At 49.6% G+C, this 60,948-nt stretch overlaps 2 protein-coding genes, 1 long non-coding RNA gene and 1 pseudogene across 4 annotated transcripts; 1 reads left to right on the top strand and 3 right to left on the bottom strand.

Annotated features, from left to right (window-relative positions):
• The first annotated feature begins 4,342 nt into the window (after nucleotides 1-4,342).
• Nucleotides 4,343-27,503, top strand: PDIA4 (protein disulfide isomerase family A member 4). The gene is made up of 10 exons (XM_045052959.1): nucleotides 4,343-4,690; nucleotides 11,402-11,582; nucleotides 13,582-13,787; nucleotides 16,308-16,446; nucleotides 18,687-18,892; nucleotides 19,023-19,181; nucleotides 21,205-21,356; nucleotides 24,670-24,826; nucleotides 25,293-25,526; nucleotides 26,282-27,503. The coding sequence occupies exons 1-10, from the start codon at nucleotides 4,603-4,605 to the stop codon at nucleotides 26,695-26,697; spliced, it is 1,938 nt and encodes a 645-aa protein (XP_044908894.1). The 5' UTR covers nucleotides 4,343-4,602; the 3' UTR covers nucleotides 26,698-27,503.
• LOC109497687 (60S ribosomal protein L17-like) lies at nucleotides 7,358-9,755 on the bottom strand. 2 transcript variants are annotated; one of them, XM_045052961.1, is made up of 3 exons: nucleotides 9,742-9,755; nucleotides 8,750-8,755; nucleotides 7,358-7,930 (listed from the first exon to the last, which is right to left on the bottom strand). In XM_045052961.1, the coding sequence occupies exon 3, from the start codon at nucleotides 7,846-7,848 to the stop codon at nucleotides 7,408-7,410; it is 441 nt and encodes a 146-aa protein (XP_044908896.1). In that variant the 5' UTR covers nucleotides 7,849-7,930; nucleotides 8,750-8,755; nucleotides 9,742-9,755; the 3' UTR covers nucleotides 7,358-7,407. The 2 variants fall into 2 exon arrangements, with proteins under 2 accessions (XP_044908896.1, XP_044908895.1); XM_045052960.1 differs by having other exon boundaries at nucleotides 7,358-7,939; nucleotides 9,742-9,751.
• LOC109497688 lies at nucleotides 12,389-12,709 on the bottom strand (annotated as a pseudogene).
• A 5,281-nt stretch (nucleotides 27,504-32,784) lies between the features above and the next one.
• On the bottom strand, nucleotides 32,785-38,196 carry LOC109497685. The gene is made up of 3 exons (XR_002154046.3): nucleotides 37,845-38,196; nucleotides 34,675-34,786; nucleotides 32,785-34,477 (listed from the first exon to the last, which is right to left on the bottom strand). It is a non-coding gene; the product is annotated as an uncharacterized LOC109497685 (long non-coding RNA).
• Between the last annotated feature and the right edge of the window lie 22,752 nt (nucleotides 38,197-60,948).

Genomic DNA, 60,948 nt, shown 5'->3' with positions numbered 1-60,948 from the left:
AACTGAGAGCAAACACTTCCCAATTCATTCTATGAGGCCAACATTATGTGACATCAAAAATATCCCTTTTACGTAGATGTATAAATCCAATAAAATTTTAGTAAATGAAATCCAACAATATGTAAAAATGATAATACATCATGACCAAGTGCAGTTTGTCTCAGGAATGCAAGGTTGGTTTAATTTTTGAAAATCCATCACTATATTGGGGCACCCGGGTGGCTCAGTTGGTTAAGCATCAGACTTCGGCTCAGGTCATGATCTTGTGGTTCATGAATTCGAGCCCAGCATCGGGCTCTCTGCTGTCAGTGCAGAGCCCATTTGGGATCCTCTGTGTCCCCCTCTCTCTGCCCCTCCCCACTTGCACTTTCTCTCTCTCTCTCTCTCTCTCTCTCTCTCAAAAATAAACATAAAAAAAGAAAATCAATATAATAATCTATATGAAAAGACTAAAGAAGAAAAACCATTCCTAATTAAAAAACAAAAAACTTCCAGAAAACTAGGAATCAGAAGGGAACTTACTCAACCTGATAAAGGGCATCTACTAAAAATCTATAGCTAACATCCTATATAATGGGAAAGTCTGAATTATTTCCCTAAAATCGGGAACAAGACAAGGATATTCACTCTTACTACTTCTTTCCAACATTGTACTGGAGGTTCTGGCCAGTGGAATAAGGAAAGGCAAAGAAATGAGAGACATCTATAATGAAAAAGAAGTAAACTGTCTTTATTCGCAGAGGATATGATTTATGTAGAAAATCCAATGGAATCTACAACAAAGCTACCAAAACTATTGTGAGTTTAGTAAGGCTGCATTATTCAAGGTCAATACAAAAAATCGATTGTACTCCCATATATTTGCAATGAACAGTAGGAATTTGAAATTTTTAAAATGTACTTTGGGGGCACCTGAGTGGCTCAGTCAGTTAAGTGTCCAACTTCAGCTCAGGTTATGATCTCACGGTTAGTGGGTTTGAGCCCGGCATCAGGCTCTGTTCTGACAGCTCGGAGCCTGGAGCCTGCTTCAGATTCTGTGTCTCCTCTCTCTGCCCCTCCCCTACTCATGCTCTGTCTCTCTCGCACAAAAATAAATAAGCATTAAAAAAAAAATAAAAAAATAAAATGTACTTTAAAATAGCATAAAATATTACAAAGCACATGGAAGATTGCACACTGATAACTACTTGGCACATAGTAGGTACTTAATAAATATTGAATGAGTGAATAAACTGGTCGGGTCTAACCTCAAGACCATGTAATGTAACTCCAGAGCCTCTACTCCTACCCTTTCACAACAAATACAGTAGTTTTTGTCTGTAATATAAACTTATTATATCTTTAATTTAATTCTTCCTGTTTGTTTGTTTATTTATTATGTTTTTATTTTATTTTTGAGAGAGAGAGAGACACAGTGAGAGTGGAGGAGGGGCAGAGAGAGATGGAGACAGAATCCGAACCAGGTTCCAGGCTCCAAGCTGTCAGCGCAGAGCCCGATGCAGGGCTTGAACTCACAGACCACAAGATCATGACCTGAGCCAAAGTCAGACGCCCAGCTGACTGAGCCACCCAGGCGCCCCTAACTCTTACTGTTTAATTTCCACAAATACCAGTAATGTCTTTTTAGTAACAGCTACCAAATGCCTGGAACCTTCTAGCATTTGGTGACAGCAAAATTTAAATACTAAGGGAATAATCTTAGTTTGACTCTTAAACCATCTTAAGAATTCCTTCACCTTAGAACAATGAGAAATAGTGGCCAAGACCATTGGCTTAACCAAGAAATAACTGTGCCAGTTGCCTCTTTCTGTAAACTTGGAAAGAATGTCTTGTCACAGACAACCTCCGGCCAAAAAAATGTCAACTTGGCCTTACTTTCAATGGTTGGCCACACCTGCATGTGTGAATGTTTGCCTATTTTGAAACATATCAAAAGCAGTCTCTTCTGCAGCTGCTGAAATATCGTTATACCCTAAAATGTAATGATAGAATCTAAGTACAGTGTCCTAACGATGCACAGAATGAATTGAAGGAGTATGGTGGGTATTCTCAGGCAACTAAGCGTCCTGAGTGTGGGCCCAGGACCTCTTCTCCATCTCTCATCTTCTTAGTTAAAGGCAGACCCTTCAAGAGAAAGCACAGTTCTCCAGGAAGACAAGATAACAGTATGGGAAAAATGATTATAATGTAATATTAAGTTTAAAATGTAGGATAGGAAATTACACACGGGTGTATCTCTGGTCACAATATCTGGCTGAATAAGCAGGTATTTGTGGAAATGAATTCCCCAGTGTGGGGCTTGAACTCCCAACACTGAGATTAAGACATGGAAGCTTAACCCACTGAGTCACCCAGGCACCCCTATACTACAAATGCTTTAAAACAGAAAGTATTTAGGGGCCCTTGTGTGTCTCAGTCAGTTAAGCATCCGACTTTGGCTCAGGTCATGATATCTCTGTTTGTGAGTTTGAGCCCCGCATCTCGTTCTGTGCTGACAGCTCAGAGTCTGGCCTGCTTCAGATTCTGTGTCTCCCTCTCTCTCTCTCTCTTCTTCTCCTCCACTTGTGCTCTGTCTCTCTCTGCCTCAAAAATAAGTAAACATTTAAAAAAGGAATGTGTTTAGTTTCACAAGTAATGTGATACTGACTACACACACACACACACACACACACACACACACACACACACATGTTCATACTGCATTTTGACACGTTTCCTTTCATACTTTGTGTCAATAGAGATTCTTAGTGAAATTGGTTGTATTTGTCCCACATCCAGGCACATGGGGCTCTCTTTCCTCTCAGTTTAATGTGGATCTATAGAGGGGTGCCTGGGTAGCTCAGTTGGTTGAGCATCGGACTTCAGCTCAGGTCATGATCTCGCAGTTTGTGAGTTCGAGCCCTGCACTGGGCTCTGTGCTGACAGCTCAGAGCCTGGAGCCTGCTTCGGATTCTGTGTCTTCATCTCTCTCTCTCTCTCTCTCTCTCTCTGCCCTCCTCCCCCACTCATGTTCTGTCTCTCTCTCTCTCTCTCAAAAATAAACATTGAAAAAACTTTAAAATATAGATCTGTAGAAAATTGCCATGAAAGACAAAAATTCTGGGTGGGCTCTAGGTGATGAGAATCATGTAGTGTATAGAATTGTTGATTTACTGTATTATACACCTAATACAACACTGTTCAATATACTGGAATTAAAAAATACATAAAAATAAAATGATATTGAATTATTCAATATTCTACACTAATAGCATTCTAATAAGTCACTCAGTGTATACTTAGTTGCAGAATGTCTTTCTGCCCTACAAAATTGAGAGAACCATCAGACTGATAGGAATTCAATAAAAATTTTTAAATTAAAATGGTCTAAATGATAAAGCCTGTAAGTAGCCAGCTTTCTTTCTTCCTAGCGTAATCTGTATACACAGAAAAATTCTCCTGGACTACAGTCCCCTCCCCTCCCCAATTTGTCTTCTTTAATTCTTTGGGCATACTAATCCTCACATGTGGAAGAAATCTCAAACCACAGGTTTGGCATACAAAAATTATTATTATTTTTTTTTTTACAAATATTATTTTAACCTAATTTTCTTCTTTTCAGTTGTCAAGAGGGAAAACTTGGACCATATTTAGATACATGTAAGCCACTAGATTGCCTACCTGGTATTGCACCTTTGCTGAAAATCACAAGAGCAATAAACAACATGAGACAAAGTTTGGACAAGCAACTGATGGTCTGTTCGCAGATGAAACCGTGGAGAGCAGCTTCCAGAACTCTTAGGTCTGGATTACCTTTACTGCATATTCATCCCCGCTCCCCAGCTCAATATATGTTTTAACCCAGGGGGAAAAAATGCAAACTTTTATTTGCTCATACACACACACAAAAACTGAGAAGCCCACGAACAAAGAGCAGACTCAAGAGCCACTTTCCCTTCTTTTCCCATTAACAGAACTGGCTCAGTCCCCTCTGCTGCTTCGACCTCAACCCTCCTCTTATCGGGCTGGTTTTACGAACTGCCCTTCTCCCTGGAGCTCCTCTAAGGACACGTGTTCTTCCTGCAAAGCTCCGCTGAGGGACCCGGAGCCCCGCCCCGCCCCACATTCCCAGGTTCCACCCCGCCCAGCGCGCCGACGGCCAATCGCGCCCCAATGCGCAGCCCGGCCCCGCCCCCCTGGCCCCGGCCCGCCGCCTTTGTTCTCCCTCACTCCCTCTCTCAGCCTGTGCGCTCCCGGCAAACCGAGTGGCAGCCGCTGATTGGTGGCTCCAGCGCAGCCAATCAGAAGGGGGCACCTCACGTTAGGGCTCGGAGCTTTAAACGCGCGAGCCGCGGGGCGCGCGGAGGAAGACGGGGAGGAGGGCCGGCGAGGAGGGCGGCGCCGCGGTGCATCGACGCGCAGCGAGGCGCACGCGGCCCGTGCCTCCAGTCCGCTTGGGATTGGCCGGGCGGTGGGTTCCCCGCCCCCAACCGAGCGCCGGCGAGGACTTCCTGGGGGGGGGTTTCTCGCTTTCCCTCCGGTTTCGCTCGCGAGGCGAGGGCCCGAGGTCCGGGAGTGCCCAGGGGCCGAAGGCGTGGGGAGGCCGCGCTGCGCACTGCCACGATGAGGCCCCGGAAAGCCTGCCTGCTGGTGCTGCTCCTGGCGCTGGCGCAGCTGCTGGCGGTGGCGAGCGCCGGGGGGCCGGACGAAGGTGAGCGGCCAGCGGTGGGCCGCGCCTGATGGGCCGCAGGGGCCCACGGGTGAGATCCGGGGTGGGTGCGACCCTGGACCGGTGGGTTCCGTGCGGAGCCCCTCCGCTACTGGCGGCAACTTGCTGGAGTTTGAGGGCAGTAGCGGTGGGCGGGATCGCTTAGGAGATCCCGGGAGAGGACGGCGGCGGAGGCCTCTTAGCAAGCCCCTGCCTACCAGGTTTGGGACGCGGAGAGGGTGTCAGGTGCCTTTTCTGCAACTGGCTCCTTCACCCAGATTCTAATCAGTTTTTACTCGTGTTCAGATTGACTGCTCGCTCTTGGCAAGGGTGCTGGTTAAAATTTCCAGGCGAGCACGCCCAGGGAGCGGGAAGGCAGAGGGGGCCACTGTTTGCAAAACAGGTCTTGGCGAAGGGGCGAGAGTGGGAGCTCTCCCAGGCAGCGGCGGGCCGCAGGCATCTTACTTTTTAAAAATGCGGTTTGTAGATTTGGGAAGAAATAGCACCTGGGTTTTGGTTTGAGGGAGAAAGGGACGGCTTGGTTTGCATTTGTTAGAAACCAGAGGTTCCATTTCCTCTGCGCCTGTTTATTCAACACCTACTATGTGCCAGTCACCAAGCAGGCTTCTGGGAGTATAGGATGAGCGTGGCCGTGGCCCAGAGCTCCCGCTCTAGTACAAACATTAGCTACTAGCCATCGTTGCCACATTTTTCTTTGAAACCAGCTCGCTGCAAACAAATGGTATGAGAAAACGTCCATAATTAGAAAGCAGTAGTAGTCAAGAAAAGAATACTGTTCCTAGAGAACAGGCATCCCATTCCTGGTCTTCACTTTCTTCCTCTCTAGCCTTTCTCCTGATGACCTTTTTTTTTTTTTTTTTTTTCCCTAGCCAGTTTGTTCCAGTATAAATAACCCCCTTTTCTAATAGTAGTGCGTAGGGGGAAGTGTGTGAACTTTATACCCTTTCAAACAGATTGAGTAACTTCTGTGTGGGTCACTGATTCAAGCCTTCGGCAAAACAGAAAAGGAAGTAAAATTCGGCACTTGGTGGAAAAAGCACCTGCCGAAAGGAACCAGATAACGGTGTATCTTGGGACCTTTATTCAAATCATCTGATGCTTATTTAAATACAGAAACCCAAAATATACCAAAGCAGATTGCAGGGGTGTGCCCTGGAATCTGCATTTTAAACTTCTTCATTGATTTCATATGCACATTAAACTTTGGGAGGCACCTCAAAGTTTGAGGACTAGTGAGGATGGAGAGTAGCTTTTGGAACGCAGCTAAAAAGCAAAATAATTTTGTCTTGATTTTGATCCAGTGACTCTTTTGGGGGCAGTTCTCAAGAGGCCTGAGAGAGTGGCAGACTTGGGTGGACCCCAAGGGTTATTAGGACCAGCAAGTGTATCATTTGGGTGACAGGTCACTAATCCCATGAAGGCCCTGGGAAGCAGCTGCCCCTGGGGTGATCCCAGGAATCTCTGGAGTTGTCATGGTCATGGTGGGTCTTGCAGGGCATGTGCTTTTGAGGTGGGGGCGTGTTGGGGAGGGGCTTCTAGTCCCTACCTTGACCCTCTCCCATCCCTGAGGGAGGGGTTCCCTGCCCCTTCACTTCATTTTTCACTTGTCCTGCGGATTTATTTTGGCGCCACATTTCCCTCCACCCTAGATGTTCCCAGTCTTTAGGTTTTGATTTTGTTTTGCCTCTTACATGTTAGATTCAGACAGCACAGTGGTGTCTGGGATCCAGAAGACAATCCTCCCCCTCCCCCATCCCGAGAATACGGCTACCAAATAGAACTTAAGCTCCGGTGGTATAAGCCTTAGGTTGTGGGACTTTCTGTGTCTCAGATTAGAAATCAATGGTACTTTTCACATCTTTACATCCAGCTAAAAATAGTGAAGGAAAATACTTTGATGCAGGTGGTTGTCTTTTTTATCTGGGATTGGTTTAGATTTAAAAGTGAAGTGGAAATTCACTTGGGTGCCGTGCTAAAGAACTGCTCAGCCCCTCTCTCTTCATTCCTGAGAAGTAATTACCACCTGATTCCGCCTAAAACTTTCGGCATATTGCAAAGAAAATCTGCTGTGACAGTATACCAGAGCAGTTGAGTGGTCAGGATTCTCCATCCACTGAGTAGTTTTGTGATCCTTGGGCACGTGACTAATACTCTGTGTGCCTTCGTTTCTTTATTTGTAAAGTGCATGTAATGTTTCCCTCCAGGGGTGAGAGAATGTGTTTAAAAAGCTCAGCACAGTGCTTGGCACCTAATAAATATCACCTCTAATGATCTGTCTGATAACAAATTTCTTTTTTTCCTTGTTTAATGCAAACTTCATGGTTTTTACCTGATGGTAGTTTATCCACCTGTTCTAGGCACTTCTCTGGTGGGGATTGAAGAGCGAGCAGCTGAGGAGGTAGAATGAGGACATCTTGAAAGGAGTTGCCTGTGTCCAGGCTGGGCAAGGCTCCGGGGTTGTCATCAGATAAACCTTGGAGCGTGGGCAGGGATGGCAGAGGCCTGGCTGGAGGAGGGGCCCCCACTTCTGGAGTGGTCTTACCACGTAGGCTGAGCATTGTGGAGGTGGTGTGAGGGGCTTCATTGGCCTCATGCTAAAGAGAATGGCATCCATCCAGAAGATTCTGGAAGGCTTTGGATTTTTTTTTTTTTTTTTTTTTTCTGATTTTACTTTTATTTGCCTGTGCTTTGTGCAGAATTTACTCCCGGGCCATAAGTTTTTGTTTCTTCTGTTTCTTCTGGGATATCTTTTTCTTCTGTGCAACTTCCTCTCCTGGTGTAGGAGCAGTCTGCTCTTTTTCCATGGGGCTCATCTCAATGTGGCAGGGAGAGCTCAGGTATGGGTCAGTCTGACCATGAGCCCTGTAAGTTCTTTGCCACATCTTGGGGGCTCTGTTCACCTGGATGTGCTCAATGACCAGACAATCTACATCTAAACCCTTAAGTTCAGCATTAGTCTCTGCCTTTTTAAGCATGTGCAGTAGAAATTCAACACTCTTCTTGGGCCACCGACCCTGTGTCCAGCCCCACTGTTTGGCCTGGGCACACCTACCAACCCCACCATTGTAGTGTGGGAATGGCACACATTGCTTCTGCAAAGTGACATGTTTCAGATGCTTGGTGGCTTTTCGGATATGCATGCCCTTGATGGCCTGGGCAGTTTCCTGTGTATTCTTAAAGTGAACACGAAGATTTGAACCTCTTGATTTGCATGACTTTGTCGGGTTTTCCGGGTCAAGTGAGTAGTGAACCATTTCAGAGATCATCTGAGGCCACTTACACAAAGAGGTGGATGTATTTTCTGTCCTAGAATGTCCCAGTCTTAAAAGTGAAGCCCAGTGAAAAAACGGCCTGCCCATTAAAATATGGGATATTTTTGGGGCGCCTGGGTGGCTCAGTCAGTTAAGCATCCAACTTCAGCTCAGGTCATGATCTCACGGTTCGTGGGTTTGAGCCCCATATAATGCTCTGTGCTGACAGCTCAGAGCCTGGAGCCTGCTTCCGATTTGGTGTCTCCCTCTCTCTCTACCCCTCCTGTCCTCACGCTCTGTGTGTGTGTATGTGTCTCCCTCTCTCTCTCTCAAATATAAATATTAAAAAAAAATTGTTTTAAATGTGGGGTGTTTTCCTTGCAGGAGTGGGTGGGTTCCTAGTACGTAGGAATATAGAGCCATTGCCTGCTCAGATTGTAGTGGGTCCAGTCCTGGGGTTATCTGCAAGCTGGGAAGGGATGGAAAGGTAGGGGCATGACTTAATGCATTTGAGAGTCTTTATGTAGGGAATGCCCTGTTGTTTTGTTTGTTGTCATTTAAACCGAAAAAAAACCTTTTTTTTTTCAAGTATCAAGAAATGAGTTCACTTTTTTTAAGATTTTTTTTTTTTTTAAGTTTATTTATTTTGAGAGAGAGCATGTGAGTGAGCATGAGCAGGGGAGGGGCAGAGAGAGAGAGAGAGAGAGAGAGAGAGAATCCCAAGCAGGCTACACACTGTCAGCGTGGATTCTGCAAGGATTCCAGTTCGGGGCTCGAACTCATGAACAGTGAGATCGTGACCTGAGCCGAAACCAAAAGTCAGATGCTTAATTGACTCAGCTAGCAGGCACCCCAAAATGAGTTCACTCTTAAGGAACTCTGTCCCGTGGTAGCTCAGGGACACCCACTTAATCAAGAGAGCCCTGAAACTCACTAGTTGTGCTCACAGACCCGATCAGGCTGAGCATAGATGAGAAGGCATCTTTGTTTTTTCTTTTTGTAAAATTCACCTTATCCCCATGCTCTGAGCGGATCGCCAAGTGCTTCCTCCTCCCCCGCTGTATTTCCTAGCTTAAAGTGCAGATTAAGTTTCCCGGTGCTTCCTTTCCAGCCGGCCTCCAGTCTTTTCCATTTGCTTGCAAGTTAATCTGATTCTCGAATGTGCAGGGCATTCAGGCAGTGAGCGTGGGTCTGCATGGCCCACAGGCCCTTCCTCACTGCTGTCAGCAGGCTGTCCGGCCCACGCCAGCCTCTGGAGGCAGGGCGTGGGGTGCCTCGTAGCCCCGACTTGGAGCAGAGAACCTGCAGAACATTCCCGCGTCAAGCCCTCAAGTGCGCAGCCGTTACACAGGTCATCGTGGGTAGGACTTTAAAGCGAAGGGTGGGCAGATTGACCTTCTGGAGAGCCAACGGAGCTGCTGTCCCATAGGCCATAACAGGAAAGCTCAGTACTGAGTTCTTGCCTTGCGGGCTTGGGGTGGGCGGTATTTCCAGAAGAACCTGGGGGAGCCCTCGCCAGCCGGTTTTAAACTCAGGTTCCCAAGAGCCTTAGGTTCTCAGATTGACAGAAGACCTGGGTGTATGGTGTTGCCTGCCAGTGACCAGGGGAGGGGATTCGGTTTAGGCCGCCAGCCTAAGAGGTGGACACGGGGCCCGAGCCCACTTTGTCTTCCCCCAGGTCCCGCCTTCCTCCACATCCAGGAAGCCTGGTGACAGTGCTGGGAGCCCGGGGCCTCTGCAGGCCCATCCTCTGCAGCTCCTGCTGTGGAGGAGGGAGACCAGGGAAAGAGCACACGTCAGACGGCGATGGCCCTGGGGGCAGGGTTGGGGGGCACCAGTCCCAGGAAAGGAGAGTCTGCTCGGTTCGTACTTGTCAAATCGGTGGCTTTTCTTTTGGGATTTTAGAGGCCATTCTTCCTCCCCCCACAAAGGAGGAAATCTTACACCGTAAGCTGGAGAGAGACGTGGAAGCCAGGAAAAAGCAGCAGGATGCGTGAAGGGACGCGGTTGAGGATTGAGGGTTTTTTATAATTAGTTTGCCGATTGGTAGATTTTCACAGAAACGGGCAAAGCTGCCAGGCCACCCGGACCCATCCCCTGGCTCGTCCCGGCAGCCGCGGAGCCAGCCCTGGACTAGTCAGGGGCAGGGCTGAGCCGGGGCGAGTCCCGGAGGTTCCAGAATCCCGAGGCTAAGTTCACCCTCAGTCCCAAACACAGAACCACCGGGGCTGCTCTGTCTCCCAGGGAGCCCCTCCGGAAGGAAGAACGGGCCCCTGGCCATGACCTGGCTCCGGGGTTGCTGCCATTCTGGTACTTGCTGCACCTCTGTCTGCCGATGCGACAGCAGCTGGGGATCCTGGTTAACAACAGCTCATGGTGCCCCGTACGTGTAGTTTGGTGGAAGATTCCTGTATCCCTGGGTAGTGAGCTAAACTCCCAGATTCTCATGTTCTGGGAAGAGAGCTTTGCTTCTGGGCAAGGCATCCCATGAAGGTGTGGTTTGTTGTGTATTTTTGACGCGTGTTGACCCTGTAAATCTTCACAATTCTTCATGGGAGAGCTCCCACCCTGGAGATCACTGGGGTTAGTTAGAGAACTGGAATTGGTCAGTAGTCCATCCTCCAGAGCGAAAAGCGTGGTGCTGTCTGGGGGGCCCGGCACCTGTTTGTCACGGGAGATTGAGTGAGGCCCTACTTGTGGGAAGCGTAGTCAGTGAGGAAGAAGATGTCGTTGAAAGTTGGCCTTGCCCTGGAGCACAAACATGGGGTAACCAGAGAATGAGGTGCCCTAAAAAGTAAAGCGTGGGATGTGGATAAAGGAGCTTTGCTACAGGGGCGAGGCCTGGAAAGCCCGCAGAGGGAAAGCCCGCAGAGGGGTGGTGCTGAGGAGCGGATCAGATCCCAGTGTAGGGGGAGGCGCTGACGGTGAGGGTTCCCCCAGGCTGGGCAGGGGGCACGTGGAGCTAGGCTGCAGGGCTGCGGGGCTGTGTCTGCACAGGCGACTCGTCCTACCCTCAAGCCCCGCTGGGGCGTTGAGGCTTTCAATTCTAGACCTGTGGTTTTCAAACCCTTTAACCGGGACCTCCCTTGAAGTGAAATCCTAAGTGGCTCCCCAGTGTACAGACTGGGAGCAGAATTCCGTGGAACGCGGTCCATAGCAGTTCAGAATGTGAACGTGTCCTCTGATGGCCACGGCCCGGGCGTGGGCACGTGTAACAAGCTGTGCCGCCGCGGAGACCCGCGTTGGCGACAGACACGTCCCTTGTTACAGGTTCTACCCTGAATTTCTGGGGTGGGGGAGGCCTGATGTCACCACCCCGGCTCGTGGTGGTCCTCAGGGGCCACTCAGGACTCATGCCATACTTTGAGGGCTTGGGATCCTAGGAAAGTTTTTAAGGAGGAGAGTCCCCAGGTTCCCAACATTGTGGGTATTTTCTGCTCAGATTCTTCTAATAAGGAAGATGCCATTGAGGATGAAGAGGAGGAGGAGGACGACGACGACGATGAGGAGGAAGACGACTTGGAAGTGAAGGAAGAAAATGGGGTCCTGATCCTGAACGACGCAAACTTTGATAACTTTGTGGCTGACAAAGACACGGTGCTGCTGGAGTTCTATGCTCCATGGTAAGGACTCTCATCCTCCTCGCTCCGCCAGCCTGGACGAGGGGTTCCTCTGGGCTGTCATGCTTGGTGCCTCACGGGCATCCAGACCCCGGCAGGGTGGGAGTGTCTGGGTGCAGGAACGCCAGGGACCCCGCGTCCAGGGAGCCGGCCCTCGTGGAACGCGGTCCTTAGCAGTTCAGAATGTGAATGTGACCTCTGATAGCCACAGTCAGGGCGTGGGCATGTTTAACAAGCTGTGCCGCCACGGAGACCTGCGTTGGCGACAGACACGTCGCTTGTTAGAGATTCTACCCTGACCTGTGTCAAGGCCACCCCACCTCCCTGCTCCCACCACGTGCTGCCCGAGTGCAAGCCTGGCCCACGGTGGTTTCCGGTGTGGAAGGGCGCACAGTCCCTGGGCCCCACTCGTTCTGTCCTCCCTCCCCCCCCACCCCACACTGTGTGCAGTGTTACAGCTCTGTGTCCCTTCTTCTCCCCTCTCCTGCTGGCCTCTGTTCCTTCTTGTCTTCCTCTTTCCTCTGCCCTTCTTGGTTCACTTTTGAGACAAGATAGTTAAGATATACTCACGTGGTTGGTCCCGCGTTTGATGTTCAAGTGAGAGGTGTTCTGTACAAGGTAACTAAGTAGTCCTTACAACAGGTTCGTGAGGTCATATTATTACTAACAGTAATAATAGATCACCACTTCTCACTTTTTGCTTGTGACTCCAAATAGCTTTTTAAGGAGTTAATTAATTGTTATTATTTTTTTGAAGTGAACGTAACCTCAGGATTTTGTTGTCTTCGTAACATAACAAAAGAAGAAGCTTAGAACTGGGTCACTTGGCCCTTTCTCTTCTTATCTCCTCCCAGTTCAAAATGCTTGCGTCTCTTAATAGCTGACATTCTCTTACATCTGCGGTTGGGCTCAACACATTCAGGCCTCAGCTCAATCCTGTTTGTAGTTTTAGCCTTTTTTCTGGAAAATCAGCTGTGTGTGCCCACCATAGCCACTCTGCTTCCCGTCATAATGTCGCTTTCCCTGGGTGTAAGGAGAATCTTTGTCTTCTTGTACCGTGTCACTTTGTGGGGTTGGCGCTTGCCACACGTCTTGCGGAAAGTCCGGCGGGTTTTAGGAACGTTCACCATGGCTGCAAGAATGCTAAGGGCACAGAAAGCTAATTTATTTTTTTAAAGGCCCTGTGTCCAACATGGGGCTTGAACTCCTAACCTCAAGATCAAGAGTCACACGCTCCACTGACTGAGCCAGCCAGGTGCCCTCCAGACAGCTTTCTATGTGGATTATGGCAATCAGTATGTACCATATTGAACATTAAAACAGAGACATTTCAATACTAATTCATCTTAATGATAACCCTTACGTGTTAACATCACTATGCGGACGTTGTGATCTGTCATGTAGCCTCTGGAAAACTCCACCGTGTGCTCTGAGGGAATGCACGAAGACAACCAGAAGGGTCTTTGGTAAAGAGTTTTGTTTTTTTTTTTTTTAATGTTTTTATGTATTTTTGAGACAGAGAGAGACAGAGCATGAACAGGGGAGGGGCAGAGAGAGAGGGAGACACAGAAGCAGAAGCAGGCTCCAGGCTCCGAGCTGTCAGCACAGAGCCCGACGTGGGGCTCGAACTCACGGACCGTGAGATCATGACCTGAGCTGAAGTCGGACGCTTAACCGACTGAGCCACCCAGGCGCCCCTGGTAAAGAGTTTTTAACCTCATAGACCCCTCACAAGGGGTCCCTTGATGGACTTTGAGAAGCTTACAGGTGAAAGCACTGGGGTTTGGAGGTGTTGGGAGTGTGTGTCCAGCCCGGAGCAGGAACTCTGGCCTACGTCTGTCTGACTCCAGCCGCCGTGGCTTCCTCCTTGTGTTACCTTGTGTCTGTCTCTCTTGACTGTGATCATTCTGGTCCCGGCGCCCCGGCGTTTGTGTGCATTACTGGGTATAAGTCTCCGTGGGTACAGCTAACCTGCTTCTCTTTCCCTAAATCTCTTTCTCAGGTGTGGACATTGCAAGCAGTTTGCTCCAGAATATGAAAAAATCGCCAATGCCTTGAAGGAGAACGACCCTCCCATTCCTGTGGCCAAGATTGACGCGACCTCGGAGTCGACGCTGGCCAGCAGGTTTGGCGTGAGCGGCTACCCCACCATCAAGGTCCTTAAGAAGGGGCAGGCTGTGGACTACGAGGGCTCCCGGACCCAGGAAGGTGAGTGGAGCCTGAGCTGCAGGGGGAGGTGAGGCCGGAACTGTCTTCCCACAGGAAAGCTGAGAGAGGGGGAGTTTGGGTAATAGAGAGGAAGACCAGTTGTGTGGGCTGGGAGTGGTCCCTGCTGGAATGTTCCAGGTAACTGAGATCAAAATAAACTTGTCCCAGGGTGGCAGGGGTCTCTTCCCGTTTCAGACCATGAAACTCCAGACCTGGAGGCCGTGTGTCACTTGCTGCCCGAGGCCAGGTTCTCGGTGGTGCTGTAGAGCTTCCGTCAGACTCAGCTGGTCGGCTCCCGCAGCCCGTGCTGAGCCCCATCCCCAGCCTTCCAGTTCACTGTGCTTCAGGTCAGGCGCGATGATGTGCGTTCCTTATAGGCTCCCCGGGCTTACTGAGGCTGTGGGTCCAGAACCCCATATTAGGAACTACAGGCACTGGGAGCCAGGTCGTTCTTCCAAAACCAAACCCGAGGGATCCCTGCCTGACTGACATTAGGCACAAGCTAAATTCTTTTTTTAATGAATGAACAAATCAAGTTGTGGTATCTTCACCGTATCTTTTTTTTTTTTTTTTTTAATGGTTGTTTATTTCTGAGAGAGAGAGTCAGAGCGTGAGCAGGGGAGAGGGGCAGATAGAGGGGGAGACACAGAATCCAAAGCAGGCTCCAGGCTCCAGGCTCGAAGCTATCAGCACAGAACCTGATGCAGGGCTCGAACTCACAAACTGCAAGATCATGACCTGAGCGGAAGTTGGAGAACCAACCAACTGAGCCACCCAGGTGCCCCTCTTCACCATATCTCTTAATCACTAGAAAAAAAAATTATGTTACGTTTTCCTTTCCTGGTGCGGTATGGCACTGACTAAGGTTTGGGTCTTACAGTCGTGACATAGCACTGGTCCCGGACAAGTGTCTTCTCCTTGCCAGGCCTCAAGTTCCTCGTCCGAGGAAGGGGAGGTCACTTGGGTCTGATCTGAATTCTCTTTGAGCTGGTGTGAGGGTCAGTCCTGTGATCCTCTAAGCACTGGAGCCCATCGTAGGTGCACGAAGAAGACCTCACATCCATCAGTACTTACTTTCACGTTGTATCTGTCTGAGAACTTACCAGAAATACGTTTGCGTGGTTCAGAATTCAAGGAGGTAGATCAGGGATAGTCTTTCCACCCTGAGCCTGGCTATCTGGCTCCCTTCCAGGAAGGTGGCTAGTGTAACACGTTTCTCCTGTGTCCTTCAGAGCTACTGTGTACCTGTAAGAACGTGTGTGTGTGTGTGTGATTTTCACACACTTGTCAGCATATCATGTGCACATTCATGTCTTATCTAACAAATAACATCTTACCCATGTCAGCACATAGAGGAACTTCATGGAAGGACAGGCTGAAAGCCGTGTACTTCTCGTTTAAAAGTAAACAGGCTTGGGGCGCTTGGGTGGCTCAGTTGGTTAAGCGTCTGACTCTTGGTTTCAGCTCAGGTCGTGATCTCCTGGTTCGTGAGTTTGAGCCCCGAGTTGGGCTCTGCTGACAGCGTGGGGCCTGCTTGGGATTTCTCTCCCTCCCTCTCCTCTCCGCCCCGCCCCATGCGCACGCCCACACGTTTACTCTCTCAAAATAGATAAAGTAAAAACTTAAACAGGCTTATATATGTGGACATCTGGTCCCAACATTTGACCCCTAGCGGTGTGGCCAGTTTGGAATCTTGAGAGCAGTGTGGCCTCCAAGTGCGTTGTAGTACATGGGCCTCCCCGACAATGGTGGCGCGGGGGTTCACGCCGTGGACATGCCGTGCGTCTGCTGCTGCGCTTACTTCCGTCTGAAGGCTCCTGCTTTGCGGGAGTGGCTCTCAGATCCGGCGCCTTGGTGAGTGCAGAGCAAAAGAAAAAAAGAAGAATGTAAAGTGTGCCTGCACTGCTCCTAAGAGCCACTTGGAAGGTGCCTCGTGAGAGTCTGTTCTGTGTCCCACTCACGTCGCTGACTCCATCTCTGGGGAGCAGGGCCACGACTGGGCCTGTCTGTAACGCCTTCCGAGGTGACGCCGACGCGGCCCAGGCAGCAGGGGAGGGGCTGCTCCTCCTCCTTTTCCTTGATTTTTGCGGACGTGTCGGGACGCGTGCCGGATGTAACATGATGAATGAAACGCGCGTGGCTTTGTACCTGAGAAGGGGACGCCCTCGAGGCTACTCCGAGGCACGTGTGGTCAGACATTGGGAGACCCCCTCTGTTGGCCTGCGGTGAGCACCACAGTGGGGCAAGAACAGGGTCTCACTCGCCAGTTGGCGTTGGGCTGTCGGAGAAGTCACCAGGGGATGGAAAAAGGGCAGGAAGGGGTTTGGTGGAAACCGTGGACCTTCGACCCTGAACTGTGGCCTCAAACTGCGGAGCGGCGCTGGCGAGAGCTGCCTGTGGATTTGGGGAAATCAGACGTTTCTCGTTCTCCTCGAGGCCCTGCCACTTGTCTGTCGGCGCCTCCCCGCCTGCCTCTGCGGTGAGGTCTGCCCGTGCTCAGTCTTGTGTGGTTTCTTTCAGAAATTGTGGCCAAGGTCAAAGAGATCTCCCAGCCCAACTGGACGCCCCCACCAGAAGTCACGCTTGTGCTGACCAAGGATAACTTCGATGAAGTGGTGAACGATGCAGACATCATTCTGGTGGAGTTCTATGCCCCCTGGTAAGATGCCGTCTGTCCCATGTTACTCGGGTACGATGAGAGTGGAGCCCGTGTGTGGGGCCACGAGGTGGTCCACGTTTCCTCATGCGCCAGTGCTGCGCCTGCTGGGTCCCATCTGTCATCACGCGCCTGCCCTGCCCAGCGATGTGCCGAGCGTGTGTCCCTGAGGAAACATGCATGAAGGCGCTGGGACGGCCGTGGCTCTGGGGGGCAGTGTGAGGGGACATGGCTGTAGCAGGTGTGGAAATGCTGTTCACAGAAGGTCCAGCTGTGATGAGGAGGACCGAGCGGAGCTGCCACCGCAGTGGGTAGGGTGGTGGCAGCTGGTGGCGTCGGGCCGCCTCTTCCCGCCTTGCTGCCTCCTGAGGGGTTCGAACCATGGTTTTATCTGTCTTCGTCTCCACTCGTGGCTGTTTGTTCTGGAACAGATCTTCGAAGGTGACCCTCAGCCTCGCTTCATGCTGCAGATGTCTGCAGTCGGAGCCTCCAGGGTCCCGCGGCCCTCCTGCCTTCTGCCTTCTCCACTTGCCCTGCCTCCTCTCCTCTCGTCCATCACAACCCTGGCCTCTCGATGCCACTGGGCTCCCTGCCCAACCCCCCGGCCTCAGGGCTTCAGCTTTTGTAGGAGAGAAACAGCAGAACCTGGCCGGGGGCGCCTGAGGAGCTCTTGTCTGGGGGCTGTGGCCCGAGCACGTGGGTTGGGATCGAAGCCCGCTCCCTGTCCGAGAACTGGAATCCCCAGCTCTGCGGAGGAAGTGGGCCCGTTCCTTAGAGTTGAGGAGGGGTGTGGCCTGCGTGACCCCAGCATACGCAGGTGACGTGGCCAGTTCTGGCCCCCAGATTGTAGGCGATGACAGACCTCATGAGGAGAGCAGAAAGGATCAGAATGCGGGGGCAGGGATCATTCAGGGGAGGGGACCCGGACGTGGGAAAGAAGATGCCAGAAAGAAAGGCAGTCGGAGAGTGGCTGGTGGAGGTGCTGTATGTGGTTCTTGTGCTTCCTGAGGAGAGCACGGAGGTGTGGGCAGCCGGAGAAGACAGAGCAAAGCAAAGTGGACTGTCCTCAAGGAAGGTGTGAGCGTCGAGGCCAGGGGTCCAGGAGGATGGTCAGCCTTCGCAGTTCACCTTGGCGCATTCATCACGGGGCAGCTAGCAGTTCTGATTCTGGAGCAGGCTGGCTTTGTCAGGGTGTGCGGTGTAGACCAGAGTCAGGAATGTGACCGTGGGGCAGGCGACAGTGACCCCAGGCTCTGGATTCTGCAGCAGAAGTCACTGCACTTGGTCTCACGGGGTGTGCACGTGCGGAGAGAAGACGGGGTGGTGGGAGGAGGAAGGAAGGCCTGGGGCACGTGGAGGGCAGGGCGGCCGTGGCCCCTCTTGTGAGGTTTTCGGCACAAAGGGGACCCGGGAGGTGGTGCTGGTGCTGGAGGAGAGACGGCTGTGAGGTTACGTCTCACGACGGGTTACGGATCCTAAGTTCTAGTTGCCGGGGGGCTGAGCTCAGCTGCCCATTGACGTCACCGGCTCAGTAAATGCTCAGAGAACAGGTTCACCTGGTTTCTGACCCCACGGAGAACAGTTCCCCTTGTAGCTGCAGACAGTTCACTTGCTGTAGGGTGCAGCCCCGAGGCGTCCCGGGGACCCTGACAAGGCAGTGCTTTGTTCAGCTCACTACGCGGAGCCCGTGACTTGCGAGGTCCTTGCCCCCGTGTGAGCCGTCGGTTCTTGGTACGGAGTCCTCAGGCCCACCCTCTGCTGCCCTGCTGGGCGGCGTCGGCGAGAGTTGGATACTGTTCGTCCTTGTGCTTTTGTTATGTGGTTATTTCGGTCTGTCCTCCCCTCACCCACCTTTGACCAACTCACGTCCGCTTCCTACCTGTCTCTCTTGTCCCAGATCAACTGTCACCTCCTGTATGGAGCCATCCCTGACCTGTGTCCTTTCCTGTCCCGACTGCAATGGAGAAAAATCGTTGTTTTTCTTTGCCTTTCCCATGTCTTACCCGCCCCCCCCCCCCACTCCCTCCTGTTTGTGTGTGTGTGTTGTGTGCACCCTGTGTGAGTGGCACCTGTGATGTCACGCTGGCCTCCGGAGTGGCCCGGCTCCACACCCTCCCCGAGGAGACGTTCAGAGGTTTGCAGGGTCTAACGGAGCTGCTCGAGGGCCAGGCCTCTGTGTCTCGCTTGGATGGGAGGCTGTGTTCGTGCTGAAACAGGCTCCTGACAACGGCCGCTTCTTACAGGTGTGGACACTGCAAGAAACTGGCCCCCGAGTATGAGAAGGCGGCCAAGGAGCTGAGCCAGCGTTCCCCCCCGATCCCCCTGGCCAAGGTCGACGCCACTGCCGAAACAGACCTGGCCAAGAGGTTCGACGTCTCTAGCTATCCCACCCTGAAAATCTTCCGCAAGGGAAAACCCTTTGATTACAACGGCCCACGGGAAAAATACGGTAGGCTTGCCTCCTGGTGTTCCCTCAGCGGGGAGGGGGGCGTCCTGGGGGACGTAGGGGGGCGAGGAGAGCGGTGGGTGGAGCGCCTCGGAGCCCCTCGCCCCTCCTCAGGCGTGTGCTCGGCTCCCAGGGATCGTGGACTACATGATCGAGCAGTCGGGGCCGCCCTCCAAGGCGATCGTGGCTCTGAAGCAGGTGCAGGAGTTCCTGAAGGACGGGGACGATGTCATCATCATCGGGGTCTTTACAGCGGAGAGTGACCCGGCCTACCAGCAGTACCAGGAAGCCGGTAAGTAGTGGCGCTCTGGGCTGGATGAAGCGAACGTGCCCAGGCCGTCTGAGGTTGTCGGGGAGTCTGCTGCTCTTGTGTGAAGCTCCTGGGGCGTCACTTGAGGGGCTAGCTTGATGAAGGATTGCAATAGCATCTGTGGGAATAGACTTGCCTTTCTGGGGTTGGGGTTAGAGGTCAGTCCCTGTTGCCTTGAATACACATGGGTGATAGGATCGTGTATTGAGTGTGCCGTCTCCCTGGGCTCTGAGGAGGAGTAGGGCCACGGTCACGTTCATCCACGTTCGTTGTCTCCCTGTCTCTCCAGGCACCCCTTCCCAGTCCCTCTGCAAGGGCAGGGTCTTGACCAGAAAGTGAGGGTTTCTGACTCCGGCCTGGGTTCGAATCCTGGCTCTGCCATTATTAGCATAAGGACCACAGGTGGCGACTTGGTGTTTTCTACATCAGAGGTTGTTACGTTAATTGAGCTGATGTGGACAAAGCACCTAGCAAACGTGCCTGGTAATGCTAAGGTCCAGTGTTAGCATTGAGAGGTGAACAGCGGTCAGAGGTGGCGCTCTGTGGGGCACGTCGCACTCGCCCTATCCTGAGACCCACTGTCAGGCTCCTGCCTGGTGGCAGGCGTACTTGCCCTCCTGGATGACTCTGGGTGAGGAGTGGAAGATGTTTTCTTTCAGCAGCCCTGAGGATGCCCTCCGGCCTTGTTGCGTCCTTTCCGATGCCCTACCCCCACTCACTCCAAACACGGCTTGGTTTTCTGCTTTAGAGTAGCGGCTGCAACTTTTCAATGCACCGGTTGCCACTTAGCGCTAATTTCTGTGCTGCACGAGAACGATCGTGTGTCCATCAAGTGCAGATGCACGTGGTAAAACCGACAGTAGAGGGAAATCCCATTCCGTGTCCCAACGCGGGAGCCAAGGTGCTTCATCAGTCTTAACTGATGAAGTAACCGTGTCACCTGCTGGGAACTAGCCAGGAAGAAACATGCCGAGGGAAGCCCCAGCCTACCCAGGGGTTACAGGGTAGACTTCCGTGTTTCTGTCGAGTAGGGGCTGAGGCCTGGGGAGGCCTAAAGTCACATAATGAGCAGGTCTCAGAATTAGGATTTGCATCTAAGTCTGGCTGATTTTGAAAGCCGTCCCCCACCTCCCCCAGAACGTATGTTTCCTATAACCAGTCGCCCTCCAAGATGGGGGGACCCATTGGCGGTCTTACCCAGTGCTTGGACCACAGACTCCGCTCAGGATGGGTCTGGATGCCTCAGGGAGGACAGCGTGGAGAAGTGACATGCGTTCCCCCCTGGGGGATTCAGGGCACGGATGGAGAAACCGGCCTGCGGGCCAGATCCGGCCCCTGCCTGGTCTCCTTAGTCTTTCAGGGCCGCGGCCACGCTTTATTACATGCTGTCTAACTGCTCTCACACTGGAATGCAAAGTTGAGTGCTTGGGAGAGTATGGCCTACAGAGCCAAAGATCTTGTCTGGTCCTTTCCGGAAGGTTTGCCAACCCCCGTTCTAGAGTATTCTCAGGCTGGGGGGTTTCATCTTGAGAGTCTGACAAGATCTAAGTGAAAGTGTGTATAGCAAAAGGCCTGCAGCCTGCAAACGGGCCAGCCACCAGTCCGAGGGGGAGAGGCCAGCCCACTCGCAGGGGCTGCGTGTGAAAAGCCGCCTTGTGGCTATAACAGAGTGTGACGCGCCCCTGTTCACACGGACTGTCTGGGGGTTTAATGTGTTTCTCAGCATTGGAGACAGTAGCTCCTGACCAGTTAGCTCTGAGCTGTTCCGTGAACGGTTATCTTTTTTTTTTTAAGCCAATTCTGATAAAGAGGCTCTAAGGCAATACACCTGTACCAAGTTTTAAAATCCAAACTTCAAGTGTTCATACTCTAGGTATCGTCCACACAGAATTCACAGTGGGAATCATGGTCTTTGCAGGGCAACATCTTTAAGAGTCCTGCGTTAAGCCTAGATCTGTCAGGCAGTTTAATAAACTGTGTATTTACCATTCTGTTACTTCCTCAGCCAACAACCTAAGAGAAGATTACAAATTCCACCACACTTTCAGCACTGAAATAGCAAAGTTCTTGAAAGTCTCCTCTGGGAAGTTGGTTGTAATGCAGCCTGAGAAATTCCAGTCCAAATTCGAGCCCAGAAGCTACGTGATGGAGATCCAGGTGCGTGAGGGCTCAGCGGCCACCGCAGCCCCAGGCTGCCTTTTTTTTTTTTTTTTAATATTTATTTAAATTCCAGTTAGCCTACAACATAATATTAGTTTCAGGCGTGTGGAACTGTTCACTGTGTCGTACACCCAGGCTTCTGATCGGCCTCAGGCTGCTGGTTGAGCCAACGCTGGGGTTCTGAGCCTGGAGCCTTTCCAGGCCCCCGTTTCCCGACCCCCATGGTAAAGGTGCAGCTTCCTGGGAGGCTGAAGACGTGAGCGCAGGCAGCAGGGTGGTCGGTGGTTTATTGGGGGGCCTGGGGGCCTCACACCCCTGCCAGCATTGCTCCCTCTCTTCATGCTCCTGCAGCCCAGCGCCAGCTTCCCTGGGCGCCCGGCCACTGCGGGCCTGGCCTGCACATCCAGCGTTGCTCTGGGCCAGGACGTGCTCTGTCTCTGACCTAGGCCCCCTTAGCCGAAGGGCAGGCGAGGCCCTGAGGGTACAGAGCGATGCAGGGCTGTCTCCACCGGATGGAGCCGTGGAGTGCGGCACATGGGGTTGGCCTTGCTTTTCTTTCCGCTGGCCTACCCAGCCCCCCTCTTCCGAAACCATGTGACACGCTCCCTTGAGAAGGGCGTGAGGGGTTCCGGGCCCGGGGTGAGCCTGGATCCAGCTCCGTGTCCGGAGTGCTTCACGGGTGCCCGGCGCTTCTGTGAGCGGATCTTCAGATTTGGAAGAACCGTCGACACCAAGGGTCCCAGAGCTCTCCTTGGATAGACTGGGCTGCAGAGCAGTGAGCTATGGCCCAGACTGCCACCGCCGGTTAGGGGCAGGCTGAGGGAAAGCTGCAAGTGCCCCCATTCCCCCGCCAGGGCTCTCCTGGGACCTGGAGGATGTGGTGGCCCAGGCAAGGTGAGCACCGTAGGGAGCAGCCTCGTACCTTCTGATCCATTTTTGTGAACAGGGAGCATGTGGGGCCTTGGAGAGGCCACCTTGAATCTTTCTGATTCCCTGGGTCGTGAACACCATGGCTCCTCCTTGGAGTCTCACTCGTGGCCACATCTGCTCATCTGCTCAGGCTCAGGGCCCCTCGCTTCCCCTGGACATACGGGGGCTGCTCCCTCTCCTGTCCCTTCCGCCTCCTCCTCAGGCGACCCCAGGAATCAGGCACCGTTCCAGGTGGTGTGCATGTTCCCGGGAAAAGGGTCTGCAGCTTTCCATAGACAGCTTGAAGGGGTCCTTAACCCCCAAAAGGTTAAGGGCCACTTGGTCTAGTTTGTTATACACATCTCTGCCTTTTACTCTTTACCTTAAATGGATCGGTGATGGGGCACTTAGGTGGCTCAGTCAGTTAAGTGTCCCGATTCTTGATTTCGGCTCAGGTCATGATCTTGCGGTTCGTGAGTTCGAGCCCCGCATCGGGCTCCGTGCTGACAGTGCGGAGCCTGCTTGGGATTCTCTCTCTCCTTCTCTTTTAGCTCCTCCCCTGCTTGCTTGCTCTCTGGCTCTCAAAACAAATGAATAAACTTTAAAACAAATAAATAGATTGGCATTGCTTACATGCCTCCTTTGTTGCCAGAATCATTTAAGACTGCTTTGTAAAAATGTACACAACAGTGAAATGCGATTTTGTGAAAGGTGGATTTGGAAATCTGGGCAAAGGAAAGACCAAGGCAGGACAGGTACGGTGAAGCCAGGTGTAAAGTCAGCACAAGAAGCATTGCCAGAAGAAAGTAGCTGTTTGCAGGATGTGAGGCCGGCTCTGCCCTTGAGTTCGGGCTCAGGCCTGTGGGTGGCACATGCCCAGCTGTAGAGCACGTGTGCCCTGGGGTCACTCTACTTTACTCTTGAGGTCACCTTCCAGGTGATGTTCAGTCCAGCGGCTGTCCTGACCTGCCATCCTCTTTGCGTGCTTTTCCAGCACTTTCCCCCTGCTCCCTCCCCTCCCCTCCCCTGGGACTTTGTACCCTGCTGGGTTCCTGCTGTTTCCTCCCCTGGAGCGCCTTCCCCCTCCCACCTGGCAATTCCTGCCATCCTTTAGTGCTATACAGGGCCACCTCCCTGACTGTCCCATCCTGACAGGACTGGGGCCCAGAGCGAAGAGTGTGGTGTTCCCCAACCACCTCCCACCTGTGTGACCTGGGTGAACAACTCAGCCTGGCCGTGCCTCACTTTCTTCCTCTGTAATGTGTTTATGAGGCTGGTGTCTGGAGGTTCTGACTCAGAGACTGTCTTACCATGAGTCAGGGGGCCCTGCGCGTCCCTTGGGGCAGTCGCCTGTGTTCTGTGTCCCCAAGCCACTGCCGCTGTGCCCAGCTGGTCACAGGTGCTGCATAAATTGTCAGTCGGGTCCATCTCATCTGGAAAACACTTGGGAAGCCTCGTGAACCAGCTTTAAGAGCCACTGTTGTTGAGTTTGTCCAAGGACAGGTGCCTGGTACCAGACAGCTGAGCCCCGCACGCCCCGCCTCCTGGCCCTGTCTCAGGAGGGGTGGCCTCAGGTGCAGCAGCCTCCAGCCGCGCAGCTCTGTCTGGCTCCGCGTATCCCTGAGATCTTGGCCGGGCTCTGGTGTAACCCGTAGTCATGGGTGTTGTTTCTCAAGGTAGGATTCAAAGCCCAGCATAGCTGCTCAGCAGGTGTGTGCCCCTGGGCCTCCCTCCCTTCATCTCTGTAAAATGCCCCCGGTGGGGCTGTAGTGAAGGTCACATGAGGGGAAGATAGATCGTTCCACTCTGTTCAGCCGTGGGAACAGCCGTTGTCTGGAAGCCCGCCTTCCCGCAGCAGTTTCTTTTTCTTTCTTTAAAAAAATTTTAATAAGTTTTATTTGTTCATTTTGAGAGAGAGAGAGAGAGAGAGAGAGAGAGAGAGAAAGCGTGAGTTGGGGAGGGGCAGAGAGAGAGGGAGAGAATTCCTAGCAGATTCGCACGATCAGCATTGAGCCTGACTCAGGGATCAAACCCACGAACCCTGAGATCATGACCTGAGCTCCCGTCAGATGCTTCACCGGCTGAGCCACCCAGGTGCCCCCTGCAGCTGTTTCTAATTGACACCAATGGCGAGCCCAGACCCAGAGAAAAGGTCACATGGTGTCTGCCGTAGTCTGAGAAGCTCACTTAGGGGTCAGTGGAGGCAAGGGGCCCTGAAAGACACCAGGGTCTTACTGGGTGTGCTCCCCCAGCAACTCCCCTTCAGACGGCTCCTCTCCCATGCCCGTCCCTTCGGAGCTGTTATTCCTTGACAGTGGCAGCGGAAGGTGGGGTGAGATGAGCCCCGCCTCTGTGAAACTGCTCCTCACCTGCCCCCCCCTTTTTTTTTTTTTTTTTGCAGAGCACCACCGAGGGGTCAGCCATCAGGGACCACGTGTTGAAGCACACCTTGCCCCTGGTGGGCCATCGCAAGACCTCCAATGACGCCAAGCGGTACACGCGGCGCCCCCTGGTGGTCGTCTACTACAGCGTGGACTTCAGCTTTGATTACAGAGCTGGTGAGACCCCAGGGCCTGTCCAGCGGAGGGGGGCTCTTGGTGGGGGCTCTTGGCTCTCGCACTTAGGAATCCTACGCCTAAGACCTTGCGGGTTCGCAAGGGTGTATTTTGTATTTGTGGTTCCAAGGCAATTTTCCTTCTTTGCTACATAGAGCTGCCCTTCTTCCTTCCTTTTTTAGCACGAGGGGAGCTTAGTGTGGAGTCCAGAGATCTCTTAGAGATGGGGCGGCAGAGCTGGGACTAGACCAGCCCCTGATCCTCAGGCAGGCAGGGGTTGGTTTATGTCACTGGGCACAGGCCACTTGGGCTCATTGGGCTTTTGAGCAAGGTCCACCTGCTCACAGAGGGGGCTTTTCAGAAATGCTTATTTCTCCAAGTGAGGCTTGAGCCTGGTCAGAGAATCTGAGCCACAGAATCTTAAACTTGATCTCTACGGCTCAGCTCACAGTGCTCCGTCCCATTTCAGCCACTCAGTTTTGGCGGAATAAGGTCCTGGAGGTGGCCAAGGACTTCCCCGAGTACACCTTCGCCGTGGCTGATGAGGATGACTTTGCCACGGAGGTGAAGGACCTGGGGCTCAGCGAGAGCGGCGAGGACGTCAACGCAGCCATCCTGGACGAGGGCGGGCGGAAGTTCGCCATGGAGCCCGACGAGTTTGACTCTGACACCCTCCGTGAGTTCGTCAGAGCTTTCAAAAAAGGTGAGCCTTGGCCTCGAGCTTCCCCATGGAGCCTGGGGGCGGGAGGGGTGGTTACCTGGTGCTCCAACACTGCATCCCCCGACTCCCTTCTGGTGAGCCTGGCCCTGCGTGTGCTCTCCTGTACCTGGGGGGTGGGAGAACAGACACAGACAGGCCCCGTGCTCGCTTGCTTTTTTTTGTAACAAAAGGCTGGTATCTCGGAAATTTCGAGAAGCCCTATTTTAAAAATGTTTAATGTGTAAAGCAGGCTTTTGGACCTAGAAGTAAGTTTTGTACACGTGGAAAACTTGCTCTGAGGCATCAGGGTATCTCTGTTGATCTGGGTGAGCACCTCGGCCCAGTTTTCTGGCGTGGGGCGGAGTCCTCTGCGGACCTTGTTCCGCCCTCTGCCAACGTTCCCTGTGCTGGTGCCTGCAGGCCTTCCCCGCCCCGGCTGCCAGCTCTTCCCGGAGCCCCTTCGTACCAGGTGGCCCCCCTCCTGTGACCTCCTCGCCTGACGGGGCCCAGCGTCCCATCGGGCCTGGGGTGTGACCATCGACAGGCTCTCTGGGCCTTACAGGAACTGGGAGAGTAGAAGGGGTGAGGAGGCTAGAGAGCTAAGGGGCCCGCTAGTGGAAGCGGGCTCCACCTGGCCTGGCACGTTGGATTCGCCCGTCCTGCACTCCGGCTGGCCTCGCCACCTGGTCCTGTGAGGGCCGCCAGAGCCCAGGGCCTTTGCAGCACTCACACGCTCCCCTGCTTGCTTTCCCGGGCAGGAAAACTAAAGCCGGTTGTCAAGTCCCAGCCGGTGCCCAAGAACAACAAGGGACCTGTCAAGGTCGTGGTGGGGAAGACGTTTGACTCCATCGTGATGGACCCCAAGAAGGACGTCCTCATCGAATTCTACGCGCCCTGGTGCGGGCACTGCAAGCAGCTGGAGCCCGAGTATACCGCCCTCGGCAAGAAGTACAAGGGCCACAAGAATCTGGTCATCGCCAAGATGGACGCCACCGCCAACGACATCCCCAACAACCGCTACAAAGTCGAGGGGTTCCCGACCATCTACTTTGCCCCCAGCGGGGACAAAAAGAACCCGATAAAGTTTGAGGATGGAAACCGAAATCTGGAACATTTGAGCAAGTTTGTAGAAGAACACGCCACAAAACTGAGCAGGACCAGGGAGGAGCTTTGAAGGCCTCGAGTGAGGTCTGTGGCGGGCGGGAGGGACCACACACTGTAGCCACCAGCGGCCGGTGGCCAGAGCCCCAGCGAGCCGTGCGGCTGGCGGGTTAGCGCAAGGGCAGTATCTCTTTTTGGTTTTTAATTTTTTTATACTCTGGTGTTTCACCTCATGCTCTGAATACTGAATAGATATGAATGACTCAGTAGATTAGCCCAGATTTTTACAGAGGATACGTCTATTTTTACCATTATTTGGGTTTGATTTTTTTTTTAACCTTCCATTTTCTTTAATATATTTCTTCAAAGCAGATAAGTTGAATCTCTTCTGTGTGAATGTTTTTTTCTTTTAATTTAAAATTTAAGAAAACAGTTTGCCAAATCACAATTTTGTTTTTGGTTTTTTTTTTTTTTTTTTTTTTTTTGCCTTGTATTTTACCCTTGTCTGAGGAATTACTAGTTGAAGATCTGACGGTCCGTGTGCTTTTGTTTTCATTTCTTCCCGTACGGCACCAAGAACTGTCACCGAGCCCCGTGCCGAGATGTCAGCCGCCCCCGTCTCTGCGGGACTGGGCGTCATCGTGCCTTCTTTCATGCCCAGGACTGTGGGGCGAGGAGGTCTCCGGGTCCCCTAGACCCTGGGAGTCAGCTTCCAGGGCTCCGCCTCGGGGTCGGGGGGACGGAGGCCGCCTGCCCACCTGGTTAGGCCGGCCCCACCTCTTGGCGTCAGTACTGCCGGAGGAGAGGTGGCCTAGGGCACGGGTGATGGAAAAGATAGGGTAGGCAGTCATGATGGAATAAAGCAATTACTGAAAATTACCCGTCACCGTGTCAGAGAATGTCCGCTCGTCCTGGAGCCTGGGTTGAGCTGAGGATGGGGAGGGCTGGCCGTCCTGCAGGTGCCTGTTGCCACAGACCCCCCCCCCCCGAGCATTCGGGGAGTGGGGTGTCCTGGCGGAGGTGGGAGGGGGCATCGGCGATCTAGCTCCTGGTTGTGTGGACGGCAGGGGTGGAGGCTGAGGAGACTGTCCCCAGCACTTCAGGGGCCCGGGAGGAGGGCGTGGTGTGGCCCCGACATGGGGGTCTGGGGGATTTGTGCGTGATGGGAGCCTCGTTCCAGCGGTTCCATTTGCCTCCACCTCCCCTCCCCTGACACTCCCCTGCTCCTGACGTGACTAACACAGAAGCGAGGAGGAGGACAGTTCTGGAGCCAGCAGCAGCTTTCAGCAGTGACGTGTGATTGTGGCGGGAGCCGGCTGGGGGCCAGCAAGCAGGTCTTAGGTCTTGGGGTGGGGCCGCCTGGGTGGGCCTTTCCAGACGACCTCTTTCCAGCCAAGTGGCCCAGGCACGGGAGGGTGGTGCTGCTCTGGTAAGTTCTGCGAGTGGCCAGTGCGGTAGGTCTAGGCCCACCTGTGTGTCCTCTCCCACTGGGACAAGGAGCGGGCCTCCCCTTGGGCTGGATGCCGGAAGATTCCGGAGCGGAGGTGGGTGTGGGGCTTGAAGAGGCAAACCCCTCCGGCACCGCCGGGAGAACTGAGTGGGTCTTTTCCTGGGGCTTCGGTGTGGTCAGTACACACAAGGCCGTGTGTATTTGCTCATCACCCATGTGAAACGGGTCACCAGGATTTTGCCGCATCTTCATCTGTCCGTCCCCCTTCTTTTCTCTGTCGCCGCTGCGGACTTGAGGATGCTCTTCGCACCTCAGCACGGCCACCAAAGTGAATGATTTCATCCCGTACCCAGTGCACGGTCACGTGTGCCCGCGTGTCTCAAAAATGGCTCTTGACGTTTGGTCTGTTTGACTCCGCACAGTGCCTGCTCTGGGCTTGTCTCTTGTGCCCGTCACCCACTGGCTTTTCCCTGCAGCCTCCACTCGGCAGAAACAGTGACAAGGGATCAGTTGAATCTGTTGTTTGTGTCGCGTGTACCAGTTTGAGGAATGTTCGATGTTCGCGGTCTCGGCCTCTCCAGGAGGTACGTAGAAACCTGGAGGGAGCTGAGTGTAGAAAACAGCACCAAATCCGGAAGGCTGAAGATTCGAGCCGTTGACCGTGTGCCTGCTAGGGTCCGGGGTCCGGCATGTGCTGTTTCCAAAGCCTTAATCCAAGCTGACTGCTCCTTAGCCGTGTGACTGTGGGCAAGTTACCTAACTCCTTGCGTAACATGAAGCCCCAGCCTCTGCAGCGTGCCTGTAGGGACCCCGTGCAGGACGTGTGCTGGCTCAGCTCGTCCCTGGCAGGGGTTTGTCGCGGGTAGGTCCATCGCTGAGTCCCAGGCTTGGAGTTCTCGTTGACAGAGGCACACCCCTCTTGTCAGTGATTGTCTCTAACCCAGCGTGTGCCAACCGAACGATGGGATTCCCGGTACATAAAAGAGGAAGTTGGCGAACAGAACATCAGACACCAGAGCAGAGCTCTGCAGAGCTCTGAAATGCTAAATCTGAGGCCTTTCCCATCTATGTGGGAAGTGCTTGTCTTTTTGTCTCTCCAGCCCGTTGTGATGGGCCAGGAGGGGGCCCCTGACCGTGCGTTGTGCAGATAAGATAGACCACAAATGGAGGGTTTGGGTCTGTTTGTATGTATAAAATGCAGATTCTTTGTGGACCCCAGTGCTGGCCTACTGAATCAGATCCAGCAGGATTGGGGCCTAGTATCAGTTTTCAGAAGTTCCGAAATACAATCGCATTTCACCCCTGAAATGAAGACAGGACAGGTGTTATGACCTCCATCACATACTGAAGGAAGTGGAGGTCAGAGAGATTAAATAATTTGCCCAGGGGCGCTGGGGTGGCTCAAGTCAGTTAAACATCCAACTCTTGATTTCGGCTCAGGTCGTGATCTCCTGCTTCGTGGGATTGAGCCCAGAGTCGGGCCCGTGTCAGGCTGTATGCTGACAGCCCGGAGCCTGCTTCCAATTCTCTTGTCTCCCTCTCTCTGCCTCTCCCCCTGCTTGTGCGTGCATGTATGCGTGCTCTATCTCAAAAATAAACACTTAAAAAAAATGTAATTTGCCCAAAGCCATAGGGTCAGTAAATTGGCCAGTTGGAACTAGAACTCAGAACTAGTTAAGGCCCCAGCATTTCCCCACATGTGTTGAAAGAACATTTCTAAAGATTAATAAATGCTCCATGAAAGTTGAATTCTGTTAGGGGCGCCTGGGTGGCTCAGTCGGTTGAGCGTCCGACTTCAGCTCAGGTCATGATCTCGCGGTCCGCGACTTCGAGCCCCGCGTTGGGCTCTGTGCCGACAGCTCTGAGTCCGGAACCTGCTTCGGATTCTGTGTCTCCCTCTCTCGCTGTCCCTCCCCCGCTCACACTCTGTCTCTCAAAAATAAATGTTAAAAAAAAAAAAATTAACAAAGTTGAATTCTGTTAGTAATTTGACAATATCAGAACTTACAAAAAAATAAAAAGCTTAAATGGAGATCTTGTTGAAGAAGCTCACAGAGCCTGTAAGGCCTGAGCGTTCCAGGGACTCCGAGAGAAGAATGGGCTTCACCTGGCTTCTATAGCACAAACCACACAGGTCCCCAGAGCTGCGCGGTGACCCCCCCTCTCCCTGTGCCAGTGTCCCCGGCCCTGAGGAAGCATCGATGTCTCTCCCTCCCTCCCCTCTTCCTGTGTCACCGTGGACGGGCCCTGGGGTGAAGGGTGTGGGCCGGGACAAGCCCACCCCTGAGCCCATCACAGCACACACAACAGCTAGTTACATACAGGTGTTCTCACTCAGGTGTTCCCAAGACCTATCGGCCGAGGCCAAGGGAGATTCACCCCTGAGAGGGCACATTACTGTAGTTCCTTGATTCCTAGGACCGTGAATCTCAGATACTAATTTATTATTGCTTTTCTAATGTTTATTTTTGAGAGAGCGAGAGAGAGACAGAACGTGAGCCAGGAGGAGGGGCAGAGAGAGAGGGAGACACGGAATCCGAAGCAGGCTCCAGGCTCCGAGCTGTCAGCACAGAGCCCGACGCGGGGCTCGAACTCACAAACCGTGAGATGGTGACATGAGCCAAAGTCAGACGCTCACCCAGGCGCCCCGAATCCCAGGTATTTAAAGTGCATCCTCAGGCACCTCGGAAAGGAAAGGTGGCTTTCCTTTAAAGCCATCCAGTTCCCACGTGACGGGTGGCTCGCTGGGCCTAGCACGGGGCTTAGGAAAGCTAACGTGAACTGCGGGGGGGGGGGGGGGCAGGGCCAAGCACACGGTAACGAACGCTGTTGGAATGAATTACTGGAGAACCAGATCCCTGGGTTGACCAGGCTCGAGGGCCGGGCAGGGCCCCACTGTCCCCTCCTCCCCCTTGGCTACCACGGCTCCCTGTGCACTTGGCCCAGCCCCAGAGTTCTCCAGTTCAGTGTGTTCCAACACACCTTAGATTATGGGGATCCTGTGGCAGAGAGGAGGACAAAGGACCACTTGTTAGTAAAAATGGAGACGGGGGCCTTTTCGAAAGTGATGGCTGTTGCCTGCAGAAGGAATCTTGTGGGAAAGGAACGCTCTGTATTCTTTCTGGCTTTTCTTCTGTGAGCTCAGCTCAGGTTGGATTAAAAACTGAAGCCTCAGTAGGAATCCTGAATTCTCCCTCTCCCTGCCTGCTACGAGAGTATCCTACCTGGAAATCACAGGTAACACGTTGGCTGGAGACTTGAGGGACCTTCAAGGTCAGAGGTTGAAAACCAGTGTTCAAGGGGCTGGACAGGCAGGTTAACTGCACAAAGGGGCGGGTGGGCACTAGGGAGTGGTGGGGACCAGGGCACACTTGAGATTGTGTCCCACTTGGAGGGGGTACTCGTGGCCTGGGGGAATCCAGGCCTGCTGTGGCTGTTCAGGTGCTTTAAAAAGAAAAGCCAGGATTTTTTTTTTTAATTTTTTTTTCAACGTTTATTTATTTTTGGGACAGAGAGAGACAGAGCATGAATGGGGGAAGGGCAGAGAGAGAGGGAGACACAGAATCAGAAACAGGCTCCAGGCTCTGAGCCATCAGCCCAGAGCCTGACGCGGGGCTCGAACTCACGGACCGCGAGATCGTGACCTGGCTGAAGTCGGACGCTTAACCGACTGCGCCACCCAGGCGCCCTGAAAAGCCAGGATTTTAATGTGAAATCGCCCAGTTTTAAAATGTTGGATCTAATTCACTGTCGTAACGGTACTATGTGGGCCAAAGAAAAGGCTCCCGAGAGCTGGATTCTGTTAGAAACCGCAGACCTCCTCACCAAAACCTCTCTTTGTTCTTCCTGACTTTTACAATCACAGAGGATGCACGGAGTGCAGAAAGGCTTAAGAACTCGTTTCCTTCAGAAAAGCTGGAGATTGCAGTCTGGTGCTGGAATTTGGGCTGGGTTTGGGTTGTTCCGCTGGATTGCTGGCTACATGGCACCGGCCGTGGCCTGTGCTTGAACCACACTGGAACATAGGACGGCCGCCCGGCCAGGCAGACGCGCCCCATTTCCAGGGTCACCTGGGTGCAGCGCGTGGTCAGCCTCTTCCCGTTATTTCTCTGACCCCATGGGAGCACCCCCGACAGGGACACCTGCTAAGCCACGTTTCTTACCACTGCCCTTTGCTCACCCCAAAGCTAGTTTGGGCCTCGGAAGCAGCAGCAGTTCCCTGGGGGCTGAGCCAGCCGGGCTCCAAGCCCACCAGCATCTGCTGTTCCTGCCGAAGCCTTGATGCTTCTAACTCCCTCCTGTTTAGGAAACTGAGGCCCGGAGAAGAAATAGGCTTGCTCGAGTCACGGAGGTGGCCCAGGGCCCTTCCAAATACCCCAGACTACAAACTACGAAGCTACCGTCCGTATTTTCTGTTTCAACGTCCTGGGGTTCCAAGACTCTCCCTCATTGCTGAATTGGCACGGAGTGTGGACTCTGTTGTCCCCTGTGCTGCCACCAGCCCAGGCTCCTGAGGCGATGACCTTGTGGCGGCCAGACGCCCAGCCTCTTCACACGGCCCTGCCCTTGTCACTCAGGTCACAGCCTGAAGTGTCCCTTGGCCCTTTCTTCCCAGCTCCCCTCTTCTGGGTTTTAAACCAAAGGAGTGGAAAGGGAGCCATGTTGTTTTTAGAAGGGGTCTGTTTACAATACACAGTGGTCACCGAGGGGGGCGGAGGGAGGTGACCTGGCTCTTCAGAAGTGCCTAGAATTTTTTGTTTTAATGTGTATTTATTTTTGATGCAGGGAGGGGTAGAGAGAGAGGGAGATGGAATCCAAAGTAGCCTCCAGGCTCTCTGAGCTGTCAGTACAGGGCCCAGTGTGGGGCTTGGACTCATCAACTGTGAGATCATAACTGACTGAGCCACCAAGGCACCCCTAGAAGCGCTTTGAGAAAATGTTCCCAAGGAAGGGCAACGTGGCACAGGCTGGGCTGGGCTGGGGTGAGGGCAGCGTCCCCTGAGCCTCTCCGGCGGGGAGGGAGGGATCCAGTCATGTAGACTGGCACCTGCCAGGGGGCCCTTCTCTCCGGCCCTTTGGGGGTGGGGCCATAGGAGAGGGCCTCCTTATGGAAAGAAGGATGAAGCCTGAGGAGAAAATTCTGGAATGGGGGCCGTAGGGAGGAGGCGGTCCATTGAAATTCCAGAGGAGTCAGGAGGGATTTTTTTTTTTAGGCTTTTAACTCCCCTGTGAGTTAGGAAATGATGCCTTGGATGGAATGGGTGTATGGGGGCCTGGGGGACACCAGAAAGCCCCCCAGAGCTACTGAAGGTTCCTGTTCCCACGCCCGCCAGTGTCCCCGCATTGGCAGGTGGCAGCACCTGCGTGGGACTGTGGGGAGAGGGGTGGAGGCGGGCCCTTTATCTTTGAAGGATTAAGAGGAAACCTGCTAAGCCATGGACACAGATTCTTGGGGAACAGGGGCCCCCAGGTTTGCGTCCATGACGCCACGACTGCCGGGACATGGGGCTCCAGGACCTACTGTGAACTGCACCCTGGGAGCCTCGGTGGGGAGTGGCCAGTTGGGTCCATCCTCACTGCTGGGACCACTGCAGCCCATGCAGTGATGTGTTGAGAAAAAGCAAAGCCCAGCAGGAACCGGGGCCGTGGACCCAACATTTGTGTCCCCCTGACATCTGTACATTGAAGCCCTAGTCCCCAGTGGGATGGCATTTGGGCAGTTGGGACTCTGGGAGGCACGTAGGTTGAGATGAGGTCACGGGGGTGGGGGCCCCCATGATGGGATCGGTGTCCTCACAAGAAGGGGAAAAGACAGCCTTCTGTCTCCCTCATGTGGGGACCCAGGGGGAAGGTGGCCCGTTGACAAGCCAGGAAGAGAGTCCTCTCAGAGAACGGAACCCATGGGCACCTTGATCTTGGACTTCTGGCTTCCAGAACGGTGAGAAGTATGTGCCTTGTTGTCTAAGCCTCCCCCAGCCTGTGGTGCTTTGCTATAACCCCCAAGCCAGGGAAACAGCCAGTATCCCTGGTGTGACTATGCAGGGCCCTGTCCCAGGGGGCCACTCCACTGGGCCCGAAAGGGTCTGTCAACTGGGTGCCAAAGTCAGACGGACCCCCATGGGGCCAGGGGAGCCCCGCGGGGGGTGTCTCTTTATCTCATTTTGTTGTTGCTGTTGGCTTTATCTTCACGATTCCAAGGCAGGACGGGGCTTAAGAGCAGAGACGTTTGATTTCCAGCCAGCTCTCCCGGTGGATGCCGGTGGGTCGTAAGAAAAAGACTTCTGTCTACACCAGTTTCTCATAGAGTATTTTAACTGTCATTCCTTCCAGTTTTGTTGTTGTTCCCTCGCTCCCTTGCAGTCCAGGGAAGTAACATAGGAGGAGGCCAAGGGCAGCTGGCCATCTAAAAAAGTAAGATAACATTGAGATGCATCTCTGTGTCACCCACACGGACCTGCCCCTACAGGCGGGGGCCCTCCCTGGTCCAGCCCACGGATGGGGCCTCCTGCGAAGGAAGGAGGGGCCTGCCCTGACCGCACAGTGTTTCTCACCCTGTGGGGCTGACCAGGCCACAAGGGGAAGGGTCAAGGGAGGACAGACCTGACGGACGGCCCCACAGTCCCCTCGGCCTTCTGCGGGGCTGTCTGGCCACAGGATGTGTGGCCCTCCTGGGGAGGGCTCTGGGCCAGCAGGCAGGGTGGGAGGCAGGCACCTGTCGACAGAGAAGCAGGGAGGTTGGTGGGTGCTGGGGACCAGGCTGGGCCTGGAATTGTATTACACTCACTGCTCCGGACCCAGCCTGCCACCACCCAGTTGGTTACTAATGGGGAACCCCCAGACTACTCCCAGCCTCATTTGTCTCAGCCATACGACTAGAAAAAACACCACCAATCCTACGCCTTCACAGATTGTCATGAGGACCAAATGTAATGGGTGTGATATTTTTAGAACTTGAGGTAGAACTCACAGGACAAGCGTTCCTGGGTGGCTCGACCGGTGGAACGTCTGGCTCTTGGTTTCGGCTCAGGTCATGACCTCATGGTGAGATTGAGCCCCGAGTCAGGCTCTGTGCTGTGAGCACAGAGCCTGCTCGGGGATTCTGTCTCTCTCTCTCTCTCTCTGCCCCTCCCCGTCTTGCTCACGCTCAAAACAACCAAACAACTGAGAACAAACTGAGGGTTGATGGGGGGTGGGAGGGAGGGGTGGGTGGGTGATGGGTATTGAGGAGGGCACCTTTTGGGATGAGCACTGGGTGTTGCATGGAAACCAATTTGACAATAAATTTCATATATTGAAAAAAAAGAAAAGAAAAAACAAACAAACAAAAAAAGACTTCAGGGGGTGGGGAGAGTGAAAATGGGTGATGGGCATTGAGGAGGGCACTTGTTGGGATGAGCACTGGGGGTTGCATGGAAGCCAACTGGACAATAAATTATATTAAAAAGAATTCGCAGAACATAAAATTCACCATCTTAATTGTACATATCAGTGACATTTGGTCCAGTCCCAGCGCTGTGCAGCCCACCTCCATCTAGTTCTAACGGGTGTTAATCACCTGCAAAGGGAACCCGGTGCCCTTTAGGCAATCACCCCTACCAACCACCGGTCTGCCCTCTGTCTCTGTGGAGTCACTGATGCTGGACAGCTCCCAGCTGGAATCATCCACTAGGGTGACCTTGTGCGTGTGGCTCCTTCCACGTAGCAATGACGTGTTCAAGGTTCATCCATGTGGCTGCACGTAGCAGTATTTCATCCCTTCTCATGGCCGAATGATTTTCCATTGTAGGCACAGAGCACCTTTGGGTGACCCGTTCACGCTTTGCGGGACACTCCAGAGCATTTACGGGTTTGGGCTACGGTGAGAAATGCTGCTGTGAACATGCGTGTGCATGGATTTGTTTGAGCGCCTGCTTGCAAGCCTTTGGGGTCCCTACCTAAGCGTGGAATTGCTGGGTGGTGTGGTAACTCACGCGGGGCTCCTTGAGCCGTTAAGTTGAAAGCATTTTTGTGAAGTCAGAGTGGGAGGAAGTGGAAATTACCATTACGTCAGTCACCTTCCCCTGAGGACACTCTGGTTTGCCCGCTGTCTTTTTAAAAACTGTCCCCTGGGCTCTGGGCGCCACCTGACCTGAGCGCATCTCAGAGGGACGACGACAGCCAACTTCTGTGTAACTAAGCTGGTATTTGTATTTTTACTCTGTGAGAGTCTCTTACCTGGCATCTGCTCAGATTAAAAAAAAAATTCTTAACTGAAAAGGGGAACTTCAGCTCTGTTGATTTGTATCAATTATATTGTTAGTTTGTATCTGTTAGTTTCTTGTTAGTCTGTGTCTGTTGAGCCAGGGAAAAAGTTTCTGAACCTTGAGGGCTAACTTTAAAGAAAAAAAAAATTTTTTTTTAAGTTTATTTATTTATTTTGAGAGAGGGCGAGCAGGGAGGTTGGTGGGTGTTGGGGACCAGGCTGGGCTTGGAATTGTATTACACTTACTGCTCTAGACCCAGCCTGCCACCCCTGGGGCAGCAAGTGGGGCAAGGGCAGAGAAAGAGGAGAGGGAGAATCCCGAGCAGGCTCTGCACTTTCAGCACAGAGTCCAGTGAGGGATGGGAACATGAACTGAGCTGAAGTCAAGAGCCAGCACTTAATAGACTGAGCCACCCAGGTGCCCCAAGAGCTAACTTCCTTATAGGACTCTTTAATGAACCAGGCTGAACAACTCTCTACATGGCCTCACATTTAGTCCCCCCAACCTGCTACAAAATGGATACTCTGATTATGCCCACTTTAGGTGAGAAACTGAGGCTCAAGCTGGGGAAACAACTTGTCCAAAGACGCACAGCTAGTGGATAGTGACATCTAGGACCCAGGTGAGGTGAGATGAGCCCAAGCTGTAAATCTCTAGTGCCTTCCGGATTCTCACAACATATCACCTATTGTGCCATCAATCTAGGGCCATCTTCAGCTCAGACCGGGTCTGGCCAACGAACAACACCATGGCACGTAACACCAGCGCCTCTCTCCCAGGATGGCATCAATCCCCCTCAGCAGCCTCTGATCCAGGTTGTGACCCAGCTGAATCAGTTCCAGCCCACGGGACCCAACCCACACACAGGCAGAAGAAGGGATGTAATCAACAGAGGCAAACACCAGTGACACTGAAAAAACAGAAAGTAACTATTCTGTTTGGTGTTTGGTTTTTTTCCCTTGTTAATTTCAAGCTGGCTCCCGCTGTCCTATCCACCTCCTTCATAATCCATACCAGAATGTTGCTAGAAAGAGACAGCAATTTAGAGAAGGTAATTTATGAAACTCTTACTCTCACTTTTCTCCTCCCGAAAACGGAGGCATTTCCCTATGTCTAGTTTTCCGGGGTTGTTCATTTCCAATCTCAGGTATTCACTCAACACGTTTACTGAGCACCTGCTACCTGCCAGGCATTGTGCTTGGCACCAAAAGGAATCAGATAGCGACTCTCCTTTCGCATCAGCTTGGGGTACCCAGGGGCACGTTTTCTCTGGCCAAGGGGGGGAGGGGCAGCTTCCTGCCCGCCCTGTTCCCCCCACCCCCCACCCCCTCCGGTCTGCTCTCTTGTAGTTGGGTCTGCCCTTCCTAGGGAGCAAAACGGAGCTGTGAGCTCTGGGGGCCTCTACGTCCTGTTCCAGAATATTCCCATCCTTGTTTCTCCAGGTGCATCCCTACTGTCCTCTCGCTGTTCTTTGCCCTGAGGGCGAACTCTGGGTCTTTCTGAGGTTTGCCTCTCTGACACTTTTACCGAAATCTGTTCCGCTTGTTCCCCTGGTCACCTTGGCTTCTGCCTTTTGAATTCTGAAGTCCTAAGCAGCATCCAAGGTTTGGGGGTGTTTCAGATGCCTCCTCTTCCCGTTCCTGTAGTGGTTTCTGTTTTCCATCAGTCGGGGTTTAAGGAGGAGGACGGCGATCTTGGGCAGACGGGGGAGGCATCTCTGCCCTTCCGAAGGGAGCAACTCTGCCAAGATGGAAGGGCGGCCTCTTCCAGGGTGCGGAGCTCTGCTGGGGTCACAGAGGCAGGGAAGCACAGGACTTCGTGTGCTCCTCCTCGGAGTCGCCTCCGGACCTCACAGGTCCCCCTGGTCACACGTGGTAAACAAAGGAGGTCAGCGCTGATTGGGCAGCTCGCCCAGACGCTGCGCCTGGATCCACTCCAGACAAACAGGACTTGAAAAGAGACGCCCTAGTGGCGAGATGCTAATTTTGCATTCTCTTTCCCAGGATGCTCAGCAGTGCTTCTGATTCCGGTTGTTAAATACATTTGCGGTATCTCCTGGTAAATGGATGCACTGAGGAGTTCTTAGAGGATGCGTACAGTTGTGTCCTGTGAATATAGTTGTTTATAAACAGTAACTGAAGTATCGCCACAACCTAAAAATGAATACATACTTGGGCTTTAAATACTGGAAGCAGAAACCAGGTTTGTTGGCTGGTCCGAAGGTAGTGAGTTATCTCAATTGATTGTTCACAGTCAGTTACAGATCGAACTCCTTGTTCTACTCTTTCCCCCCTTCTCACTACTGCACTTGACTAGTCTTTTTTTTTTTTTTAAAGGTGTCTTTGTTTCTACTTAAAAAATTTTCAAATCAACACTACCAAGTAGTCCTACCATGTTTGTATCATTGAGATAAGAGCTGGGAATACAAAAACAAACAAACAAAACAAAAAACAAAACAAAACAAAACAAAAAAGAAAAAACCAACCAAATAACAACAGCAACGCACACGTTTTAAAATATAATCCATTACCTCAACCTTCAGGAGCTAATGATGAACTTAGGGAAGCCAACACGGACCACCTGCCTACCCCCCAAAATAAAATAGAGATGATAAATATAGTATGTATGCTAAGAGATCAAGGAAAGGAAATGGGGGTGGGGTGAATAAGGCTTTTATTTTTCCCAATTAAAAAAAAATGTTTATTTATTTAGAGGTGGGGGGAGAGGGTGGGAGAGAGAGAATCCCAAGCAGGCTCTGTGCTGTCAGTGCAGAGTGGAATATGGGGCTCGATCCCAGGAACCTTGAGATCATGACCAGAGCCAAAATCAAGAGTCTGAGGCTTGACCCGCTGAGCCACCCAGGCGACCCTCCCCCACCTTTTAATGGAATGGAGTTTTGTTTAATTTATATAATTTCTTTTTTTTTTTTAAAGTTTAATTATTGATTTTGGAAGAGAGAGAACAGGGGAGGGGGAGAAAGAGACGGACGGAGGATCTGAAGTGGCCTCTGTGCTGAGAAGACTGATGTGGGGCTCGAACTCATGAACCATGACCTGAGTCAAAGGCAGACACTTAACCAGCTGAGCCATCCAGGTGTCCCTTATTTATTTAATTTCTATATTCTTTATGTCATTTGCAAAAAAAAAAGAAAAACAAAAACAAAACCCCACAAAACCAACCCAAAGGAAACATCTTTGAAGATATGTAAGGATTATAAAATGTTTTGAATATCAATAGAATGTGAGACTAATATTTGATGATACAACACTTAATAGACAACATTGGAGAATTGGAGACATTTCAGAGTTGACAATCCTGCAAAGTTTTGAAGACAGAGATGTGAACATTTTCAAGGAGAAAACATTTTGGAAGAAGGAAAACCAAGCCCAAGAGTCTGAAAACAGAAGAAGGTAGAGAAGGGCAGAGTATACTGTGGGACATCCAGGTGGGGCCTCAGAGCCACTTTCTCGTCGTGGTTCTGCCCCTGCGTTCTTGTGTGACCTTCAGAAAGCCATTCAGCTGCCCCCTCATCTGACAGTAGGAGTCATAACACTGGTCCGCCTTTCACCTTTACCGGATGGTAGTGTAATTCTTAACAGCAACAGAAACCAGGCATAGTACCGTGTGACGACCACAAATGTGTATCCTATAAAGGAAACGATTTGGTTTGTCTTCATAGGTAGAGGCAATCCAAGGTATCTTGAGAGGACATTGGATTTCCCTAGCGCTTCCGTGAGTACGGTCTTGTGTAGTCTCAAGGTGACTCCACTGGGAGGTAAGGCCAGGTTAAGAGCAGCACCCTAGGGCTTAGAGAGACCGAGGGCTCCCAGTGGGTGTTCTCAATCTAGATCCCACGCCCTTCTCTGTACACCTCATTGCTTCCTCGGTAATGGATATACACTTAGGAGAACCACCTTACTTACAGTGGATCGTTCAAGCCAATTGATGATGCTCTGATCATACACCAGCCATGAACACAGGACTGTCATATCTGAAGAATAATAATAAGTGGTAGTGCAAGAGAACAACAGTCTATTGGCCACAGCCAATGGTCTGTATTTGCTAAAGAAAACCCCTATGTTTGCATTGTATTTTATAAGGTGCAAAATATTTCGTATCGTTTATTTCGTATCGTTATTTCACAGTATTCTTTACAACCCAGTTAGGTTAGTATGGCAGACGTTGCCATTTCACAAATGAAGCAGCTGAGGTTCTGAGAGAACATGCGAGTAGCTCAAGGCCAACCACAGAGCTCACCACTTGCAGGGGCCAGAATTACCTTTCTTTTCCAAGAAATCCCTCTGCTACCCCACAATGAAAAACTGACAAAGAAACAATGGCAACAACACCACGAAACCAATTGCTGTGGTGTCCCAATCAATGGAAACATTGCATTAGAATACAAAGATAGGTAGGTGCCCCTGGGTAGCTCAGGGGCTCAGGGCATGATCTTGTGGTTCGTGGGTTCGAGCCCCGCATCGGGCTCTGTGCTGACAGCTCTGGAGCGTGCTTCAGATTCTGTGTCTCCCTCTCTCTGCCCCTTCCCACATCATCCTCTCTCAAAGATGAATAAACGTTAAAAAAAAAAAATTCAAAGATAGTTAGATAATAAAATAAGACCGAGTTCAGGGGATGTAATTGGTGGTGGAATAAGTGTGAACATGGAAACTAAGAAACTCGAGAACAGAGTCAATTTCTCTGACCCTAGGAAAATCTCATTCCACAGGTTAGGGGACTGCACAATCCCGTCAGTCTTTTTTTTTTTTTTTTTGGTGTTTATTTATTTTTGAGACACAGAGAGAGTGTGAGCAGGGAAGGGGCAGAGAGAGAGGGAGACAGAGAATCCTCACTACCTTCGCAGAGTCCCGTCCCACGCAGGGCTCAAACTCATGAACTGTAGGATCGTGACGGTGACATCATGAGCGCAATCCAAGAGTCAGAGTCTCAACTGACTGGGTCACCCAGGCACCCCCCCCCATCAGTCTTGATGATATATGTATCTCATTTCTAGAGGGTTCCTAACCAGATAATAATACCTGCAAAGGAATAATGAATGGCCAATGCAGCAATGGGGCCAGCCCAGAGTAATATAATAACCCTAGAAAGAAAAGAGTTTGGGGTTACTTCTTTCCTAAGACTCATGTGACTAAGATAGGGTTGCTAGATAAAATACAAGATACTTAGATAACAAATCATTTTTTAGTGTAAGTATATCCCAAATATTGCAAGGTATATCCTGCTATTATTGCATACACTGTAGTTTGAAGCCAAAATCATCTTGATTTGCAAAAACCTGGCATTTGAAGAGAAAGGGGATTTTTTTTTTTTCAATACCAAAACCTCTCTGTTTTACTAGCAAAGCAAAGCTTGGTGGACCCAAGGCTTAGAGCTAATACCGTGAACCACAGAGACTGAGGAATGCATAAGGGTGCATAAACAGTTTATCCAGGACTCAGCACAGAGTAAAGCCTCATTTCTGCCATGGCATAACAGCGTTCGGATTTCCTTTGTCTTCTTTCTCTGTGTTTTCTGTGAACACAGACACACTCACGCACAGATATGTTCATTGTTTTGCTTTATAGAGTGACATAGAAGCATTCTATGCACATTACTTTGCAACTTGTTGTGGTCTTTACAGGGCACGATGCTGCCCCTTGCTTTCCTGCCCTCTCTCCTGCACACCTGACACTGGGGATAAGGAGGTGCATGAGGCACGGTTTATTCCCCAGGTCACCTAAACCTTTGGTTCTCCCTGTTCTCAAGAAACAATCAGGAGACAAGAGGACCTTCCTTTTCAGCATGATCCAGGCAGACTGATAATCGCTCAGTATGCTGCTGTCCAGTAGTCATCTCTGCTGGCAGGTCCTTGGCATGCACGATGCGTTTTCTGGTGTGTTTAATAAACCATCAAGCAGGACCTAGTACCCGGCTGGCCTATAGGGGAAAAAATTTTTATCTTTCCTTTTCTCCCCGCCCCTGCAGCAAAAGGCTGGTCAAGTGAAGCAGTGGGAGTGGAGAAGGAACAAAGAAATCTGTAACTGGCTGTGATCAATTAATTGTAAACACCACTGCACTCGGACCAGCCAGGACATGGCGTTGCACTGTCCCTTATATAAGTCTCCAGAGTTCCATCTTCTCTACAGTTACGGTGATTGTAGTAAGGTTTGCTTTTAAACGCATAACTATACACTTCGAATATAAACCATATATTTTAAAGACAAAAACATTAAGCAACTTTGTCATGAAAAAAGCCTTTCCCTTTTCAATGGAATTAAAGGAGTTCCAGGCAACGCTGCTCAGAGCATTGTGGGTGATGTGCATGCAAACGAGCGGCAGCCACATCCACCAGAATCCAAAAGGTGCGTCCTGGCGGTTCTGTTCAGTGCGCTGAAATCACCCGATTTTCTTTAAATCTGAATCTGTCTCATCAGGGCGTCTTCCTAGGCAGGACGCCTGTTGAGACAGCACCTGAACGCGGGTCGCTTCCACCTTTGGGGATGGCCCCTGCCAGGACGGACACAGGTGCATGGATGCTCGGCGGCCGTGTGCCCCCAGCCAGGAGCCCAAACGCCGGGACCTGATCTCCACCATGGTCCTGGGAGCCTCGCCTGCTCTCTACCCGCCGGTCTCCGTGGCAGTGCTCTCCAGAGGTTTTGTTTCTAGGAGAACTGGGTGCTGTCAGCCCTCTGGGGGTCCTCTGTGGAAACAGAAGGGGACACCCAAGGAGGCTGAGACAACCTATCAGTAGAAGTCAGTTTTAGGAAGCTGCGATGCAGAAAGGAGGCTCACGGTAACCGCAGGCCGAAGTCGGGGAGGGGGCACCTTCCCGGGTTTCCCTCAGGACCTGCCCTAGCGTCCTGCCCTGCCCCGCCCGGGCTGCGCGGTCCTGCCCAAGCGCGCGCGCCCCCCCCCCCCCCCCCCCCCCGTCCCGGGTCCTGCGGGACGCAGCACCGTCCGCCCAACCCGTGCGCGCAGTCGGACACGGGCACCGCGCTGCTCCGCGGCAGTTTTCGTCCTCAGGTGGAGCCGCCGGGACCACTGCCTGACCCCGGAGGGGGCCATTTGGAACTTTCGTCTGTACCCCAGTTATTTTCAGTCATACTCTCCGCAATCATTAGGAGTAATCTCTGTTTCCTATGTTCGTTTTAAAACAAGCCACCAACAATTTGAAAAGGAAGAAATTTACAGTTTAAAGATTTTCTTTACATTCAGTAAATTATTTCATGTATGAATTAAGATTTGCTCTTACTACCAAAAAAAAAAAAAAAATCACATCTTGCAATTCCCTCTGAGCTTCCTTGTTGAAACCAGTTGTTTTAAATTTTAAATTAAAAAAATTAATTTTAATTTAAAAACCAACTTAAATCTACTTATTTTAAAATTAAACTTTAAAATTCCTCTAAATTAATTTAATTTTAAATTAAACTTTAACAAATAAAAATCCCAAGTGATGATAGACAGTGATAGAAATCAAGTAACTCAAGTTCCGTTTCTTGTCCGAACAATCGTTGTCCTACAATTTTTTTGATGTTGTTGTTGGTAATAGGGTTCATTTTTAGGGCATTTTAGGATTACAACAAAATCCAGTAGACTATACAGAGATTTCCCATGTACTCCCTGCCCCAACACACCCACTGCCTCCCACATTATCTATACCCTGAACCAGTCTGGTTGGTATGTTTGTTACAATGGACAAACTGATATATCCTGATCACCCAAAGTGCACAGTTTACAATAGGATTCACTCTTAGTGTTGTGCACTAAGTGTGCATGGGTATCTACCATCACAGTATCATACAGAGTAGGTTTACAAAAATCCTCTGTGCTCTGCCTTCTCATCCTTCTCTTGTCCCAACTCTTGGCAACCACTGATCCCTTTACTGTCTCCATAGTTTTGCCTTTTCCAGAATGTCATACCGTTGGAATCATATAATATGTAGCTTTTCAGATCGACTTTTTTCACTTTGTAATATGCCTTTTAAGTTTTCTCCATGTCTTTTCATAGGCTTACCCAGATTGTCCACTTCTTCTTGTATGAGTTTTAGCAGATGTATGCGGCTTTGAAGGAATTGGTCTGTTTCATTTAGGTTATCAAATTTGTGGGAATAGAGTTGTTCACAATATTTGCTTCTCATCCTTTGAATGTCTATAGGATCTGTAGTGATGTCCCTATTTTATTTCTGATGTTAGTAACTTAGATATTCTTTTTTCTTAGCCTGGCTAAAGTTTAGTGATTTTAATGATCTTTTCAAAGAACCAGCTTTTGTTTTTGTTTTTTCTCTATTGATTTGAATGAAATTGTGCACAATTTCATTGATTTCTGCTTTAATTTTTATTATTTCTTTTCTTCTGCTGACTTTGGATTTAATTTGCTCTTTTTTTTTTTTAGTTTCTTAAGGTGGAAGCTTAGATAATTGATTTTATATCTTTCTTCTTTGCAATATACATTCATTCAATGCTATAAATATCTCTCTACTTTCACTGCATCTCACAAATTTTGACAAATTGTATTTTCAACCTCATTTAGTTCAAATATTTAAAAATTTTTCTTGAGCTTTCTTCTTTGACTCATGGGTTACTTATAAGTGTGCTAATTACTAAGCATTTTAGGATTTCCCAGCTATCTTTCTGTTTCTGGTTTGTAGTTTAATTCTATTGTGGTCTGGAGCAAACAGTTTATGATTTCTAGTCTTTTAAATTTGCTACGGTGTATTTTATGACCCAGAATGTGGTCTATCTTGGGGAATGTCGCATGTGAGCTTGAGAAGAATGTGAATCCTGCTGTTGAATGAAGTGGTTCATAGATATGAGCTAGTGATTTACCTTAAATGATGTGGGGAGCCAGAGGAACTCCTTCCTCAAACAAATGCTTGAGCTCAGTCCATGTGTGTTGGTTGCCTCTATGCCTGAGACGTCTCCAAATTAACTCCCATGTAGAACATAGTGTGGTTTTTTGTTTTTGTTTTGTTTTGTTTTTGTTTTGTTTTGTTTTGTTTTTGTTTTGTTTTGACAGGGCACAGGTGAGCGAGTGGCAGAGAGAGAAAGAGAAGTGGGGCTCACCCAAAGCAGGGCTTGTGTTTGTTTTTACTTGAAGCAGGGCTCCTGCTCACCTGAAGAGGGCTCAAGCTCACCCAAAGTGGGGTTCGAACTTACAAACTGTGAGATCATGACCTGAGCCGAAGTCAGATGCTTAACCGAATGAGTCACCCAGGCGCCCTGGAATATAATGTGTATTAAAGGAAACATTTAAAAATGTTCTCATTCGAGGGGTGCCTGGGTGGCTCAATCAACTAAGCTTCTGATTTCAGCTGAGGTTATGATCTCCCAGTTTGTGAGTTCGAGCCCTGCGTGGGGCTCTGTACTGACAGCTCAGAGTCTGGAGCCTGCTTCAAATTCTGCCTCCCCCTCTCTCTCTGCCCCTCCCCTGCTTGTGCTCAGTCTCTCTCTTTCTCTCAAAAATAAATAAAAACATTTAAACATGTGCTAATTCCAATCTTATAGATACTAAATTCAAAAGTAACTGCAACAATGTTTTAGAACTTGGATGAGTGATAGATTTGGGGCAAGGAGCACTTTGTCTCTGGCATTGTTTAAAATTACCAGCACGTGGTGATAATAAAAAGCAGGCTGGGGGCACCTGGGTGACTCAGTCGGTTAAGCATCCAACTCTTGATTTCCACCCAGGTCAGGATCTCGGGGTTCATGGAATCGAGCCCCACATCTGGCTCTGTGCTGACAGCTGTGAGCCTGCTTGGGATTCTCTCTCTCCCTCTTTCTCTGTCTCTCCCCACCCCTCTCTAAATAAATAAATAAATAAATAAATAAATAAAAGCAGGCCACCTTCTAGTTTCTTGGTCCCCTTGCACAGTGTCTGGCTGCCCATGCCTGTCTGCAGTGTGCCCCCCACCCCGGCACATCCCCCTCCCGGTGCGTGCTCTCCTTAGATCCTCAGACCCAAGGACAAGCTGCTGCTTCTGTTGTTTTCAATCTGGGCATTGGGTCTAAAGGATTCTGTTCACAGCCTCCCGGGACCTGACAGGCTGACTCCCGTCTGTAGGTGGCTGCTCATGGGACACTTTATCTTGTTCCCTTTCTGCTGTCAGGCCCCAGCATTTCCCTAAAAGCCCCAAAGCTCTTCACATCTCTCCCTCTTCCCAGGCTGCTGCTCCCCTGACTTTCCTCCAAATCTCCCAGAGAGACGCCCATCCTCGTTCCTCACGTTGGGGGACTTATTTCCCTCCTCTGGGCTGGCTGCACGGAGTTGGCTCCTGAATCGGCCAGAGTTTACGTGTGTGGGGGGTGGGGGAGAAGGTTGGGCGTTTCTTTCCACATTCATCGTCAATAACCTGTGTTTTATGTGCCCTCCTCACCCTTTCCAGGAGTGAAGGTGGATTTGCCATAAGCAAGGCTAGCGATATAAGTGGTAAAAGGTGAATTTTAATCAATGTCATGTATATGCCAATAATAACACCAGCAAAAATATAAAAGCATTCCATGTGGGAGCACCTGGGTGGCTGGGTCCATTGGATGTTGGACTCCTGATTTCAGCTCAGGTCATGTTCTCGGAGTTCTTGGGACTGAACCCCAACTTGGCCTCTGTGCCGATGGCACGGAACCGGCTTGGGATTCTCTCTCAGCCTTGCTCTCTGCCCCTCCCCCACTTGCACTCTCTCTCTCTCTCTCTCAAAATAAATAAATAAATTAAGAAATTAATTTAAAAAATCATTCCATGTAATGTATAAACCATGTATAAATGTCAAAATATTGGGGCACCTGGGTGGCACAGTCCGTCAAGCGTCTGACTTCAGCTCAGGTCACGATCTCTTGGTCCGTGAGTTCGAGCCCTGCGTCGGGCTCTGGGCTGATGGCTCAGAGCCTGGAGCCTGCTTCCCATTCCGGGTCTCCCTCTCTCTCTGCCCCTCCCCCGTTCACGCTCTCTCTCTGTCTCAAAAATAAACAAACTTTAAAAAAAAATTAAAAAATAATAAAAAAAATAAAATCCACTCCTTCGAAAGGCCCCACAATGGTTGCCTAATAACTTTGTCATAGTAAATTGCAATCCTTTTTAATAATTTTTAAAGTTTATTTATTTTTTGGAGAGAGAGAGTAAGCGGGGAGGGACGGGCGGGGGGGAGAGAATCCCAAGTAGGCCCCATGCTGCCAGCGCAAAGCCCCACAGGGGCTCGAACTCCCAAACCATGAGATCAGGGCCGGAGCTGAGACCGAGAGTCAGCAGCTTAAGCAATTGAGCCGTCCGGTTGCCCATAAGTTGCAATTCTGAGGAGACAGTGGTTTGCATTCCTGAGCGGGACCAACAGTGGCGCATGAACGAGGCTGTTCTGTCTTCCCGTGTGGCTCCAGCAGCCCTGAGGGAACCTCCAAGTTTTATCTGACCCACAGCAAGTGCTCTGCCCTGAGGTGTTGATCTACTCCTTCTTTCTAGTCTTAAGATCCTGGATGAAAGGACTTTTAGAACTGGGGAGGCCTTGGGGAACGTCTCCTCCAAGGTTAACAAGGTCAGTGCCATTTTGTCTGGAAGAGAATCCCCTCAATAAATCTCACTTTCCAGTGTTAATGGCCCAGTGACTTCCCTGGTGTTCCAGGTGAGCAGTGTCTGTTCCCAGCAGCAGGAGAGAAATCACCAAAGGTATAGGTCCTGGCGCTGGGGCCTGGGAGTGGCGTTTGGTCAAGGTGGTCTTGGGCCAGGCCTCCCGGGGTGGTGGGGAGACTGGAGGGTCTGCGTAGGGGATTCTGAGCTATTGTTGCTTCAGCGCCAGCAGAAGGGGAAGGTGGCGTAGAGAGGAGGAGACCCGGGTCTCGGCCCTGGTCTCTGGGGTTCTTTCTTGTGTCCTCATTTCTCTTCTTCAGTCTCCCCTTTTTCTGTAATTTTGTCCTTACTGGCCTAGGAATGGGATAAAAGTATTCTTCATTAAAAAAAAATTTTTTTTTTAATGTTTATTTATTTTGAGAGAAAGAGAGAGAGTGAGCAGGGGAGAGGCAGAGGGAGGGAGAGAAAGAGTCCCAAGAAGGCTCTGAGCCACGGGGCTTGAACTCATGAACCATGAGATCATGACCTGAGATGAAGTTGGAAGTGACTGAGCCAGTCACTCAGGTGCCCCTGAAAGTACCCTTACAATGTTCATTGTATTGATTAATTCAATGCAGTTTTGTGCTTCTGATTGTTTATAATTTTTTTTTAACGTTTATTATTGAAAGACAGAGAGAGTCAGAGCATGAGCAGGGGAGGGGCAGCGGGAGAGGGAGACAACAGAATCCGAAGCAGGTTCCAGGCTCGGAGCTGTCAGCACAGAGCCCGACGCGGGACTCGAACTCACAAACCGCTTGATCATGACCTGAGCCAAAGTCGGAGGCTGAACCGACTGAGCCACCCAGGCGCCCCATTGTTTATTCTTTATAAAGTGTGTGAGTTGAAGGCATTACATTCATCCCTAACCAGGGAGATGGGCTCCTCACTGGAGAGAAGATCAGAAAGGAGCCAGGTATAAGAACCATCCCCCGGGTACATCAACGACGCCATACATGGGATGTGTACCCCCACGAAAACACCTTCCCCCTCGCAATTGAATCATAGTGGTGCCATTAACAGACCATTGTGACTGCGGACAAGCAAGCAACTGCTTTGAGCCTTCTTTTCCTCCTATGTAAAAGGAGGAATGTGTCTGAAGACCGCTAAAATGCATCTCTGTGATTCTGATACGATTTAAAAAAACTTTTTATAGCTTTGTTGACATATACACCGTAAAACCCATCCTTTTAAAGTGTATACTTCGGTGGTTTTTAGTATACTCACAAGCATCACTCCTATCCAATTTTAGAACATTTTCTTTACCCCGAAAAGAAACCCCATATCCACTGACAGTCACTCCCAACCCTGGCAACCACTGACCTCCCGTCCCTATAGACTTGCCTGTTCTGAACATTTGTACGCATGGAATCATACATCATGTGGCCTTTTGTGTCTGCCTTCTTACACTTAGCATGATGTGTTCAAGGTTCTGCCATGGTGTAGCAGTAATCCATTCTTTTTTTTTTTTTAATTTTTTTTTCAACGTTTATTTTTGGGACAGAGAGAGACAGAGCATGAACGGGGGAGGGGCAGAGAGAGAGGGAGACACAGAATCGGAAACAGGCTCCGGGCTCTGAGCCATCAGCCCAGAGCCCGACGCGGGGCTCGAACTCACGGACCGCGAGATCATGACCTGAGCTGAAGTCGGATGCTTAACCGACTGCGCCACCCAGGTGCCCCCCATTCTTTTTATGGCAGGAAAAGGTGTTGCTGTATGGACATACCCCATTTTGTTTGTGCACCCAGCAGCTGATGGACATGTGAGTTGGAATATTACGACTAAGTCTGCCATGAACATCTACATACACGTTTCCAATACGAGTTTAAGCGGTTCTCTATTTCAGCCGGTTTTGATACGCTTTTTACCACGGTGGGGCGTGGGATTGCAAGAAATAAAAGATTCTCCATGCCTGCTCTTCAAAATAAGAGAAGGAAAGCCCACCGGGAGGCACAGACTGAAATACTGATACCTGTCTGTCGAGCGACTGAAAACAGACATGGTGCGAAAGAATCAAAACGTGAAAAAGGGTCAGACTGCCCTTCCCAGGTGTTGATGGTGGATCCAAATGGATTAGATACAAGATGAGTGAATCATTAAAGACTAGCATCCGAGGAGCACTATGGGTTTTAAAAAAAGAAAGAGAAAAGTGGGGCAAGTGTTCAGGAAACCTCTCTGCCACATACATAATTTGTGGGAGACCCAGAGTCACGTGGTAGAACCCCAGGAGCCTCTCAGGATGGCCATGCTACAGACCCTGAATGAATGGTGCTCTCTGGAGTTGTGCAGCGTGCAGCCTGGGGAAACACAGTGGCAGTGGGCAAGGTGCCTTGGGGTAGGGGCTGAAAGTTCACATTGTCACTTGGCCGTCCCTGTTTGCCAGGGCTAACGCGTCCTGTGGCTGCCCGGCAGGAGCCTGAAAAATCATAGGGTCAATACCGGGGAGGATATTTTCTTTCTTTTTCTTTTTAATGTTTGTTTATTTATTTTTGAGAGAGAGGAAGAGAGAGGGGGAGGGAGACAGAGACTCCCAAGCAGGCTCCATGCTGTCAGCGCGAAGCCGGATGTGGGGCTCGACCTTACAAGCTGTGAGATCGTGCTCTGACCCAAAGTCAAGGGTCGGTCGCTTAACTGACTGAACCACCCAGGCGCCCCTATTTTCTATTTAGTTAAAACACAACGTCCCTGTATCCCAACTGCTTTCGTCCTCTATGTGCCTTTGTTACTCTGCATGGTGTAGTTAACCTCGCTCTAAAATGGCATCTTGCCATCCCCCACTTTCACCACATTCCGCATTTTCAACCACAATATTTTATAAACATGCATATATATTCTCATAAGAATATAGAGGGTGCCTGGCTGGCTCAGTCAGTAGAGCATGTGACTCTTGATTATGGGGTCACGAGTTTGAGCCCCACGTTGGGCGAAGAGCTCACTAAAAACAGCAACAATAACAACAGAATACAGAATATAGAATATAACAATAGAGTGTATACAATATAACATACAATAGAATATAGAATATATATGATGTGACACAGACTATTACATTCCATATTCTCTATAGTATATCTGTCTATACATATATAAACATTCAAACATACTTCTACATATATAAACATATAATATTTACATATGAGGTATATGTTACATATATAATATATATTATATACATAATGTATTTTCGTAAGAAGTGAAATGTAATTACTTGAATGAATCAGACACACAAGCCCACCTTAGTGTTACAAGGATGAAATCAACATTTACTTCAAAAAATACATTGTAGGGGCGCCTGGGTGGCTCAGTCGGTTAACCATCCGACTTCAGCTCAGGTCATGATCTCACAGTTCTTGAGTTCAAGCCCCACATCCGGTTCTGTGCTGACCCCTCAGAGCCTGGAGCCTGCTTCCGATTCTGTGTCTTCCTCTCTCTCTGCCCCTCCGGTACTTGCACTCTGTCTGTCTGTCTGTCTCTCAAAAATAAATAAACATTAAAAAATTTTTTAAAAATCCACTGTAAAAAAATGCACGGTGCATATTTCTGTCCAATTGGAGAAAATCACTAATTACAGTAGGAAATTAATCTTGCTATGAGTTCATTCTAAAAATCCCAATATTGTAATTAGAACATTGCCCAGGGATCCAATTTAAACTTAATGATACTTGCTAGCGGGCGCTGATGTTTTAACGGAGATGCTAATTACAAGGCAGATGAGTGATGTGGTGATTAGCTGTCACACGTGTCACAGCTGACAGCATTAAACAAACAAACAAGGCTTCTCCACAACCAACAGCCTCATCACTGCAGGTCACAGAAACTGTCTCCTTGCTCTAACGACACCCGCTTGCCAAGCTCTTGCTTCGTGAGAATATTCAAAGTACAGTTCAGCCCAAAACCAGCAGAAGAAGGGAAGTAATAAAGATCAGAGCCGAAGTCAATGATATTGAAATAAAAAAGAGAAACCCAGTAGGATAGATCAATGAAACCAGGAGCTGGTTCTTTGAAAGAATGAACAAAATTGATAACCCCCTAGCTAGATTGATCAGAAGGAAGAAGGAAAGGACCCAAATAAATCAAATCAAGAGTGAAAGAGGAGAGATCACAACCAACACTGCAGAAATGCGAACAATAATAAGAGAATATTAGGAACAATTCTATGCCAACAAATGAGGCCATCTGAAAGAAATGAGCAAATTCCTAGAAACATATAAACCACCAAGACTGAAACAGGAAGAAATAGAAAATTTGAACAGAGCCATACCCAGTAAAGAAATTGAACCAGTAATCAAAAATCTCCCAACAAACAAGAGTCCAGGGTCTGATGGCTTTCCAGGGGAATTCTACCAAACATTTAAGGAAGAGTTAACACCTGTTCTCTTGAGGCTGTTCCAAAAAATAGAAATGGAAGGAAAAATTTCAAACTCATTCTATGAGCCTAGCATTACCTTGATTCCAAAACCAGACAAAGATCCCACTAAAAAGGAGAACTACAGACCAAGTTCCCTGATGAACATGGATGCAAAAATTCTCAATAAGATACTAGCCAACCGGATCCAACAATACACTGAAAGAATTATTCACCATGTTCAAGTGGGATTTGTATCTGGGATACAGGGTTGGTTCAATATCTGCAAATCAATCAACATGATATATCACAATAGTAGAAAGGATAAGACCCATATGATCCTCTCAACAGATGCAGAAAAAACACTTAACAAAATACAGCATCCTTTCTTGATGAAAACCCTCAAAAAAGTAAGGATAGAAGGATCATACCTCAATATCATAAAGGCCACATAAGAAAGACCCACTACTAATATCATCCTCAATGGGGAAAAACTGAGAGCTTTCCCCCTAAAGTCAGGAACACGACAGGGATGTCCACTCTCGCCACTGTTATTCAACATAGTGTTGGAAGTCCTAGCCTCAGCAATCAGACAACACAAAGACACAAAAGGCATCCAAATTGGCAAGGAGGAACTCAAACTTCTGCTTTTTGCAGATGACACGATACTACGTGGAAAACCCAAAAGACTCCACCAAAAAACTGCTGGAACGGATACACGAATTCAGCAAAGTCACAGGATATAAACTCAATGTACAGAAATCGGTTGCATTTCTATACAGCAATAATGAAGCAGCAGAAAGAGAAATCAAGGAATTGATCTTTATAACTGCACCAAAAGCCATTAAATACCTAGGAATAAACCCAACCAAAGAGGTGAAAAATCTATACACTGAAAACTATAGAAAGCTTGTGAAAGAAATTGGACAAGGCACCAGAAAATGGAAAAACAGTCCATGCTCATGGATAGGAAGAACAAATATTGTTAAAATGCCAATACTACCCAAAGCAATCTACGTAATCAATGCAATCCCTATCAAAATAACACCAGCATTCTTCGCAGAGCTTGAACAAACAACCCTAAAATTCATTATGGAACCAGAAAAGACCCCAAATAGACAGAGCAATCTTGAAAAAGAAAGCCAAAGCTAGAGGTGTCACAATTCTGGACCTTGAGCTGTATTACAAAGCTGTAATCATCAAGACAGTATGGTACCGGCACAAAAACAGACACATAGATCAATGGAACAGAACAGAGAACCCAGAAATGGACCCACAAATGTATGGCCAACTAATCTTTGACAAAGCAGGAAGGAGCATCCAATGGAAAAAAGACAGTCTCTTCAGCAAGTGGTGCTGGGAAAACTGGACAGCGACATGCAGAAGAACGAACCTGGACCACTTTCTCACACCAGACACAAACATAAACTCAAAATGGATTAAAAGACCTAAACGTAAGACAGGAAGCCATCAAAATCCTAGGGGAGAAAACAGGCAACGACGTCTTTGACCTTGGTCGCAGCAACCTCTTACCTGACATGTCTCCAGAGGCAAGGGAAAGAAAAGCGAAAATGAACTATTGGGACCTCCTCAAGATGAAAAGCTTCTGCACAGCAAAGGAAGCAATCAGCAAAACTAAAAGGAAACTGACGCAATGAGGAAAGTTATTTGCAAATGACATATCAGAAAAGGGTTAGTATCCAAAATCTATGAAGAACTTATCAAGCTCGATACCCAAAAATCAAGTAATCCAGTGAAGAAAAAGGCAATGACACGAACAGACACTTTTCCAAAGAAGACATCCAGATGGCTAACAGACACATGAAAAAATGCTCAACATCACTCATTATCAGGAAAATTCAAATCAAAACCACAATGGGATACCACCTCACACCTGTCAGAATAGCTAAAATCAACTCAGGCAACAACAGATGTTGGCGAGGATGCGGAGAAAGAGGAACCCTTCTGCACTGCTGGTGGGAATGCAAACTGGTGCAGCCGCTCTGGAAAACAGTATGGAGGTTCCTCAAAGAACTAAAGATAGAACTACCCTACGAGCCAGCAATTGCACTGCTAGGCATTTATGCAAAGGATATAAAAATGCTGATTCAAAAGGGCACATGAACACCAATGTTTATAGCAGCGCTATCAACCATAACCGAAGTACGGAAAGAGCCGAAATGTCCACTGATTGATGAATGGATAAAGAAGATGTGGTATATATATATATACAGTGGAATATTAAGGATCAAAAAGAATGAAATCTTGCCATTTGCAACAACACGGATGGAACTAGAATGTGTTCTGCTAAGCAAAATAAGTCAGGGAAAGACAGATACATGATTTCACTCCTATGTGGAATCTGAGAAACAAAACAGATTAATGTTAGGGAAAGGAAGGAAAAATAAGATAAAAAGAGAGGGAGACAAACCATAAGAGACTCTTAAGTATGGACAACCAACTGAGAGTTGCCGGAGGAGTGTTGGGTGATGGGCGTGAAGGAGGCCACTTTTGGGGATGAGGACTGGGTGTTATATGTAAGTGATAAACCACTGAATTCTATTCCTGAACTCATTGTTACACCGTATGTTAACTAACTTAGATTTAAATTAAAAAAATTAAAAACAAAACCCTACAAAGTACAGTTCCGACTCACTGGCAAGACTCAAAAACGAACTATGCACAAGGAAGGGAAAGAGCCGTCTGGAAAAGGTGTCTGTGGCAGCTAACGTACGAAGTGTGTGTGTGTGTGTGTGTGTGTGTGTGTGTGTGCACGCGCACACACAGATGTGGGTGTTGTTATGACCAAGGGAAGTCAGGCCACCAGGAGAATGTAAAGACGAAATGTTGATGACATTAAAACACTGGCTCAGTCAACTTTCCACCACGGAGGATAGTATGGCAAGGGAGAGAAAAAAAGAGCAATTTTCCAGTGGAGAAACCTTGCAAACCCTCAACCAAGTGATCAAGGTTGTATCAGCAGTGATAAGGCATAGTGATAGTAGGTAACCTTGATACAAAGCGATGACAACGGTACTTCATGTCTGAGGTCTTCCTCCCTAAAACCCATAACCTGGATCTAATCATGAGGGAAAACATCAGAGGAATCCCAACTAAGGGACATTCTACGAACTTCCTGAACAGCAATCCTCACAACTGTCAAAGTCATCAAAAACATGAAAACCTGGAGAAACTGTTACAGCCAAGAGAAGTCTAGACCTGACTACTAAATGCAATGTGGTATCCTGGGGGAGATCCCGGGACAGCAAACGGACGTTAGGGGAAAGCAGGAAATGTGAATCCAGTATCGCCCTACTTAATAATAAAGTGCCCCCCCAAAATATAGTACCAACATTGGCTTGCTAATTGTGACCAAGGTACCTTACTACTGCAAGCTGCTAATGATAAGAGAAACCTGGGCACAGGGTATCTGGAAACTCTCTGTATTATCTTCTCAATAATTCTGTAAGTCTAAAGTAAAAAACTCATCTTTTTATTAAACACAAACAGGGGCACCTGGGTGGCTCAGTCCATTAACAACTTGACCTTGGCTCAGGTCATGATCTCACGGTTCGTGAGTTCGAGCCCCGCGTCGGGCTCTGCTGTCAGTAGGAAGCTCACTTCAGAGTCTCTGTCTCCCTCTCTCGGCCCCTCCCCTGCTTTCTCTCTCTCTCTCAGAAATGCATAAACATTAAAAAAATTTGTTTAGTTAAAAAAAACCCAACAAACAGGTCCACTCAAAGTTGACCAACATTTAGCTACTTCCTTGTAAAGCGATTTATCCCTTGTGATTGAGAGACCAAGATACCTCAAGGAAGGGATTGAGTCAGAGTTTCAACCAGAGGCACAGAGTGTAACGCACACTGTGGGGTCCTGGCTGGGAACAGGTATCCTCATCAAACCAGAAATTCACCGTGCCGGGGACATCGACGCTAATATCTTCCAACTTTCACCTTGAGTTCTTGAGTTAAGGACGTCAGAGGTACATAAGGGTAACAGTGAGGGATCTTCTAAACTCCTGGAAGGAGGGCAGTAGGAAGAAAGTTCTCCACTTTGGAGTTAACCCCTCAATTAGCATAAACTATGGAACTGTCTTATAATTTGATGGAAAAATCAGAGGGACAACTTAGGGCCACTGAACTAGGCTGTGGTTGGTAATGAACCCAGTGGAATCCTAGGCCTCTGCCTTCTGCCTTGTTTGGGGAAAACATATGCTTCTATTCACAGTAACCAAGACAGGGAAATTTTCTTGACTCATTGCTCTAACTAGGACTTCTAGTACAGTGTTAAATAGCTGTAGTGAATATAGATATCCTTGTTCCTGATCTTAAGAGAAAAGCTTTCGGTTTTTCACCAATGATCACGATGTTAGTTGTGGATTTTTCATAAATGTCTTTAAAACAAATTTTTTTAATATTTATTTATTTTTGATGGAGAGAGAGAGAGACAGAGCATGCGCAGAGGAGGGGCGGAGAGAGAGGGAGACACAGAATCTGAAGCAGGTTCCAGGCTCTGAGCTGTCAGCACAGAGCCCAATGTGGGGCTCGATATCACGAACCTCGAGATCATGACCTGAGCCAAAGTCAGATGCTTAACCGACTGAGCCACCCAGGCGCCCCATAAATGTCCTTTAATCGGGTTAAAGAAGTTCCTCTTCAGTCCTAGTTTGCTGAGTGTTGTTATCATGAAAGAGTGTCTTGCGTTTTGTCCCATGGTTTCCTTTTTTGCATCTTGAGATGATCATTGCGGATTTTTCCTCTTTGTTCTATGAACGTGGTTTATTGCATTGACTCATTTTCTTGGGTTGAACCACCTTGCATTCCTAAGACAAATGCCTCTTGGCCATGGATGTAATCCTTTTGATGCGCTGTTGGATTTAGTTAGCCATTATTTTGTTGAGGATTTGGGGGTCTATATTCATAACTGATGTTAGCAGTTTTATTTCCTCGTGGTGTCTTTGTTTGGCTGTGGTTCCAGGGTGATGTTGGCCTCAGTGAATGGCTTAGATAGTGTCCCCTCTTACTCTGTTTTTTGGAAGAGTTTGCACAGGATTGATATTAACTCTTCTTTAAATGTCTGGTAAAATTCACCAATAAAGTCATCTGATCCTGGATTTTCTTTGTTAGGAATCTTTCAAATTACTAATTCAGGAGCGCCTGGGTGGCTCAGTTGGTTAAGTGTCCGACTCTCAGTTTCGACTCAGGTCATAATCCCACAGTTCATGAGATCGAGCCCTGTGCCGATAACGCAGAGCCTGCTTGTGATTCTCTGTCTCCCCCTCTCTCTGCCCCTCCCCCACTCTCCCTTTCAGAATAAAGAAAAAACATTAAAAAAGTACTAATTCAATTTCTTTACTTGCTATAGGTATGCTGCAATTTATTTATTTATTATTACGTATAATTGAGATAACATTATATTAGTCTCAGGTGTACAACATAATTATTCAATATTTGTATGTATTTCAAAATGGTCACCACAGTAAGTCCAGGAAACATGTCACTGTATGTAGTTATAGAAAACTTGTGGGGTGCCTGGGTGGCTCAGTCAGTTGAGCGTCCGGCTTTGGCTCAGGTCACGATCTCACGGTTTGTGAGTTCGAGCCCCGCGTCGGGCTCTGTGCTGACAGCTCAAGAGCCTGGAGCCTGTAACGGGTTCTGTGTCTCCCTCTCTCTCTGCTCCTCCCCTGCTTGTGCTCTCTCTCTCTCTCTCTCTCTTTCTCAAAAATAAATAGTTAAGCGTCCGACTTCAGCCAGGTCACCATCTCGCGGGTCCGTGAGTTCGAGCCCCGCGTCGGGCTCTGGGCTGATGGCTCGGAGCCTGGAGCCTGTTTCCGATTCTGTGTCTCCCTCTCTCTCTGCCCCTCCCCCGTTCATGCTCTGTCTCTCTCTGTCCCAAAAATAAATAAAAAAGTGGAAAAAAAATTAAAAAAAAAAAAAAACATTAAAACAAAAAAAGAGGGGCGCCTGGGTGGCTCAGTCGGTTGAGCGTCCGACTTCAGCTCAGGTCACGATCTCGTGGTTCACGAGTTCGAGCCCCGCGTCGGGCTCTGGGCTGACAGCTCGGAGCCTGGAGCCTGCTTCGGATTCTGTGTCTCCCTCTCTCTCTGCCCCTCCCCCGCTCATGCTCTGTCTCTCTCTCCCTCTCTGTCAAAAATAAATAAAACATTAAAAAAAAAATTAAAAAAAAAAAAAACAAAAAAAGAGAAAAAAGAAAATTTGTTTCTTGTGATGAGAACTTTCAAGATCCAGTTTTCTCACTGGTTTCCAATCTGCAGTACAGTATTATTAACAACAGTCACCATGCTCTACATTACATCCTCTTGACTTACTCATTTTATAACCGAAAATGTGTACCTTTTGACCATCTTCACACATTTTCCGCCCCCTCCCCCAAACCCCCTGCTCCAAGCAATTCTCTATCCGTGTGCTCGCGGCTTTCTGTTGTTTTGTTTTGTTTTGTCGTTGTTTTTTAGACTCCTCGTGTAAGTGAGATCGCACAATATTTATCTTTTTCTGTCTGACTTATTTCACTTAGTATAATGCCCTCAGGCTTCATTCATGTTGTTGCAAATGGCAAGGTTTCATTCGTAACGGTTGCATAATATTCCATTGTAAATATACAGTATATATACTATATACATAAAGAACGTGTCGCGCGGGGTGCTCGGGTGGCTCTGTTGGGTAAGCGTCCGACTCTTGGTTTCAGCTCAGCTCATGATCTTGTGGTTTCCTGAGTTGGAGCCCCGTGTTGGGCTCTGCTCTGGCAGCTTGGCGCCTGCTTGGGATCCTCTCTCTCTCTCCCTCTCTCTCTACCCCTCCCCCACTCGCACTGTGTCTCTCTCTCTCTCTCAAAATAAGTAAAGAAACTTAGAAAAACTTAAAAACATTCATCCATCGACGGGCACTGATGTTGCTTTCGTATCTTAGCTGTTGTAAATCATGCCGCAAGGACCATGGGGGGACAGATATTTTTTTGGAAGATAATGATTTCATTTTCTTCAGATAAATACCCAGAAGTGGAATTGCTGGGTCCTATCTGCGTCTCTAGATCTGCGGTGAGTGTCTTATAAGCAGCATATGGTTGGAACGGGAAGCAATGACTTACGGGCCCCAGGGTATTCTTCTGGGGTGTTAACCCTGTCGACTGAACTTTTCATTTCAGGTATTGTACTTTCCAGCTGCGGACTTTCTCTCTGGTTCTTTATAAAAATAATTCCTATCTCTGTGTTAAGATTCCCTACTTTTTCACACTTCAGACTCAAGATCTCCTTTAGATCTTTGTCCACGGCTCCTTTGGTTCTTGGGGCATATTTAACACAGTTCATCTGAAGACTTTGTCTCATAAGTCTAACGTCTGGGCTTCCGCAGGGATGGTTTCTGACAATTTCTGTCTTTCCTGTGGCTCAGCCATCCTGTTTCTTTGTATGCTTCATAATGTTTGGTGGAAAACTGGACAGTTTGAATATTGGAATGTGGTAACTCTGGAAATCAGATTTTTCTCCCTCTCTGGGAATCGATGTTGGTGCTTGGAAAGGCCGATAGTCATCTGTTTAGCGACTTTTCCGAACTGCTTTTGCTAAGACTCTATTCTTTGTTATGTGTGGTCACGGAAGTCTCTTTTCCATCATCTCCATAGTTAGCCTGTGATCTGAATGCCTGAATCCAATAAGAAAAGAAAGGAACAAAAGGAACTATCTCTGTAAACTCTTTCCACAGAAGCTGCTTTGGCCCGAGTGGTTGAAACACGGCCAGATCTGTGTAGGTCTCTCAATGATTCACGAGACACATCGAAACACACAACCCTGATTTTTGGAGGACAAAGTTTTTCTTGCCCACCCCAGCACCATCACACCATGCCAGGAATGTGGGCCACCTTCTCCGAGGCTCCCGGCTGTGGGGCTGGGGTCAGGGACTAGTAGCTGTTCCACAAACAAAAATCAAATGTTCTTTGGGATCTATTTTACAACAGTAGTGACAACAATGACTAAGCAGCTGGGGGTGTCCTCTGGCCCCCGGGGCTGATCAGTGTGCCACATGAGGCAGTGGTGCTCAGAAACCCACCCGGAGGTGCTTCAGAAGCATCCATCACCGACAGCAAGGAGATCGTGCCACCGAGGAGGTAGGTTGTCACCAAAGAATCCAGCTTCCTGTGGTCGATTTTGTCTCTTTTCCAGTACAACCTCTGTTGTTGGTTAACTCCTTGCTGCAGTAGGAAGCTCACACTTCTGTTCTGCACAGATGGAAGCAAGGAAGGAAAAAGAATTATTTCTGGGGACGCCTGGGTGGCGCAGTCGGTTAGGTGTCCGACTTTGGCTCAGGTCGGGATCTCACTCACGGTCTGTGGATTCGAGCCCCGCGTCGGGCTCTGTGCTGACAGCTCAGAGCCTGGAGCCTGCTTTAGATTCTCTGCCTCCCTCTCTCTCTGCCTCTCCCCTGCTTATGCTCTCTCAAGAATAAATAATAAACATTTTTAAAAAATGAATAAGCTATTAAACCAAGGCTTTGAAAATTTTGCATATTTTCTCAGTGAATTTTATGAAATATTTATTCACTCAATTGTTCATCCATTCCAGAGGCACATCTTTTTTAATTTAATGAGAATTTCATTTTCTTTCTTTTTTTTAAATTTTATTTTGTTTAATGTTTATTATTTTTGAGAGACAGAGACAGAGTGTGAGTGGGGGAAGGGCAGAGAGAGAGGG

Source organism: Felis catus, chromosome A2 (assembly GCF_018350175.1).
Source record: "Felis catus isolate Fca126 chromosome A2, F.catus_Fca126_mat1.0, whole genome shotgun sequence".
Classification (NCBI taxonomy): Eukaryota; Metazoa; Chordata; class Mammalia; order Carnivora; family Felidae; genus Felis; species Felis catus.
The sequence above is the reverse complement of the archived record's forward strand: the minus strand, read 5'-3'. Positions and strand labels throughout refer to the sequence as shown.

Excerpts from the sequence above, each read along its gene's own strand:
- LOC109497687 (XM_045052961.1), bottom strand. The coding sequence starts at position 7,848 with ATGCATATCCGAAAAGCCACCAAGCATCTGAAACATGTCACTTTGCAG.
- PDIA4 (XM_045052959.1), top strand. The coding sequence starts at position 4,603 with ATGAGGCCCCGGAAAGCCTGCCTGCTGGTGCTGCTCCTGGCGCTGGCG. Across the intron at positions 24,827-25,292 it reads CAGCTTTGATTACAGAGCTG|CCACTCAGTTTTGGCGGAAT; the intron begins GTGAGACCCCAG and ends GTCCCATTTCAG. Across the intron at positions 25,527-26,281 it reads CGTCAGAGCTTTCAAAAAAG|GAAAACTAAAGCCGGTTGTC; the intron begins GTGAGCCTTGGC and ends TTTCCCGGGCAG.